The sequence below is a fragment of the Protopterus annectens genome, chromosome 1.part2 (assembly GCF_019279795.1).
Source record: "Protopterus annectens isolate FY-2018-M chromosome 1.part2, PAN1.0, whole genome shotgun sequence".
Classification (NCBI taxonomy): Eukaryota; Metazoa; Chordata; order Ceratodontiformes; family Protopteridae; genus Protopterus; species Protopterus annectens.
Window position 1 is genome coordinate 440,280,073 of NC_056727.1, and position 72,089 is coordinate 440,352,161.

The following is a 72,089-nucleotide window of genomic DNA, read 5'->3' on the forward strand; positions in this document are numbered from 1 at the left end:
GTAAAGATAGAGCCATGAAATATCTAGGCAAAAATGTCTAAACCGCTGCCACCCTGGCTTTTAGGGCTATCAGTCAAAAGGCTCATATGACCAGGTATGTTTTAGTCCTGCCTTTCTCAAATTTCTTAGGCAATTTCTGACCTTTCTGATTCAGAAGGGAAGGTCTCTGCCCTTTATTGGGTTCTACATCTCAAGTGGCTTTTCACACTAAGTGTATCTATGATGCAGCTGATACTGCTGCATTTGGTTCTGTTTTGAGGTGTTACTCTGCTTCCATCTTCAGCCTTTACTTTGTGACATTAAAGCTAAATTGTTGGATGCCCCTTGATATTAAGAATCTTTTTGGCTCTGCTGCTGAGGGAAGTCCCTTCAGGATAAAGGTAAGGCCTTGCAGGAATTGAAACATATTTTTGTTTCTCCTGTCCCTAAATTTCAGAAGAATTATCGCTCCAAATTTGCCTTTGTTTGCAGGCAGTCTCCCTCCACCTAAGGGTAAAAAGGGTTCTAGGCATGTATCCTTAGCTAAGTCTACTCAGACTCCTACTTCTCAGAAGCCTTCTTTTCAGGACAAAACAGGTTCTATCTAACAGTTTGCTTCCCCTTTCCATAGGCAAAATTACCTTATTCCTTCATCTTTCCCTGTTTCTGGTTGGGTAAAGATGTGGAAATCCCTTCCTCCCTTTCTGGGCATCCTGCAACCTCCAAAGGGAAAAGCTCCCTTTATTTCCAAAAGTGCTTCATTCCATTTGTGTCCCCTTCCCAGGAGGGAAAAGGCTTTTATTTCAGGATGTTTATTGTTCCCAGCAAGGAAGGCTTCTGGAGACTCATTGTGAACTTTTTTCAGCTCAACACTTTTCTAAAGGTCCCCTCCTCTTCCCTTGGCTGCCCTGGTGTATCTGGACCTCAAGCATGCCTACCTTCACATCCTCATTCATTCCCTTTTTAGAACGTTTTTACATTTTCTTCCTTGCATTTTCTGTTCTCTGCTTTGCAGTTTGGCCTCTCTACTACACCCAGAGGTATTCACCAAGTGCCCTGCTCTCCTGTCTTTGCCTTCTGCAGGGTTAAAGGGTTTCGGATCTTTCCTTATCTAGATGACCTGTTTATTCAGGTTTCATCCCCTGAGGTTCTGCTTCAGCACCTCCAGTTTATTGTTAGCCTTGAGTTTACCATAAACTTCCAGAAATCAGTGGCAGTTCCTTCTTAGGATTATGATTTTCTTGGTTACAGGATCCAGGCTATTCCCATGCTGGCATCCCTGCCTCCACCCAAGGCACTTTCCCTGATTGCCTTTTTTTCAATCTCTTCTTCCTCTGGCTTCATTTTTTCAGGGTTCTAGGATTCGTGGCTTCCACCATTCCTATGCCACCTGTAGCCAGGCTAAATTACAGTGGTACCTCAAGTCAGTGTGGCTTCAACACTGTCATCCATATGATTACATAGTCCCCTTCCTTCTCTGTCTCAAACTCAAGCTTCACTGGTGGATTCATCTGCTATCTCTCAACCCAGGGCTTCCTTTCCAACCTCCAGTCTCATTTCAGGAGCTCTCTTCAGATGCCTGTGCCAAGGGGTGAGGAGCATCCTTCAGTTCTCTCAAGGTCCAGAGTCTGTAGCTTCCCCATCAGAGGTAAGATCACAATGTTAAGAAAAGGAGAGCTCACCTTTTAGCTCTTCTCATTCCCTTTTTTATTAAAAGGGGCTCCAGTTTTCGCAAACAGTACCACAGTGATGTGGGGGGCACAGTCTTACCGTCTTTATAAGCTCACTCTTCAGGTCTGGGATCTGGCTGTCCAGTATCAACTGACACTGCAGGCTGTTTGCAAAATATAGTGGAAGACTCTGTGCATGTCCAGCACACAGGCTCATGAATGGGTGCCTTACAGTGGTGTTTCTGGACATTGTCCATCGGTGAGGTTTCCTCTGGTAGATCTTTTTGCCTTCCCTCTGAACAGACAACTTCATCTCTTTAGTTCTAGAGTCCCAAGCCCTCTGGCTTGAAAGGTGGATGCTCTGTCTTCCCCTTGGAAGGGAAATGTTTCTTTCTGCCTTCTTCCACCTCCCCCTGATTCTGATGGTCCAGTTCATGTTCAAGCAAGACACCCCCAAAATCCTGCTGATGACTCCCTTTTGACCCAGACAGCATTGGTTTCCCCTTCACTTAACCAGGGGCAATCACAAGTTACCTCACTGGGTGGACCTTCTCACACAAGACAAGATGTTTCTTATCCATCCTCACTTGCCCACTCTTTAACTTGACACAGTAGGTGATAGGGTTTTGATCCTTTTTAGGCACCCCTTTTTTGAGGATATGCTTAGGGTTCTATTGGAGGCCAGAAGACCCACTACCAAGAAGTTATATTTGTCCAAATGGAAAAGATTTTCTGTCTGGTGCCTCTGTTCTAACCAGGATCCATTTCTAGTGGTTGTTCCTCTAGTTCTGTCATTTTTGTGAATTGTTTCATGCTAGGTTGGCATATTCTTCAGTTAAAGCTCACCTCTCAGCTATTTCTGCTGGTCTGCCCTTGACTCTTCCTCTGACCTCAAGGTTTGAGATCAACAGTTTCTTAAAAGCATCCTTCATATCAGGCCTATTCCACCTTCATGTGAACTCGATGATGTCCTTCTGTTCATCTTTTGCAATATTCCTAACATAAGGGGAGTTGCCTGCCAAGGTGACAACCTGACGTCGGCCAGCATATCAAAGTCTTCTACTACCTAGGGTGCACAGTATGTCTGACGGAGGCCATAAAACGATATACACACGCACCACCCTCAGAACTTTTTTACCGCCACTTAGATTGCCAGTCCCGGACATCACTTCGCTGCCGGAATCGCTTGCTTCTTAAAGATAAGTGCCCCGTTAGGGAAGCCTTTTTTTTGTCTTTTCTGCTACTTTGTTTTTATTGAGGTTAATGTCATCCAGGAAAGGGAAGTGTGACTGTGGAAGACAGATTTCACATAAGGATAGTCACTTCCAGTGCCTCTTTTATTTCGTGCCCCAACATGACCACAAAAACAACTCCATTTGTCAGTCTTTTGTACTCAAAAATCATCCAAAGTTGGTTATCATCCCTTACAATCTACTTAGCCAAGAGCGTGATGGAATGCTCCTCGGACCCAACGACTGAGCCTGTTAAAGTGTAAGGCCAAAAAACCTAGGTCTGAAGCCAAAGCTCCCCCTTTCCATATTGACGTCTCTCCCGAAGCACATGAGATCTCAGAGTTACATTCAGTCCCTGATCCGGATCCACAGGCCAAGCTTCCTTTGCACGCCACCTTGATACTGGACATCTGCATGGCCACCTTGATACTGGGCATCTGTACATCCAGTGGAGCAACAGACATCACCTCCCAATGTCCAGGGGGAACCTAGCCTTACTGTCTCAGAAGGCCCTAGCAGAATTGCTCAGATAGTGGTTAAAGAGGACATTGACTTGGACTTGATTGAATGTAGGCCTAGGTCCGGGCCTCCTTCTTTGCATCAGAAGAATACCCCAGCAAAGAAGAAGCAAAAAACTAAACATGTCCCCCCCCCCCGACCCATAGAAGCAATGGCAAACTTTCACACAAGGCCCGTTTAAGGCCTTCATGGTGCTTAGCCCTTCCTCAGGTCTCCCACCTAACCCCTTCTGCATGGCCTACCTCCCCACAGAAAAGACCTACGCCCCAGGCCACTTCGGAGGAAGATTTCTCATCTAAGGAGGACAGTGATTCACTGGACTACTCATCTCAAATCCCCTCACCTTTAGATTATACCTCCCCTGAAGAAGATTCAAATGGGACAGAATCTGCTATGGAGGAAATGTCTTTTGGGGAGACCATCTCTAGGATGTGAGACCATTTTAAATGGGGGCACTACATAGATGTTTCAGGTCCAGAAACGTTATGATCTTCCTCAAGTACAGTCCCTAGCCCTTCAGCCATTCCAGCATTTTTAGATCCCTTTGCATCTACTTCCACCCACCCTGAGACTCAGCCTCCTGCTCCAAAACAGCCAGACAGGTACTACAAAGTACCTAAGGATTGCAATTTTATTTTCAAAGCCCCTGTAGCAGACCCATCTGTGATTTCAGTAGCCACTGATAAGGCCTGTAAGTCATTTCCTTCTACTTACCTCCTACCTTTGGATACAAATAGCAGACAGTTGAAGAGGTTGGGCAAGAAAATGTATACCTCAGCCACCCTAGCCTTCAGAGCTCTGAACTACCAGACCCACATGCCATATTCAGAACACAAGGGCTTGGCATCCTTCCTGATTGCTACCTCCTCTCAAGTAGCCAGACATTCCATTAAATCTAGCTATGATGCTGTGGAGGCCACCCCATGAGCTGCAGCTTCTTCCTCTGCCCTAAGAAGATTTGCTTGGCTAAGACTTCAGCCCCTTCCTTAGGACATTAAGGCAAAACTAATGGATGCCCCCTAGGACAATTCTGCTCTTTTTGGTAAACCCTCTACATAATTATTTAAATCCCTGCAAGAAAAGAACTTAAACACATGTTGGTCTCCCCTGTGCCTAAATTCCACAGGAATTACCCTGCAAAATAAGTCTTTATACACAGGCAATCCTGAATCCCACAAACAAACCCACAAAAAAGACCCAGGAAAACTTGTCAGATGTCCTTCAAGGATGCATCTGCAGTCATCACATATGGGTTGTCCTGCCTCAGGCAGCCCTTCGGTCGGCCGGATTCCAAAGTCTGGGTCCGGCGTCGGCTGATGTCGCCCCTTCCCCGACGTCAGAGTGCCTGGGGTATAAAAGCGTCAGCCGACGCCATCTTCCCCAGTCTTTCTTGCCACGTGGTGCCCGAAGCAGAAGCAGTTCGCAAGTGCCGGTCGGCCAGCTCCTGTAAATTCGCTATCCGAAGACTTCAAAAGCTAAGTACCCCGTTGGGGACTCTTTCTTGCCTCAGCCGATGTCAGAAAAAGTTAATAATTGTTTAACTTGTGGGAAACAAATACCTCATAAGGATTTCCACTCTTACTGTCTTCCCTGCTTAGGCCCAGACCACGACGTCTCGGCCTGTTCAGCCTGCGCTTCCTTCAACCGACGCACTCTTAGACGTCTGTCGGAGTTTGCAGAAGAGTTTTTTGGGGCCAGTTTTTGATACAAAATGCCGTCGGAAACCCCGACATCACATTTAATTAAGAAACGGAAAGACAAGGACCGACACACGCGGGCCGCGGTTTCGGCTGAAACCGCGGCTAGGCCTACCGCAAGTGTCTCGGTCTCGGCTGATACCAAGTCCTTGGAACTTCCGAACCCTGAAACAATACAACTGACAGCCTCGGCCCCGGAGGCTCCTACCGAGTCGGTTACAGAACTGCCTTCAGAAACTGGTGTATTGGAATCTTCCGACACCATACCTTTAGACAAAGCTACACCAGCACGTGGTGCAGCCAGGCCTCCTGCATCCATGTCCATTAAGGCCTTCACCAGGGCTAAAGCTGCAAAACACACTAAAGCCATGCCTCCCAGGGTTTTTCCTCAGGGACCCTCTTCTAGTTCACAGATTCTAACCTTAGCAGAGGATCTCATCTCCTACAGCCGCTGCTTCTTCTCAGTTTGCCAAACAGCCTTTTCTTGATCAGAGTGGCTCCTCCTCATGACTCCTCAAGCAGTCTGGACACCCTTCCCCTCTTCCTGTGCTGTACCCTATCCCTTTCTTCCTGGCATCTCATCACTCAAGATTTTTGGGTGCTAAACATCAAAAGGGGATATTTCATGACCTGGCACACAGTGCCTCTCTTCAGGGGTATACCCCAACCTCCAAAAGAACAGGAACCTTTTTCCCCCCAGTTCTGCAAAATCATGACAGAACAAGGCACCATCAAATCTGTGCTCCCAGGCCAAGAAGGAAGAGACTTCTGTTCATAATTATTCCTAGTTCCCGGAAAGGAAGGTCCTTCGAGGCCCATCCTAAACCTATTGTATCTCAATGATTTTCTCATAGTTCCTGCTTTCAGAATGCTTACTTTACAAATACTATTCCCTCTCCTCTTCCCTCGAGCATTCTTAGCCTCCATATAAACAACAAGGATAATTATCTTCTTATACCCATTCACCCCAGATACAGGAAGTTCCTACGCTTCCCTGTGGGATCCTCACAGTATCATTTCTCGGCTTTGCTTTTTGGACTCTCCACTTCCTCGAGAGTCTTCACAAAATGTCTAGCACCAGTAGTTGCCTTTTGAAGACTCAAAGGTATCTTAATATTCCCCTACCTAATGACATTTTGATTCAAGCCAAATCCCAAGTGGAATTGAACAAAAACCTCCAAACAACAATTGCCATTTTTACAAAGCATGGGATTCACCATAAACTTCAGAAAATCTTTCCTGGTTCCATCCCAAGACCATGTCTTTCTGGGATGCAGATTTCAAACCAAAAGTATGTTGGTGTCTCTTCCACCTACCAAGGCACATGAAATTGCTCTGCTCTTCACAGAGATTCTCTCTGTCAATCTACTGTCTGCAAGACAGTTTCTGAGACTCTTGAGGTTGATGGCATCCACCATCCCTCTGCTTCCTCTAGCAAGGCTACACATGAGGAAATTCCAGTGGTTCCTAAAGTCATTGTGGTCTCAGCATGGCCACCCTCTAGAATTCCAAATCCCTCATCTACCCTGTCTCAAGAGGAATTCCCAGTGGTAGATAACATCTGTCAGTAACCCCAGGCCTCCCCATTCATCCACTGCCTCCAACACAAGTGCCACACACAGATGTCAGATATGGGCTGGGGAGCAGCCCTGGACCACCACACAGTCCAAGGGCTGTGGACATCCTTTCAGAGGAAAGCTCACATAAATGTCAAGGAAATTAAGGCACTAATCCTTGCCCTTCATACCTTCCAGTCCCTCCTCAGACTAGGGAGTTATGTTTCAACTCAGACAATATGACAGTCCTGTGGTATATCAACAAGCAGGGGGGACAAGATCCTACCCCCCTTTGCAGACTAGCCTTACAGGCCTGGGATCTAGCATGCCTACTAGAAATATCCCTTCAGGCTTTCTACATCCCTTCCAGTCAGAATGCTGTGGCAAACATCTGAACAGATCCAGAACACAGGTCCACGAATGGATGCTTCACAGAGATGTGTTCCTGGACATTGTCCACCAGTGGGGTATTCCACAAATAGACTTGTTTGCCCCCCCCCCCCCCGAACAAGCAACTTCCAAAGTTCTGTGCCAGAGAACCTCATCCCTGGGCATGGAATGTGGATGCCCTATCAGTCTCTTGGAAGGGGAAATTTCCCCCCTCCATCATTCTGAAATGAAGATTCAGCAGGTCAAATCACAAATCGTGCGCGTCTCCCTACTAGCCAAGACAGCACTGGTTCCCCCTTCTTCTTCATCTACCCAAGGGCAGTCAGCACAAGTTGCCCCACAGAGTGGACCTAATAACACAGAACAAGGCCTCACTCATCCACCCACACTTTGACTCTCCAACTGAACTTGTGGGTGATAGAGCCCTGATTCCTTTCAGACACCATTATTCTGAGGATGTGCTTCAAGTCCTGCAGGAAGCCAGGAAACCTAATGCCAGAAAATCTTACCTTAGGGTGGACCCCCCACAGATGTTCTTCATGTTTCACTGTTGCAGTCATCACGCTTGAGTTATCTGCCTGCAGGTAGCCCTCAGTTGGCCCAAATACCAGAGTCTTGGGATTTCTGCGTCGGATGCTGTCACCTCTTCCATGACGTCAGGTCTATAAAACATGCAGCCGATGCCATTACATCAGCTTTTCTTAAAGGTGTCCTCCGCAGCAGACCCTACCAGGAGACGTGTAGCTCTACCCTGCGACCTTAAATTTGTGTTAGAGAAACTGACTCAAGCCTCTTTTGAACCAGCTTCTTTTATCTCTCTCAAACACTGTACTTACTGTTCTCCAGGTGGCTATTACCTACACCAGGCAGGTTTCAGAATTACAAGACCTTATTGTGTCTCCTGCTTTCCTGTCCTTCCACAAAGATGGGGTTTACCTTTGAACCAACCCCTCCTCCATGCCAAAGGTAGTCAGTGAATTGTCCTTAAACCAGGCTATTCATCTCCCCACCTTTTTCCACTCTCCCCAAAACACTAGTGAGAGGATCCTACACACTCTCGATGTATACAGACAACTCAGGATTTACTTACACAAGTCTAAACCATTTAGGAAATCAGACCAACTGTTTGTGTCATTCCACCCTGGGGCTCTGGGATTGCTTGCATCCAAATAGACAATCTCCAATTGGATATCCAAATCCATTGCCTTTTGCTACTCCCACCATGGTAAAACTCTTCCAGCCTCAGTCAAAGCTCACTCTACAAGGGCAGCATTTTCTTGGGGGCTTTCCTCAAAGGGTTGGACACCAACTCTATCTTAGAAGTAGCTGCTTGGACTTCTTTCCACACCTTCACTAAACATTATAAGCTGGATTCCATCTCGAGATCCAGGGCAGGGTTTGCTGCAGGGTTATTCTCCATGGCTTCATGGAAAGTTCCTCTGTCACTTCCTCCTCCCTTTCTGCATGAACTTTTGTACTCTTCCCTTATGTTGAGAGTACTGCAACAGATGAATAGAAGGACATAGATTAGTTGTGTAAGAACTTAGCAACCAAAAATGCATATAAGCTCAAAAACATACCGGTTTCGGCCCAAATACAATATGGCCTTCTTCAGTGTTTAAATATAGAGTCAATAATGCAATGCTTTAAATACACATCAAAAAAAGCTGATTGGTTAAGAATACCAAGCTCATTAATATTAATCATTATACAAACATGTGTATCAAAGTTTATACTAAATCAATTACACAAATATTTTATAAGTTTCAATCAAATATTATATATCAAGATATAATGTCAAGATTAAATGTGTGTAATTGAATGTAGTACAATATGTTAAACCAATTATATTTATAAATATTCATTCAAACCTGGACTAAATAATGCACCAAGTTTGGTGATCCATTTCTTTTCTTTTATATCAAGTTTTTTGTGCCAGCCACACTTGTTGGTTCTGTCACCAATAATTTTATCGATAACTGTAAAGTTGAATTTAGCCTTGTTATGTACAAGTGTGTGTTTATATAGTGCGTTAGATGGTTTTTTACATCTGATATCGCTTAAATGTTCAGACACCCTTAGTTTGACTGATCTAGAGGTTTGGCCAACATAAAATGAATGGCAAGTACAGCAGGCCATATAGATGGCCCAATCGGTGTTGCAATTGGCAAAGAATTGAATATCAAAGACTTTGCTGCTATTTCTGCTTGTGAATTCTTTAGTTTTTATCATATGTTTACAATTCACGCAATGGCCACAAGGAAAAGAACCAATAAGTTTGTCCCCCAAAATAGTTGTCTGATAGGCCTGTGTTAGCGAGGAATCCAAATGATGCTTGTAATGATTAAAGTAACCTGCCAAATTCTTTCCTTTCGAAAGGAAAATGAACATTTATTGGGAACAATTGTCTTAATTCTAGCATCTGCTTCTAGTATATTCCAATTATCCCTTATAATTTGCATAAAACTGTTTGTGTTTCTTCCATATGTGGTTGTGAATCGTAATGTATTGGTTTTGACTGGTTTCTGCTTGTATTTCAAAAGATCTGATCTATGTAAACCTAAAGCATGCCTATGTGCCATTGTAACATATCCTGGTTTATAACCCCTGTCCTGGAACCTATTACACAAATCCTGAGCATGATAATCAAAACTAGTTTTGTCAGAACAATTACGTCTGATTCTGATGAATTGAGACTTTGGAATATTTCTGGCGATATGTTTTGGATGAAAGCTGGAGGCATGGAGAATAGTGTTGTATTGGGGAATTTTCTAAATACTTCCGTTTTTAAAGTATTATCCATGTTTCTTGTGATCAAAACATCCAAAATGTTATAGTTTTTTGATCATGTGTAATGGTAAATTGTATTCCCCATTTATTATCATTCAAATATTCCATGAATTCTTGAAGAGATGACTCATCCGATCTCCATACCATCCAGCAATCATCCAAGTATCTCGCCATATATCAATATCAGGTAAGAACCAATTGTGCGTGTCATCATATATCATAATTTCTTCCATATAAGCCATGAATAGATCAGCATAAATGGGGGCAAAGATGCCCCATTGCTGTTCCTCTGATCTGCAAAAGCATTCATCATTGTAGAAAAGACGTTGTAGTCAAAACATGCTCAGTTAAGTTCAATAGTAAAGTGTTGAATCCTGGTTGATACATATTTGATCGATAAAGCCAGAATTCAATAGCATCCAGTCCTGCCCAATGAGGGATATTTGTGTATAAGGAACATACATCTAATGTGCATAGTATCCAATCTGACTCCAACTGCATGTCATTGACAATACCCAAAAATTCTGTCGTATCCTGTATTCTTGACCTCACTAGTTTTAATAATGGTTTTAAATGCATGGTTAGAAAATCAGATAGTGGCTCGGTTAATGAACCCATGCCTGAGACAATGGGCCTCCCCGGTGGATGTAAAAGATCTTTGTGTATTTTTGGCAAAAAGTAGATGTATGGTTTAATGGGGTCAGAAATAATGACCAGATCCTTGTTCGTTACTAATTCTTCCAAACAATTTCTTTCCGTATCAGTTATATTGTTACCCATTGGTAAGCAGTGATTGTACTGGAAATGTAATTCATGAAGTACACTATGTAAAAATAAATTCACAGTTGGATGCATGGGTGGTTTGAACAATGAGGTATGATATTTAAATGACTCTGTCTGTGATTGTTCAACTTCTTTTGTGTCCTGAAAAAATAATTTCAGATTAATTAATCTACAAAATGAAAATAAATCTTGTGTGAAATTGTCCTCAGACACAAAAAAAACGGGGATGAAAGATAAACCTTTATTTAGCAATGAAATTTGGTCATCTGTGAGTACAGTTTTTGAAATATTGTATACATTGTTTATTTGTTGGTCAGTATTTCCATCAAATTCTGTAGACTTGAAATTTTTCTTGTGCTTCCTCCCTCCCCTCCTCCCTCACTGCTTACCAATGGGTAACAATATAACTGATACGGAAAGAAATTGTTTGGAAGAATTAGTAACGAACAAGGATCTGGTCATTATTAATGCAAACAAGGGAGGGGCAGTGGTGGTGCTAGATTGGACTCAATACGACATGGAAGCACATAAACAATTAGATGATGTGCGATATTACACCAAAATGCCACTAGACCCAACTCCTGTATTTAAAAAAGAAATAGATGACTTCCTAAACTTTGCCTATGACAATGATATTATATCAATGAAAATACTTAATCATTTAACAATTTCTGACCCCATTAAACCATACATCTACTTTTTGCCAAAAATACACAAAGATCTTTTACATCCACCGGGGAGGCCCATTGTCTCAGGCATGGGTTCATTAACCGAGCCACTATCTGATTTTCTAACCATGCATTTAAAACCATTATTAAAACTAGTGAGGTCAAGAATACAGGATACGACAGAATTTTTGGGTATTGTCAATGACATGCAGTTGGAGTCAGATTGGATACTATGCACATTAGATGTATGTTCCTTATACACAAATATCCCTCATTGGGCAGGACTGGATGCTATTGAATTCTGGCTTTATCGATCAAATATGTATCAACCAGGATACAACATTTTACTATTGAACTTAACTGAGCATGTTTTGACTAAAACGCCTTTTCTACAATGATGAATGCTTTTTGCAGATCAGAGGAACAGCAATGGGGGCATCTTTTGCCCCCATTTATGCTGATCTATTCATGGCTTATATGGAAGAAATTATGATATATGATGACACGCACAATTGGTTCTTACCTGATATTGATATATGGCGTAGATACTTGGATGATTGCTGGATGGTATGGAGATCGGATGAGTCATCTCTTCAAGAATTCATGGAATATTTGAATGATAATAAATGGGGAATACAATTTACCATTACACATGATCAAAAAACTATAACATTTTTGGATGTTTTGATCACAAGAAACATGGATAATACTTTAAAAACAGAAGTATTTAGAAAGTTCCCCCAATACAACACTATTCTCCATGCCTCCAGCTTTCATCCAAAACATATCGCCAGAAATATTCCAAAGTCTCAATTCATCAGAATCAGACGTAATTGTTCTGACAAAACTAGTTTTGATTATCATGCTCAGGATTTGTGTAATAGGTTCCAGGACAGGGGTTATAAACCAGGATATGTTACAATGGCACATAGGCATGCTTTAGGTTTACATAGATCAGATCTTTTGAAATACAAGCAGAAACCAGTCAAAACCAATACATTACGATTCACAACCACATATGGAAGAAACACAAACAGTTTTATGCAAATTATAAGGGATAATTGGAATATACTAGAAGCAGATGCTAGAATTAAGACAATTGTTCCCAATAAATGTTCATTTTCCTTTCGAAAGGAAAGAATTTGGCAGGTTACTTTAATCATTACAAGCATCATTTGATTCCTCGCTAACACAGGCCTATCAGACAACTATTTTGGGGACAAACTTATTGGTTCTTTTCCTTGTGGCCATTACGTGAATTGTAAACATATGATAAAAACTAAAGAATTCACAAGCAGAAATAGCAGCAAAGTCTTTAATATTCAATTCTTTGCCAATTGCAACACCGATTGGGCCATCTATATGGCCTGCTGTACTTGCCATTCATTTTATGTTGGCCAAACCTCTAGATCAGTCAAACTAAGGGTGTCTGAACATTTAAGCGATATCAGATGTAAAAACCATCTAACGACTATATAAACACACACTTGTACATAACAAGGCTAAATTCAACTTTACAGTTATCGATAAAATTATTGGTGACAGAACCAACAAGTGTGGCTGGCACAAAAAACTTGATATAAAAGAAAAGAAATGGATCACCAAACTTGGTGCATTATTTAGTCCAGGTTTGAATGAATATTTATAAATATAATTGGTTTAACATATTGTACTACATTCAATTACACACATTTAATCTTGACATTATATCTTGATATATAATATTTGATTGAAACTTATAAAATATTTGTGTAATTGATTTAGTATAAACTTTGATACACATGTTTGTATAATGATTAATATTAATGAGCTTGGTATTCTTAACCAATCAGCTTTTTTTGATGTGTATTTAAAGCATTGCATTATTGACTCTATATTTAAACACTGAAGAAGGCCATATTGTATTTGGGCCGAAACCGGTATGTTTTTGAGCTTATATGCATTTTTGGTAGCTTATTATTAAACTACCTCTACGAACCATCCACCAGTTGCTGGCTTATTTTATTTAATTGATCACTCCTTTTGCCGTGCAACTCCTTACGTGCAGGGGATATTTTTGTTGTGTAAGAACTTGCCATAAAGATATATGTCCTTCTCTTCTATGTTGCAGTATTCCATCCCACCCTCCTTTCCCCACTTTCTGGCTTTCTTGGATACATTGAGCCTCATTCCTTTAAACTGTCTCTTCACCTGGGGCTTCAGTTCTGAGGGTGGTGCACAAGTGCACCCCTTTTATAGCCGACATCTGCTCATGGTCTATGTCAGCTGTACCGCACACCCTAGGTAGTAGAAGACTTTGATATACTGGTTGATGTCAGGTCGTCACCTTGGCAGGCAACTCTGATTGTTAGGAATACTGCAACAGAGAAGAGGAGGACATCTGTCATTATGGCAAGTTCTTACACAACTAATTTTTCTTGAAAAACTGACTGAATCTCCTTTAGAGCCTGCAGCTTCAGCTTCCTTGCAACATTGTACTTGGAAGACTGTTGTTCTTTTGACCCTTATTTCAGCCAAAAGAGTATTTGAATTCCAGGCTGTTATGGCTGTTCCTCCTTCCTTAATTTTTCACAGGGTGTCTGTGTTAATCCTTTTATGCTCAAGGTGATCAGTGAGTTGTATCTTAATCAGTGTATTAATTTACCTGCCTTTTTTTCCTTCTCTGCAATCTGCTTGTGAGAAGGTTCTCCACACCTTGTATTTGCATAGACAGCTGAGATGTTTGGATAAGACTAAGGCCATTCACAAATTTGAGCAACTTTTTGTTTCCTTTCATCCTAGGTATTTGGGTTTGACAGTTTCTAAACAAACCACATCTTTATGGATCTCTAAACCCATTTCTTTTTGTTACTGTTTTCATGGTAGATGTCTTTCTGCCTCTGTAAAAGCTCATTCTACCAGAGCTGTTGCTTCATCTGGTGCCTTTTTCAAAGGACTGGACACCAATTCCATCCTTGAGGCTGCTACTTGAACTTTTGTCCATACCTTCACTAAACATTACAAGCTTTGCCAGGGCTATCCTGCATGGGTTTCTGGAGGGCTCTTCAGTGCCTTCCTCCTCCCAGGTTTCTCTTGAGCTTTTGTACTCTCCCTTACATAAGGAATAGTGCAACAATGATATGGAAGGATATAATACAGTTGTGCAAAATCTTACAGTAACAAATGTCCTTCTCTTCACTGTTACAGTATTTGCTCCCTCCCTCCTCCCCCTTCTGCTCTGCCCTATTCCTGCCTTTATGGCCAGGGATTCTTTTCTTTTTCTCTTGGATGCACATGTTCCTATAGTCCATAAGGACATTCTGTTCCTCCTGGGGCTTTTCAGTTCTGAGGCATGTACGTCCATACGTCACCTTTATGTCCTATGCCTTGCATGGGAAGCATAAATGTATGACATACAACATCTATAAATTCTAAAGACTTTGGTATACTGGACAGACGTTGGGCTATCTTGGCAGAAGATCCCTTATGTAAAAGAAATGTAACAGTGAAGCAAAGGACTTCTATTGTTATGGTAACACAGCTATATTTTATTTACTTATTATGCTAGATCCAGATCTGTTGCAATCTGGTTCAACCCCCCCACCCTGCCATATTGTGCTTCAATCCTTGGATGATGGAGTTGTGGAGGTGTCTTCCCCTCTTTTTGTTTGGGGTTCTTGGTGTCATGTCAGAGTAAGCAGTGGAAGCTGTTTGGAAAGGGACAAACTCTTTCAGAGAGTAATTCTGTATAGAGCTCAGTATTACGGCTAGAGAAGATAAAGCTTGGGGGCTCAAGTCTTTTGGAAATGGACAGTATCAGATCCATGTCTGATCTGATAACCAACAGGTTGAACTGGGCAGAAACAGATGACATAGATCTATTATTATGGTAAATACATAACTCATTTTTTTCATTTTCCCAAATGCTGTCTATATTTTGGGATGTATTCAGTTGAGAGCAATTAGCTTCTGCTAAGATGAGCAAAATTTGATTTTTTGGAGGATAAGGCCCTGGACATAGCAACCTTCCCTCAGTTAATCCCAGTGTTGGGGATGTTTTAAGAAAGTTTTCAGTTTTCCTCTGTTGAATGAGCCTTTGCCCAAAATAGTGTTTTAAGTTCAGTGTGTGCTCTGCCATGTTAAGTTCAGTGTGTGCTCTGCCATGCCTGCCCTCCAAGCTTCCTTGTCTGCAGAGACTGCTTTTGTGTCCCCAGTGACATTTACCAGTAAAAGACCGCATCTTCAGATTCTCTCAAGATAAACTATATGCAAGTGGCAAGAATCTCAGGGAAAGAAGCTGGTGCAGTCCAGCACATTAGCTTTTAAGGTATTTAACTACTAGTATTTTATGTGAAGTTTGTTAATGGACGTATAGTTTACAAAAGGTCACTGCATCATTACCTACTGAGCAGAAAGACTATATGAAAGATTGTTTCCAATGTTTCTCAAGTGACTAAACATGCTTTAAAGAATGCCTTGAAAAGGGTCAGTACTGTTTCTAGAAATGTAGCGAGTTGCTGATGGTAATGAGGAATGCTTTGCTGCTCAGCTGAAACTTTTCTGATGAGTTAGAAACAGATTGTGAATGTTTCACTTGATTCTGATTGTCATTTTGATACAACAGCTGATTACATCCTGAAACAGTGAGATGACAGAGATAAACTAATGCAGGGGGGTGTCTAAAATGTTCTTTATCCTCGAGTTTCCTCCCAATAAAACAAAAAAACAAAAAATCTTGTTTTCCCGCCTTACTGAACTAGAATAGTCCAGTCTTCAGAGTTTGCTGATCTCTGGGCTTTGTCTTGGTTCCTGTGCTATTCCATATCCTTATTTGGATAAAAGGAAGCTTCTTTGTTCACCAGTGGGAGTGGGGAGCACTGAGCAGCCTATTTGTACCTAGAGGAGTGGTACCAGCCAGAAACTTGTAGTCTATTGGCCATTTTGGGGCAATTCCTAGCTCTTTTCAACCCCCTGCTATAAAGCCCACTTTAGCGCGCTTTTTCGCTTGTATTCAACTCAGCACAGCTCCTCGTGGTGTCCTGCAGAGTTCTACAAGCAGCAGAGAGCAAAAGAGTGACTTTTTCCTGATTTAAGTATTTTTTTTCTGGCGTTTTGATTATTTACTGCTTAGCGACTGCATTTTCGCCCGTTTATACAGCTCTGCATTTTATTTAAACTGTTTTTGTGTTGATTAACTGTTTTGCATTTTTAAAAAAGTTATTTGTTGCTTAATTTTACCTGTAGGCTAACACTCAAGTGCACTAGCCGTTTAAAAGCATTTATAGCATTTACTATCTGTTTTTCCTCTGTTTTCTGCAAAAAAAAAAAAAAAAAAAAAAAAATCTTGTTTTCCCGCCTTACTGAACTAGAATAGTCCAGTCTTCAGAGTTTTCTGATCTCTTGGCTTTGGCTTGGTTTCTGTGCTATTCCTTATCCTTATTTGGATAAAGGGAAGCTTCTTTGTTCACCAGTGGGAGTGGGGAGCACTGAGCAGCCTATTTGTCCCTAGAGCAGTGGTTCCAGCCAGAAACGTGTAGTCTATTGGCCATTTTGGGTCAATTCCTAGCTCTTTTCAACCCCCTGCTATAAAGCCCGCTTTAGCGCGCTTGTGCGTGATTTAGCATGGAGTTGCCCATAGATCACCATCGGGCAGCGCCGGTTAAACAAGGTTAAACTATTTGTGGCTCCATAAAGTCTGCTCTTCAATTTATCCCTTAGAACTTCTCTACTTGCATTCTAAACAGTCTATTCTCTATCTCAAAAGCTCAGCACTTGCTCCTAAAGCATTTTTATATAGGTAAAGTACTTATATACTAAACAAAGTACTACATTAGCCTAGAATCCCCTTGAGTACCCATTTCCCTATAGGTCCCTTCTGACTCAGTTACACAGCAAAATTTTTCACTTTTTCTAGCATGTCGAAGGGTCAGTTGCTAGCATCCTCTCCTGTTCAGCTGGTGAATCTGGGCATCTTGAGGCAATGTTACAATTGCCTCATATACACAGACAACCCACTCCTTCTCCCACAAAACACAAATACATGTGAGAGATGCAACTATATAGCCAAACTGGAGGCTGAGCTCTCTCAACTCAGGACTGGCAAGACCAGACAGGAGGAGAAGGAAACCACGCACACCACAAACCCAGTTTCACATAGAACTATCACAACTGCAAAACAAACACATAAACACACAAAGACATACTGGAGGCACTGATCAAAAATCTACCAAAACTACAGAGGCCTCCAAAGCAGACACCCAAGCAACTGCCACCTCAAGACATAAGACATGCAACACATAGTTCTCAAAGTCAGTGTGCTAAACAGTCACAGCCCTTAAGGCCAAACACAATGCCAGACACACTTGTTATAGGTGACTCCATAGTCAGACACACTGACGTCCCACTCACCAGACTGAACAAGGAAAAGATCACAGTAAGCTGCCTGTCGGGCGCTAGAATCCACCACATAACACAAGCACTCAGGTCACTCCACAGCAAGTACAAGTATGACTCATTCATTGTCCATGCCGGTGTGAACAACCTGAGACGTACCTCCCTGGACTACATGAAAAGAGACATAGAGGAGCTCTCAGATTATGTAGCCCAGGCCGGTATGACCCTGACCCTGAGCAGTATCCTACCCTCACCAAGAATGATGCCACAATACAGAGACAAAATGATCAGCTTTAATAATTGGCTTAATTACTGGTGTCATTCTAAGGGGATCCAATGTCAGTCTGCCTGGGATGACATGGATGGCAAGCCACACTGCTTCGCAAGGGACGGCTTGCACCTGTCAACCCTGGGCTTCCGGATATTGGCAAAGGCTCTTGCCACCCCCATAGTGCCTTTTTTAGGCAAGGCTCAAATGATAAACCTACCGCCCTAGAAAACAAAAATGGAAAAAAACTAAGGGTAATACTGCTCAATGCCAGAAGTCTAAACCTCAAGATGCACACCCTCGAAGCCCTCCTCAGTATGGAGAACATCGATGTCTGTGCTGTGACTGAAACCTGTTTCAAGGCTCCTGAGAGCACCCCAGCACTATCAGGTTATACCTCATATCATGCGTTCCGGCCCCAAAATCTGGACCGAACCACAAAAGGAGGGGGAGTATCCATATTCATAAAGGATACCCACACCTCCAGGTTAGTGGCAATGCACGAAGCATCGGAGACCATCCAGGTGCAATTAGCCATAGGTAAAACTGCCCTACAGTTTGTAACATGCTACAGACCACCCTCTCAAACTCAGGAAACCCACACAGCCTTCCTGAAGACACTGGAGAGTATGAATGTCTCTCCAAACACCATCATATTGGGTGACTTCAACTACCCAAACATAGACTGGGAACATTACTCAAGCCCCAACACCCTAGCCCAAAGGTTCCTGGAGTTCATAAACTCAAATGCTATGGAACAACTAGTGACCATTCCCACAAGAGGAGAAAATATACTAGACCTGATCATCACAAACATGGGGACAAAATGCTCCACACCGGAAGTATATCCCTCATTGGTGATATCAGACCATAAATTAATCTCACTGGAGATCCACATCCCGCCCCCAACCCCAGCAAAAAAGACCACAGTGAAGAACTTCTCAAAAGCAAACTTCACACTTCTTAAGACTGGAGTGGTATCCTTCAAGGCCCCCGAGCCAGTGGAAACCACAACCCACGCTTCTGAAACCCTTACAAATGCCTTCTACGAGCACCTCCAGGAATGTATGGATCAAGAAATCCCTAATAAAATCAAGACCCTTTCCACCAAAGGCAGGCGCCCGGTCTGGTGGACCCCAGCCATAAACAAACTCTACAACAAGAGGAGAAAGCTACTACATGACAGAGCAAAATCTCTAAAAGGGAAGGCATCTCTGATCAATACTAGCAAAAAACTACGATCACTCATAAAATCATCCAAGGCCAACTTTGAGAGAAAAATCACTAAAGACACAAAAGACAATCATAAGGCCTTCTTTAGCTATGTTAGAAACCTGGGTGGAAACTCCCAGATATGCTCAGAATTAGTCCAAAATTATACAAAAACCACTGAACCCACAGACATTGCCAACATACTGGCAGACAGGTTCAGTGCAAATTTCTCCCCTCCCTCCCCCCCAAAAGGAGAAATATCTATCCCACCAGAGTCTAGTCTCCCAAACATCTCAGATGCCCAGGTGAGAGCTGCTCTCTTTAAAGCAAAAAACACAGCATCAATGGGACCGGACGGTGTCCCCGGCTGTGTGCTACACGAACTCAATGAGGAACTAAACCCACACATAAGGCTGCTGTTTAATCTTAGCCTTACTACAGGATACGTACCCAAAGAATGGCGTACAGCAACTGTGGTCCCACTCCACAAAGGCGGTGCTTCTACGGTCCCTGGAAATTACCGCCCCATAAGCTTGACGAGTCTTGTCTGCAAAGCTATGGAGAGGATCATAATGGAACTCATAAATAAAGACATTGGGGACCTACAGACACTGGATCCTACCCAATTTGGCTTTGTCAAGGGCAGATCCTGCCTCTTGAACTTGGTCAACGTTTTCGAAACAGTCACTAAGGCCATTGATGAGGGTAAGACAGTTCACACAGCCTACCTTGACCTAGCAAAAGCGTTCGACACAATACCCCACTCGGGCCTCATAGAAAAGCTCACCAACTTAGATGTAAACCCATATGTCACAAGATGGGTTGCAAACTGGCTCAAGGACAGAACCCACAGGGTTAGAGTTGCTGGTGCCATGTCAGACTCTAAGACGGTCACAAGCGGTGTCCCACAGGGCTCAGTCCTGGGTCCCCTCTTGTTTGGCATTTATTTTTCTGAAGTGCAGGCAAACATAGGGGGATTGTGGCTGACAAAATTTGCAGATGACTGCAAACTGGGCACCATAATTGACACTCCATCAGACACAGACATCCTCCAGAGAGGTCTCATAGAAATGGATAACTGGTGCCAGAGCCATGGCCTTAAGCTAAATGCCAAAAAATGTATAGTCATACCCTTTGGGAAAAACAAGGTAACCCTTAATTACCACATAGGTGGTAATCCATTAAACATGGAAGAAGTTATCAGGGACCTGGGGACCCAAGTTGACAGTAACCTCTCTTTTGACACTCACATTGCCAAAGTGGTTAGGAAGACCTTCTACATTGCCCACCTGATCATGAAGGGATTCACATCCAGATCAGGAGAGGTCATTGTACCCCTGTACTCTTCATTTATCAGACCAATGATTGAGTACAACGCCCCATTCGGAATGTACCTTACCCGACACCTGCAGCAGTTGGAAAGACCCCAAAAGTTCCTCACCAAAAGGATAAAGGGGCTCAAACATATGTCATACGCTGCCCGACTGAAGAAACTCCATCTCTATTCAGTCGCATACCGTCTGCTCAGAGGTGATCTGTGCCTGACATACAAGGCCATGTCCAACCCGGAATTAATGGACATGCTCCACCTCAAAAATCCAAATCCACCAGAGCCACGAGAGCAAGAGACTTAAACCTCAACACGGATATAAATAGGACGTGCTGGAGGGACAGATTCATCACCCAGAGACTCCCTACACTATGGAACAGAATCCCAGTCCATGTGAGGCAGATCCCCTCACTGACTCTGTTCAAGAGAAATCTTGACGAGTGGATGGGAGATCGTAGGTTTACCCCGGGAATCATCTCTGTGTCACTGCTGGACAGAGGCACAGCAAACTAATGGGTATAGTATTCTCATCCTAAGGGGTGGTGAAAGCCACACACACTCTGGCTAGGCTTATAAATGCCCTAGGGCAGATAGCCTAGTATGAACCTATGAACCTATGAACCTAATAACTAGGATAATTGTCAGTGACCCAGCAGAACAAAAACCAAAACACCAAAAGGAAGTGGTAGGACAGAACTCTAACACATCTAACTAAAGGAGTTTTTTCCAAAAAAGGATACCCTTCCCTCTTCCAAGCTCTGACAGTGATGAGCTTCAGCACCAGTCATTCCCAAGTTAGCTCTCCACAAAGTGACCTGGGCTGTCAGTGGTTCATGACATGGGTGCTGTACATTGTAAGTAATGGAAGGAACACGTGCCTTTGTCCAGAGAAGAGGTTCCCCCTCACCCGCTGGATCAGATTTCTCTATTCCTTCCTATTCAGTGGCACATGCTGAACTCTGGTCAGAGTCAATCCCTCCTTTGGAGAGAATGATAGGTTTCTACTTCAGAATTTTCTTGGTCCCCAAAAATGAAGGTGTCATGAAGACTGGTGTTAGACCTATCCTTTCTGAATACTTCAGTCAAGGTCCCCAAGTTCAGGATGCTGAGCCTGCAGTCAGTACTTTCTCTTCTGCTGGACCATGGTCTTATTCTCTTTTTCTGTTGACTTTAATTTTCATGTTTTTACTACCTTCTTTTTAAACATTTCTTTTGCATATTGTACTGCTGTTCATAATATTTTCATGAGTTCTTTCCATATTCCCCTTTACATTTCTGTCATTGCACTACCATCTTCCTTTACTAATCTGTTTAAGTAACTCATTACTTATCTTTTCCCTTGTAAAAATATCTTTGTTTCAATAACAATTATTGTATTCTTTCTTGAGCGTTCATAAAAGTCTTTCCCCCGGATTCACGAAACCTCCGTGTAAGACTTAATATGTCTTACTCGGAGGCTGCAGTTGAACGGTATGACGTCAGCATGCCAGGATTATTCATGAGGGCACGCTGACTCATCCATAACTCTTACACGGACTGAGTAGGAAAGCAGGGGGCATGTCCGACTGCCGAGCAGTCTAAAAGTCCACGCCCCTGCAAGGTTTTAAAAAGCATAATGTCAACAGACAAGAGCGAGTTCGCTCAAATGTACTTGCACCCAACACCACATTCCCTGACACTGTAAACCCCCGTCACAGTTATAAAACGTAAAATATTAATTTTATTTTTTTTTAAATCCACGATATAGCTGCCCGTATTTGCGCTTGTTTGCGCGGGTGTGCCCACTGCTTAACCACAGTTAGCAATTGTGACATTGAAGAGCATATAAGAACTACTTATGCAAATTAAGCCAAATGGCAATAGCTTAATGGCAAAGCGTATGCACAAAGGGAAGACATTCACGGTTCGAGTCCCACCACTCCCCTTCTTATTTATGTTTTAAATCAGTATTTGAAATAATACCAGACATATATGATTAAAATTTTATTAAAAGCAGTGACATGGCCAATGTATCAGTGAACAAAATATATACTTTTAAAGGACCCAGATAGCCTGGTGTTAAGCAACATTTTACACAGCTAACCAGAGGAGCCCATAGTTTAATAGTGCTTTACCCAGCTAAACAGAGGTGCCCATAGTTTAATAGTGCTTTACCCAGCTAAACAGAGGTGCCCATAGTTTAATAGTGCTTTACCCAGCTAAACAGAGGTGCCCATAGTTTAATAGCGCTTTACTCAGCTAAATAGAGTTGCCCAAAGTTTAAAAGCGCTTTATCCAGCACAATGTGTTTACGCAGATGTGCGCACCTCGCCAACCAGGGCAGCGGGGAGCAACGTAGAGCTAAGTTGCTTAAACGCGGCCACACCCCCTAGCCTGTCTAGACAGTAATAAATAAAAGAATGACAAGGTTCGAACCCAGGACTCTGCATCATAATCAAAGTACAGAACCACTAAGCCATGACAACATAGGGGAAGCAGCCATTGTTAACATTTATAAACTTACGAATGGTAGTTTAACCATTACTAAGCAGGTCTGCAGTCAGCCGAGAATTTTACAAAACGGCCAATCACAAAAAAGTGCAGGAAATGCGGCATATTTAAGCCCCATAGGCAGGAATACTCGCCATAACTGATTGTAGCTCACATTTGCAGTCAGAATGGCAGGTGCAGGAGAGGGTTCACACTTCCAAGCGCAACGTTGGGGCATCGAGGAGTCCAAATACATGGTTTGGCTCCTTGTCCACTGTCACGAGACAAGACTCCTGCAGGGCCATTTCCAAGGGACATAATACAAGACAGAGGCTTGGAACTGGTTGGCTCGTGACCTCACCAGTGCCATAGGCATTCCCCAGACTGGTGAGCAGGTCCGTCACCACCATGCAGACCTGAAGAGATGAAAGCAGGACCACCTGAACCAGTGGATACAGGAGGCCCGTGGGATGCAGAATGCCCCACAACTGAGTATGTAGCCATGGAATGCAGTATGTAAGAATTGATAATGGAGCATGTATAACGGATAGGTATGTCTCAATATCCCTTCATTTACTTTACAGCTGCAGGTGACCATGCTGTGAATCAGCAAGCCTATGCTGATAGGCTGCTAAGGCTGCGCCACCAGGCAGGTTAGTGATTATTCTGCATGTATTGTTATATAAAATATGGGAGAGAGCATGAAAGAAAGTGTTGTAGTCCAATAAAACAGCCATAGAATTGCCTGAATACGTCCTCTGTATGTATTGTCAGATAAAAACATCAGAGAGGCAGAAAAAGAGTGTAGTAACCCATTAAGAAAGGTAACATATGTCTGGAATAATATCCCTTCAGGCACTGTCATATAACATAAGTGAGTGAGCCTGAAAAACGATTGTTCTAACCTATTAATAAAGGTATAATATGTCTTGAACATGTCTGCCATAAACACTGTTAAAACAAATAAAGGAGTGAGCCTGTGGAAAAGTGTGCAATGTCATTAATAAAGGTCTAAAACCCAGAGTGTGTCTGTGTCACGGAGTCTGAAATGTTGTTGTACCCTTGCATTATACAAACAGTACTGTTTGAAAATGTGCTGGCAACCCAGAGTTATGCAGTCCCATATAAAGTGGGTGATGGAAGTGCTAGTAGCTGTGAAACATATATACAGTCCACAATAGTCAGTTACTGGCTGGCATGAATAAGTAAACCTGGCACACATGTAGCATGTAATTATTCACCAGAAATGTGAGTGTGCGTTAAGAAATGCAGGGTTCTGTACAAATCGAAGTGAAAATGTCATGTGAAAACATCCCAGATATGTAGATAAAGAAATATAAATGCAAACAAGAAATATGTAGCAGTAACACCTGCATCCTGGACAGTTAGTATGTCAGATACAGGTCAGGCATATATTGAACTAGCCAAACCCATGACACAACCTAATGTATGGTGGCAAGTGTAATAATACAAACTGGTGAAAAAAACACCCTTGCAGGTCCAGCGCCTTTAAACTCCTGGATTCAGATAGATGTGTACAAAGTTCTTTATAATCCACAGGTTATGTTGTAAACAAGAACGCCAATAAACGAAAAAAACAAAATTGAAACTTTATTAAGCTTAAAAACAAGCTTTTCGTTGGCGCTCTGCACCAACTTCCTCAGAAAACAAACTGCACCACACATTTGTCTCACTATAAATACATCACTACTCAACTCAGATGTGCCCCCTAGTGGCTCCCCTTAAAAAAAGCACATAATTGCACTTTGAAATTTTTGACTAAGGAGCGGTCAAAATATTCAACAATTTGGTATCTACTACTCATACCTGCCATCAACGCTGGTAACATTATAATGCTCCAAATATTGAATTTTAAAGCCACCATAATTATATATAAATACAAATGATCAATCACTGTAAACGAATGTGCAGGTACTGCAGATACATAAAAGCAAGTTCAGCTTTTTCCATCAGGGACAAGAAGTATCTCATACATCGAAGATGCAATTGTGCCAGCAATCGGGTGGTATATTTAGCCCAGTGTTTGGTCTGTCCAGGTTTCTACATCGGCAAGACTGATAGGAAACTACAGGAACGGGTATACGAGCACTTATATGCTATCAGGAAGGGGAAGGTCGACAACGCTCTGGCCAAACATATATTAGATAACCCAGGCCACGAATTTTCGTTTACAGTGATTGATCAGCTAAACCAAGAGTTTATGGGAGGACACGATTTTTTAAGACTAGAATGTAAGAAGTTGATGTGGCAACTTAAATTGGAAGCTTACCATTTACCTGAACTTAACAGTATGCTTTCCATCAGTTGCTTTCTCAAATTGAGAAGCCTAGTGAGGTGAAGCCCCCTGGAGTGACTTAATGTCACCTGGGAACATATTTTTGGGCCTCACCATTTTTCATTATATTTGTGTTCACCATTTATTGTTTATATCAATGTTTATATTAACACTTGTGGGAATTTTTTTCCACTTTTATACTTATTTTTAACATATATTATAATTTTTCTTGTGGTTATTGACATTTGATCATTTGTATTTATATATAACTATGGTGGCTTTAAAATTCAATATTTGGAGCATTATAGGTTTACCAGCGTTGATGGCAGGTATGAGTAGTAGATACCAAATTGTTGAATATTTTGGCCGCTTCTTAGTCAAAAATTTCAAAGTGTAATTATCTGCTTTTTAAAGGGGAGCCGCTAGGGGGCACATCTGAGTTGAGTAGTGATGTATTTATAGTGAGACAAATGTGTGGTGCAGTTTGTTTTCTGAGGAAGTTGGTGCAGAGCGCCGATGAAAAGCTTGTTTTTAAGCTTAATAAAATTTCAGTTTGGGTTTTTTCGTTTATTGGCGTTCTTGTTTACAACATAACCTGTGGATTATAAAGAACTTTGTACACCTCTATCTGAATCCAGGAGTTTAAAGGCGCTGGACCTGCAAGGGTGTTTTTTTCACCAGTTTGTTTTTTGTTTTTTGAATTTTTAGAAGGTTTATGTCTTCCACCATGCAGGAAGCCAGTGGCACTTCAGACTCAGGCGACTTAACTATACTTATTAACCTCCTAACTGAGAAAGTGGATCATCTTTCACAGCGAATTGATGGGCTTTCACAAAGCGGTTCTTTGAGTCCAACGGTGTGCCCCTCCAGTGGATTATCGACGGAATCTCCAGCCTTGTTATCGGCTAGTGGAACCGGAACTGACTCGAGAGTTGTTACCATCGACAACAAGGCTTCACATAATACCGATAGCAGCCGTAAGCCTAAGGGCATTTTGGAAGGACATACAAGTTCAGGTGAGAAAATTGGGGCCTCTCCAGCTATTCTCTGTGAAATGGAGGCACCGAGGAGGGGCTATGTTGAATTAAACTTGAACAATTGGCTGAATCGCCCCTTCATTTTTCCTACTGGGGAAGACATCGGTAATATTGATATTCAAACCGAAGGATTGTCCGATTTACCTACTAAGCTCAACAATTTCGATCAAAAATTACTGAGGTTAAGGAAGTTACAACTTGAGGTATCCTACTTTGGGGAATGCCGACGTGCGAAGATTGTTCCGAAGGGGCTTCGCTCGTGGCAATACCCTACAGGTTTGGAAGATGGGTCGAAATTCCACCTTGATCTCTTGGCACTTTTTGATAGACATGGGAATGAATTGATCAACTTAATCTGCACCCACTATCAGGAAGTTATTAATCAACTAACCATGGAACTTTCCAACTTAGATGAGGAAATTAAATTAGATACTCATTTTTTCAGATATCGTTATGAATACGAAAGAGTCTTCACCAGTATCGACCAACACATTTCTAAGACCACTATAACTAAAGTAAAGAAACTCCAGAGGGTCATAAAAGCCTATAAAGAGGGGGTAGCCTATCCCAAACCCCCTAAATCTCAAGGGAATTTTCTAGGGAATAGCAGAACCACCATGGGGTTGCTATCTGGCCCTGAGACTAATGGCCAACCGATGCAGCACCGTGAACCAGAGAATGGATCCCTATTGAGGCGAACAAACCAGAGAATTTCAATGGAATGTGTTATGAGTATCGGGCCGGGCGTGGGCCAGGGAGAGCCGACTCTCGACAACTATGACGAAAATTTTCAAGTCTGAGCCTCATCCCCCCAGCCACAGTCGGGTCAGATGATGAGGACCAAATACAAAACCAGGAGGAACTGAGAGACCATGGACTAGTTATTCCTTCAGTACCCCCAAAGCAACCTTTGAAAATACTTTACAACACGGGTAAAGACTTCAAGATTTACAATTTTTCATGGTTTGGTTTTCCCAACCTTTGGTGGATGTTTTGGCTAAAGGATTAACTTTTGTACCCTCCTGTAGAGCTGGTGTTGGGAGGACTATATTGGACCTGAAACTTTTTGTGAGAATGTTGAACCTGTCACTGTTGTTGGGTGATTCCCAAAAATGCAAGAACCCTTACCACATACCAAGTACTTATAATCCGCCATTACTCCCAGTTGTCGGAATTTTCAAACAATTGTGTGATCTTGACATCTGCCACCTCCTCAATTCAAGGTGCCAGGCTCATTTTAATATCACTAAGGAGGAGAGGGCCTTGTTAGAGGCACTCAGGTTTGCACCAGTTAGACTTATGCAACCCGATAAGGGAGGGGGATTGGTGGCTATGGATATGAATGACTACAATGACAGGATGTTGGCTATTTTATCTTCTGATACTTACCAGGAGGTTTCCAAGAATGAATTGAATCTTAGCTTGTGCCACATCCGGTCATATTTTGAGGAGATGTTCATCAATGGCATTATGGATGTGGATGTATACAATTTCATTTCTGTGGTATCACCTAAAATTCCAGTCTTGTTTGGGAACCCCAAGATACACAAGAACATCTATGATCCACCTATGCGGCAACTGGTCAGTGCCAGAGGAAGCATCACGTATGCAGTGGCCAAGGTGGTGGATGAGATTTTCAAGAAGTATGTGGACAGAGTCCAATACATTTCACGAGATTCTTGGGCATTTTTGGAAAAAGTGGGTTCTGTTCCATTTAAAGCTGATTGTATTCTCTTGACCATTGACGTTGTTGACCTGTATTCATCTATCCCCCATTTGGAGGCGGTTGAGTGGATCCAATTGGAAATGGTTTTTCACCATGCTCCTGCAGAAGAAGTTACGATGGTCAGCGAACTATTGGAGGTTATTCTTACCAGCAACATTTTTACATTTAATCACCGGTGGTTCCACCAACTGAATGGGGTTCCTATGGGATCGCCCTGTGGAGCCAGTGTGGCCAATTTAGTCATGGCCCACTGGGAGAAGGTGTTTGTTTTGTCTAATTCTTTGGTCCAAGAGAAAGTAGCGTTATACACTAGATTCTTGGATGACATTTTTGTCATCTTCAATGGTACTCTAAATGATGTTAATAACTTGGTGTCGTTTTTTAATGGCTCCACAGAATTTTTGAAATTCACATCTGAGTTTGCCATTGACAAGATTACCTACTTGGACGTGGAACTAGAGAAAGATAGGAGCCTTAATCGCTTTGTGGCCAGCATACATCGGAAGCCGACCTTCTCGAATTCTTATTTACATTGTGACAGCAAACACCCATTACACCAAAAGAGGGCTATTGTGAAAGGCCAATTTGTTTGAGCAGTCTGCATGACATCAGAAGATAAGAAATTTCACAAGGAGTGCAAGTTCATCTTTGGCATGTTCGTCAGCAGAGGGTACCCCGCCAACTTTGTTGCAGAATTGAGTTTGGAAGTGCAGGGGAAGAGGGTCAATGGCCACTTCCGCCCCATTTTGGGGAATATGGAGGATGGGTCTTTAGGTTTACCTCTCCTCGCCAGTGAGTCTGATACTTTCAATTGTACTTTTGTAATTTCATTCAACTTGGATGCAATGGACATTGTGTCCATTATAAAGAAAAATTGGCGCTTATTAACCACCGAGTCAGTAGGAGCATTTGGACTACTATCGCCCCCTAAGGTTACTTTCAGGAGGGGCCTTAACATCAAAAACATCCTGGAGTCCAAAGTTGCTGGTGCCTCCCCCAGATCTGGGATGTTCAATTGTAATATGTGCAGGTACTGCAGATACATAAAAGCAAGTTCAGCTTTTCCCATCAGGGAAAAGAAGCATCTCATACAAGGAAGATTCAATTGTGCCAGCAATCGGGTGGTATATTTAGTCCAGTGTTCGGTCTGTCCAGGTTTCTATATCGGCAAGACTGATAGGAAACTACAGGAACGGGTATATGAGCACTTATATGCCATCAGGAAGGGGAAGGTCGACAATACTCTGGCCAAACATATATTAGATAACCCAGGCCACGAATTTTCATTTACAGTGATTGATCAGCTAAACCAAGAGTTTATTGGGAGGACCCGATTCTTTAAGACTATAATGCAAGGAGTTGATGTGGCAACTTAAATTGGAAGCTTACCATTTACCTGGACTTAACAGTATGCTTTCCATCAGTTGCTTCCTCAAATTGAGAAGCCTAGTGAGGTGAAGCTCCTTGGAGTTACTTAATGCCACCTGGGAACATATTTTTGGGTCTCACCATTTTTCATTATATTTGTGTTCACCATTTATTGTTTATATCAATGTTTGTATTAACACTTGGAATTTTTTTCCACTTTTGTACTTATTTTTAACATATATTATAATTTTTCTTGTGGTTATTGACATATTTTATCATTTGTATTTATATATAATTATGGTGGCTTTAAAATTCAATATTTGGAGCATTATAGGTTTACCAGCGTTGATGGCAGGTATGAGTAGTAGATACCAAATTGTTGAATATTTTGGCTGCTTCTTAGTCAAAAATTTCAAAGTGTAATTATGTGCTTTTTAAAGGGGAGCTGCTAGGGGGTGCATCTGAGTTGAGTAGTGATGTATTTATAGTGAGACAAATGTGTGGTGCAGTTTGTTTTCTGAGGAAGTTGGTGCAGAGCGCAGACGAAAAGCTTGTTTTTAAGCTTAATAAAATTTCAGTTTGAGTTTTTTCGTTTATTGGCATTCTTGTTTACAACATAACCTGTGGATTATAAAGAACTTTGTACACATCTATCTGAATCCAGGAGTTTAAAGGCGGTGGACCTGCAAGGGTGGTTTTTTCACCAGTTTGTTTTTTGTTTTTTGAATTTTTAGAAGTGTAATAATACAGGTAGGGGATATACAACTGCAGTCACTGGGAATGTAGTGTAGACTAAAAGGTCATTATAAGATGTTAACCGAGGTTTTTTTCTACACCCTACCGTATGTACATAAACCATGCAATTCCACACCTCAATGGGTATGTGTAACCTTAAATATTTGTTGGGACATATGTCCTATTGTTTTATAAATATTTACATTGATGTTGATGCATGTGCCCTGTTCAAACACCACTTTCATGGTGGCCTGTTGCTACCAAACATCCCTGCATGCTATTGGAATATCCACTGTCGTTCAATATATGCATGTGTTATGCTTGCTGTTTAACTGTTGGAACCTTGGTGTGTTGGGTTAATGGGAATATTACTGCATGCTGTTACAACTAATCTGGAATGCTGTTGTTTATGTTGTAATTAAACACACCTAGTCACAGAGCGTATGGGAAGGCCGGTCCCAGTGGACCAACCTGTCCCTCCTCAGTTGGCGAGTGACCTGGCACTAGCAGCTCCAGTGCCCAGCCCGGGCTCCCCTCCTCCATTCATCCTGTGCCACCTTCAGGTAGAAGCACTGCAGGGGATGGGGCTCATCCCCCCCATGCAAGCTTGGGTGGAGAAGGGCCACCCGTCACCCTTCGAAGGGTCCGGGCTGTGGTGCGTAGGGAGATCCAGCATTCAGTCGCTAATCCCCTACACCAGCTTGAGGCGAGAGTGGCACGTTTCTCGGGTGAGTCTGCCCCTCCTACTCAGCCCCCAGCACAGCCACCCTTGGGGCTGTGAAGGTGCAGTGGCGACTGCCCATGGGTGGGGATCTCAGTTCCACTGTTACCATCTGTGGGCTCGTGGGCTTGCGATTTCCAAACATCCTTCCCCATCAATTGTGTTCACCCACCCCATGTGTCAAACTCCGCTGCTGTATGCGTCTTGTTTGTCTTGTCTGTGTACCTCCCCAATCTACCTCCCCAAATTTACCTACTTCCTCTACCTCACATTCCACTCTCACCTGAAAAAAAAAGAAAAAAAGGGCAATCTGTTCCCACAAAAAAATTACGCCCCATACATAGCTGCCCAGTTTGCACACATGTCCGCTGGACATGTAAACTGATAATTCTAATTGGCAGTACAACATATTTTGTTGTCCTCACCCCTCTGTCAAGGGTGAAAGGTTTCAAATTTCACACCAAATTTCATACATATGCACAGCTGTTGCTGATAAAGAAATGGGCAGCTATGGACCTTCCCTACACCCATCCTGCACATCCCAAGCTGGTTTCCCTACTGTCTTTCCCTCTTTGTGCCCCCTTTTTCACCACTTTCCTATCTCCCCATTTTCTTTTCTTTAAAAGAGATTAGCGCGGGGGTTAGCGGGAGTAAGCACTTTTAAGCAGTAGCTGGTGGGGGTGCGCGAGTGTGAGCTTGCGTGCACTTAGCTAAGCATCGCTAAGCGTCACCCAAACCCGCGCAAACCTGCTTACAACTGCTTAAAAGTGCCTTAGTCACTCTGTATGACAGGACCCTTCTATTGCTCAGCAGCAAAATAAAATACACCTGTCGGTCTCGAACCCCAGACCTTGTGCTCACCAGTCTGCATAAAGTACCACTACACCACAGCAGATATACAATAACTTAGTGCTGAAAGCAATATATCATGCATTACCATGACTGAATGTAAAGGGAAAATAGGAATGGCATAACACAAATCTTGTTCTGTGGGCCTTAACCAGCAGGTGTTGTGGAATTGCATGACATGACTGTGAAAAGAGAATCAGCCATGCTAGTAGGGAATAAGATTACAGTAGCAGCTTACAAACCCCACACAGTATCAGAGCGGGATAAACACTGGCATATTTGCATAGGTCACAGGCCAGACCTCCCAACAATGACTGCTCTACAGTGATGACCCTGATTTGTAAACAAATGTTAGCTGTGCCCCTCTGACTCCCTGTGAAATGTACTAACAGTATGCAGAAAGGTGTTGAATCTCACTTAATAACAAATGTCAATAAGTGAGAGTAGACACCGCTTGCACATCAGAAAAGGTGTAGTAATAGATATGCTCTGAATCCCCCAAAGTCTGAACTGCAAAATGTCTGAACTATATGGCAGTTGTATCCCAGTTATATGTACCTTTCCCTGAGGCTGTTCAAATATATACATGAGAGTATCTGATGCCTGGAAGAGTCAGAAACACACAGGCATATCAGCTTGTCTGCTGTTACACACTCTGCAAATAGCTGTAGAATGAATCCCACAAGCATGACAACACAGAAATATCAAAGGATGTAGCCATGTACTGCTAGCAACCACCTGTGACAATGCCATTGTTCAGGTGCTGAATAGACTGCTGTGGTGCACAGTCAAAGAATACTAGGTTGACCTCTGTCTACCATCTGGATATGTCCACAGGTGGGAGCTACTCAGACAGACTACAAGCCTTCATAGACTTACAGGTACACAGCAACTCTGCATGTTCAGTAAGATAAACATCACACGATAATAAATAATGCGCTCTGCAGTTCTGCACCCCTACCCAAAGGTACTATATACCCGTGTGGTCAGGCACAACCAAGGGTGTAGGTAGGCATACACAGTACAGAAATATGTCCAGTTGTCCTGAGCAGACTGTGCTAATGTCAACACAAACCACAAACTGTTCAGAAGTGAGTAACGTACTAATGACAGTATAGCAGTTCACAAACAGTGCATGTGCCTGGTATTCATAATTGGTAGTACAACATACTTAGTTGTCCTCACCCCTCTCTCAGGGGTGGAAGGTTTCAAATATCCCACCTAATGTATTGCATATGTACAGCTGTTGCTGGTAAAGAAATGGGCAGTTATGGACCTTCTCCACACCCATCATGTACATCCCAAGCTGGTTTTTCTACTGTCTTCCCCTCTTTGTGCACCCTTTATCACCACATTCCTATCTCCACATTTACTTTTCTGTCAAAGACATGAGCGCAGGGGTTAGCGGGAATGAGCACTTGTAAACAGTAGTAAGTGGGTTTGCACCAGTGTGCCCATGTGTGCGCTTAGCTTAGCATTGCTAAGATATGATAAGCTACGCCAAGCTTAACTTAGTATTGCTAACATAAAATGAGCTAAGCTAACCTTAGCTTAGTATTGCTAAAATACAATAAGCTAAGCTAAGCATAGCTTAGCATCGTGCAAACCTGCACAAACCCGCTTACAACTGCTTAAAAGTGCCTTAGTCACTCTGTATGACAAGGCCCTTGTATTGCTCAGCAGCAAAATAAAATACCCTTGTTAGTCTCAAACCCCACACCTTGGACTCACCAGTCTGCATGATGTACCACTAACCACAGCAGATATACAATAACTTGGTGCTGAAAGAAATATAACGTGCATTACAAGGAATGAATGTAAAGGGAATATAGGAAAGCCATAGGAATACATTTCAATAAAGAAATATAACATGCATTACAAGGAGTGAATGTAAAGGGAAAATAGGAAAGGCATAGGAATACATTGCAATAACTACTGTTGTATGCCAGTTAATTCCCTAATTCCAAAAGAAAGTACATACTCCCATGTATCCAGTGTTAGCATTAGTAGGTGTGAGTAAACTTACACACTGAGAAGAGTGTACCGGAAGAAGCAACAGTCAGGTTTCAGTACAACATGCATTTCACTGGCTACAACCCAGCTTCAGATATGAGACATATACCAACCTTCTGACTGACACAACAGTGTCCACAGCAAACAAGCATGGTCCCCCACCTTGCAAAACTGAAAGGCCTTCCCCTACCTAACCTATCATTTTATAGCAGTGTCACGAAATCACAGTGAGAACTGCAATTACCACACAGCAGGCTGCATGCAGTTACTAAATGGTTGGCACTAATTGGTGCAGAGGCCATCACATGCACATGTGCAGATACCTACAAAAGCAGCCTGTACTTGCTGTCCACACATGCAATAATATCATTGCAGCAACTGGAGAGAGAGAGAGAGAGAGACCGAGAGAGACAGACAGACAAACAAACAGAGGCAGTTGGAGACACCAACCAAAATAAAAAAAAAAAAACAGAGGCAGTTGGTGACACCAACCAAAATAAAAAAAAAAAAACAGAGGCAGTTGGCGACACCAACCAAAAAAAAAAAAAAGTCAACAGGTACAACAGACAGAGGTGAGAAATACAAAGGTAAGGTATGTAACAGAGATGTATTTGCTGGCATCTGAATGATGTGTCTGAAGGGTACTCTTCATACTGTGAACCCTCCATATGTGGTAGCAGTCCGTATCTATATGTATATGCAGATGTGCATAGGGCAAGGGACATACTGCAAATGTTAGTGAAGGCTGGCCATATATGTGGATTTGAAGGTTGCTATGTGCACATATCTATGTAGGTTGTAGTGTGTGGCATTGAAAACAGCAAGCAGTGCAGGTATATTTCATGTGTTGGTTAAATGATGTGGGAATGAGTTACAGCCAGTGAGGTCTGCTACAGCTATACGGCCTGAGGACAGTGAAATGCATTCTGCACAACACTGTGCAATATTATTACATAATTGTATGTCTCACAACTGTTTCATAATTGATATTCCCACCATGAAAGGTGGGCAGTATATGTGCCTATATGTGCATGTATATGTACAGCAATGGATGTTTACAAGTATGTGTGTGTATATATATATATATATATATATATATATATATATGTGTGTGTATATATATATATATATATATATATATATATATATATATACATATATATATATATCTATATATATATATATATATATAGATATATACACACACATATATATATATATATATATATATATATATATATATATACACACACACACATATATATATATATATACATATATATATATATATATATAGATATGTAGATATATAGATATATACATATATATATATATATATATATATATATATATATATATATATATATATATAGAGAGAGAGAGAGAGAGAGATATGGATATATAGATTTATACAGATATGTATGGATATATAGATTATATATATAGATATGTATATACATATATATATATATATATATATATATATATGTTTATATATATTCATATATATGTTTATATATATTCATATATATATCTATAGTGAGAGAGGGAGACACGGGGTCAGACGTATTGCAACAGGTGCCTGGTGACCAAGGCATGGACTGAACACCAGTGTTGATACTGCAGTGCCATACCCCATACCAAAACACTTTACCCACTAACTACCAGATAGGTGGTTGCCTGCCTAACACTGAAGGTGTCAGAAGGGAACATGGGACACAGGTGGACAGTAGCCTCCCCTTTGATATTCACAGTGCCACACTAGTCTTGTAATCTGTCTATGTGGTACGTGTCATCACAACCTATGTGTCATGTACAGAAATATTGGTCAGTGTTCTCCTGTACTCATCACAATGCCCCATGTGGTATGTACCTCACATGACAACTACAGCAAGTGGAAAGGCCACAGACTTACCTCACAAAGAGTAATACTGCCCTCAAACACATACCCTTTGCAGACTGACTCACATAACCACAGCTACAGTGTGTTGCATACTGGACACCCAGAGGTTACCTCTGCCGAACATACAGAGGTATGTCACATCCATAGCAGTCAGGCAATCACCCTGTCGATACCTAACAATCCCACTGGGCTACACGGCCTAGGTCCCTAATCCCCACCACCTCACTAAACAGCACATGCTGAAGGGATAGGCTCCTACTGGCAAATATGCCATACTCTGGAGTAAACCACCCAGCATTAACAAACAAGTCTCCTCAGTAGCGGATGTCATACATACCCCTGATGATTGTCTGTGGGATAGGTAACACATCCTGGAATCACCTCTGTGTATCCAGTTGACAGGAGCAAGTGAAATCAAATTATATAGGTTCATAGGTTCATACTAGGCTATCTGTCCTAGGGCATTTATAAGCCTAGTCAGAGTGCGTTTGGCTTTCGCCACCCATTTTAAATTAATTTTGCTATGCCCTTTTTCGAGGTTATAGGTTCATACTAGGCTATCTGCCCTAGGGCATGTGTGTCAAAGGCCAGGGTAGCATATGGCTAGGCTGCTGTAGGCCCTAGGGCCAATAGTTTATTACCTACCTATGACACAATGCACACACACATGTACTCAGTGCAATACCTGCTATGTGAGGTGGAATGAGTGTGACAGTGAATGTGTGCAAGGTCTGTAACGGTGTGATAGCTTAGTGTGAGGTTGTTTCTGTCATGGTCGTTTGTGTCCTAGGTGTGAGGCCAGAGAAAGATGTTTCAGTTATTGGGATGCAGACATAGTAGGATGGCATATGTTGTGACGTAGTTCCTTGTGTACGACTGTGGTGTCCCATCGTAGGCTGAAGCAATACATGTATGCTCAGTAAGTGGTCCTGCTGGTGAATCCAGCTGACATTTGCACTGTTGTACTACCTGAAGCTGTAGGCCTAAACAGCACAGTATGGTGTATGTTCACATTCCCAGGTAACACTGTCTTGTGTGTTTCTTGTAGTCTGCACAGATTACATACCTCAGGTATAGGTATCTGTAAGTAGGGGCACACAGTACTGTAAGGTACACAGGAAATGCTCATCTGTGTCAACATACATGTGTGTTGTATGAATGTCTGATGTGTGTGTAATGATGCCTGTACCATGTCCGCAACCATGTGTGTTGCAGGGTTTACATGTGTACCTAGCAACATGTATACTCTGTTACAGCAGTATGCCAGCTATATTAACAACTGTGCACATATGTTAGGTAGGGGTATGACATCAATGACTAGGGTGGGTTACTGGTTATACTGTAACTGTACTTCACATTCATTGCAATGGATGACATATTTCTTCATGCATTAGCTTGATATGTACCCCCGTGGCAAGGCTGTGCATTGGATCCCAAACAGTGTGCCGAGTACTGGTGTATACTGGTTTGTTATATGGAGTGTGGCAGGCACTGCCAGCCAGTTGTGGGCTGAGCACTGATATGTGGTATTGAATGTGTGCATCCTCTGACAGACGAACAGATGCTATATATGGCAGTTAACTGATATCTGTACTGCATAATGTTAAGTGTGCCACATGACTTGCTCACACATATCATTTACTTGTCTTCCAGGATTATGGCTCATCAAAGGAATACCTCCTACACAGTCGCAGAGGAACATGAAATCCACCACAGCCTGGTTCAGCACTATACCCTGCTGTTTTCCAGGGCCAGCCAGCACTATCAGGAGCGTACTGCACTGTGGCAAGATCTTGTTCATCGGGTAAATGACATAGGCATGCATAACCGGACATATGAGCAGGTACGCCATCACTGCAGTGATTTAATTAGACATGTCTGGCGACGTGCATCTGATATCCTTAGACAACAGCTTGCCACAGGTGGTGGGGTGGCCATACATCCCACCCTCACCAGAATGGAGAAACTGCTCCTAAGGGTGGTGGCTCCAGGCCTACAGCAGCAACAACATCACACATGTGTCATCATGGAGGCCGGAGCCACCCAGCATGGTGACATGGAGCGTGCAGGTAACATACCCTAGCTGTAGACTACTGTTACCTGTATTGTTAGATTATGCATATGTGAGATGTGTACTGTGTTTAGCAGTTGTGCTGCCTATTGTGTGCAATACTGATATTGTGAATAGTATCTGTACACCTATGCCTGTTGTTCTACTGTAATGTAGAACACTCACAGTAGCAATACCTCAGTTGTGGCCACTGACAAACTGTGTCATATTCTTGTAGGTCCCTCTGGTGTGACAGCAGGGCAGACGACACATACTGGTGAGTGTGTTAACACTTTAAAGTTGGTATTGAAATGTGCATGCCATAGGTGAGGTGTAGGCCATGTACACATAACACACCTACGCATAATGCATGCTGTGCATGTTTGCTGTGAGATGTTAAACATCTCAGTAAAGTCAGTAGCTGCCTCAATCACATGCGATGCACATTGGATAGGCATAGTTGACACACATGTACACAACATAACACATTTGTCATACGCAGTACACCTCAACATGCTACACATGTAACCGGACACCCACTGCCAGGTCACACTTCAGTATCCCACATGTCATCCACACACCACACATAATATACCTGAGGGGTAGGGGCCTAGCATGGGGCTGTGCAAAACTCTTCAACACATAACACAGTCATGGTAGGCAATGCACCCTATTGGGCACCTCACACACCCTTGTGCAACATGGCTGTGTAATTGTGAACGTAGCCACGGCACTGCGGTTCAGGTACAGCATGCTAGGCAGTGGTATAGCACACTTTAGTGGCCTTGAGTGACCACATGATGCATGATGATGATGACTAATGATACTACACCCCATACAGTTACAATGGCCATGTCCAGGAGTGGTATTCCATCATGTATACATGCACCACTCATTCTGTGTGTGTACATAGCATGCATGTGCTACACCTGTGTCCACAATTATCTGCTACAGACACAGACACTACAATCAGACATGGAAATCCATGTGACACACAGATAACACATGCAGCCATGCTATGTATACAGAAATGTCGTGTCCTTGTACACATTGTGTTCCAGGGTGCAGGCAATCACTGAACATGGACACACATGCACCACAGCCATGTACACTGTCATTAACTATGGCTGTCTGCACTCACACTGCATGGACTTGATCAACACTTATTCTGCATGCTGACACGTGTGACGTGACTGTTTGCCTTGTGATACTGTCACCCACCTTCAACCACTATTGAGTATATTTTGGATTGCTGTTGTGTGTGTGTATCTGCTGTAGTGAGGAGTGTGCATGTGTTCCTGTGTGCATGTGTTCATGTGTGCATGTGCAGACCGTAAAGTGTGTTTCCTGTCTTCCTCTCACAGGTGCTGAGTTAGGGGTTGGCGAAAGCAGCAGGTGACCTAAAGCCACTGCCACGGATAGTGGTGGTGATGACACATGTATTTTGGCACAGGAAGATTTGACAGGGTCTGTCGTTGGCCCGCCAATTGACAGTACACAACATTCAACCCCATCTATGCGCACACTCATACTGCCATTACATCCCTCACCACCAATGGCCATAGGCGAGGGACAGCATACAGTTGGCATTGACCAGGAGAGTGTGGTACCCATGGCACTTGCATCCCCTCACAGCAGCCATAGCCATAGACCCGGAACGGTACCACATAGGTGGAGGTCCAGGGATTCTCAGGGGAGCACCACTGGTCATATTGCCCCTGACAGGCGTGCCCTCACAGGTCTTATGACAACCAGTATGTTCTGGGCTGTAATGCAGGCTCAGTCATGTATGGAATGGTACACCAGGCAGGGACTTAGGGTGCAGAGGGCACATTGCACCGCTGTCAATGACAGCATCCGTGACCTTGCCGGTGCCATCCGGACTTACACCGAGGTCATTGATAGACGTTGGGGGGAGACAATAGATGCCCTCCACAACATGTCTTCCTTGAGCCAGGACCGTGCGGGATGGTTGTGACATTGATGTGGGCGCATGCCAGCAACAGCAACAGCTGATAGTGGTCGCAGACGGCCCACAGTTCACAGCCGCTCCTGTAGTGGCAGTACCAGCCCCAGCAATGCTGGGGCTAGCCTGTCCATTGACCATCTCAGTAGACCACGTGCACGTGGCTCTGGCCAGTCCCAGCAGGGACATGGGTCCAGTCATCATACCTCTGCCTCTGATGACAGTACCCAGTCAGGGTTGGTACCCGATACTGGAACAACAAGAACCAAACAGGAAAAAACAACAAAAGCAAATTCCACCAAAGGATTTATTGCACACTGGAAATAATCTCTCTCTGACGTCTCGGTCAAAGCCTTCAAGGAGAATAAAATGCTTACATAGCATAGCACTATATATACACCAACTATAAAATGATTAAACAATTAATCAATTTAAACAGCATCTTAACAAGATAATACTTTCCAATTGAGCTCTTCATTTAGCCCAAAAGGAACCATAGTTTTGAATTTTAAAATATACACAGTTTCTTTCTGCACTAAAACAGTTTTGATACTTATATTATTAAACATAGACATACAGATTTGTTCCAATACTGTCCCTTTCAAACCATCACTACAATTATTATGAACTTCAGAAAAATGTACTGCCACAGGGCTATCCTTCTTACAATTTCTAATATCTCTAACATGTTCTAAGAATCTAGTTTTGAATGCCCTCTTTGTTCCCCCAATATAAAATTTATTACAAGGACATTGTAAAGCATAAATAACACCCACAGAATTACAATTAAAAAAACCATGGCTATCAAATCTAACATTATTAATTTAATATTTTTGGTTGATAGTAATAGGGACGAAATTATTGAATTTTTCAATGAGATTAATGTTAACAAATATCTTATTAAATTTGATGGATTGAATATTGGACATATTATTCCATTTTTGGATGTAGTGTTAGATATTTCTGATGGTAAAAATATTGTGACTTCACCTAATAAGAAATTCGAAGGGATATGCCAGTATCTACATGGTACTAGTGGGCACCCTTCTCATTTAATTGAGGCTTTACCTTATGGTGAGATGTTACGCATCTATAGACTTTGTAATAGACCTGACATTTTCCACAAAGAAATGGGTTTTTTGGTTAAATCTTTCTTAACCCGAGGTTACAGTAAGGACATCTTGGAGAAAAGTTTTACAAGGTTATTGACAGGAGTTAAATCCAGAGTTGAAAAATCCATTTATTATAGGAATAGTAGTATTAGGGGGGGCAATATGATACAACAGAATAATGCAAGCATAAATAAGGATAACATTTATTTTGTAACTACATTTGGTTGCTTTACTAAACATTTTCTTGATATTGTTAGCCGGTTTTGGCTTTATTTATGCTCTCTCAGGAATGTACAACAATGGTTGAATGTGAATATTAAGTTTTCCTATCGTAAAGGCAAAAATATAAAAAAATTTTTGGTGAAAGCCAAGTTTGTCATGCCTTCTTCAAAAATGTATATTGAACCTGTTTGAGTTGGAACTTTCCCTTGTGGCAAGTGTAAAGCTTGTAAACATATTGTAACTAATTTTGAATTTATTAATAATGTTAGATTTGATAGCCATGGTTTTTTTAATTGTAATTCTGTGGGTGTTATTTATGCTTTACAATGTCCTTGTAATAAATTTTATATTGGGGGAACAAAGAGGGCATTCAAAACTAGATTCTTAGAACATGTTAGAGATATTAGAAATTGTAAGAAGGATAGCCCTGTGGCAGTACATTTTTCTGAAGTTCATAATAATTGTAGTGATGGTTTGAAAGGGACAGTATTGGAACAAATCTGTATGTCTATGTTTAATAATATAAGTATCAAAACTGTTTTAGTGCAGAAAGAAACTGTGTATATTTTAAAATTCAAAACTATGGTTCCTTTTGGGCTAAATGAAGAGCTCAATTGGAAAGTATTATCTTGTTAAGATGCTGTTTAAATTGATTAATTGTTTAATCATTTTATAGTTGGTGTATATATAGTGCTATGCTATGTAAGCATTTTATTCTCCTTGAAGGCTTTGGCCGAGACGTCAGAGAGAGATTATTTCCAGTGTGCAATAAATCCTTTGGTGGAATTTGCTTTCGTTGTTGGTACCCGATACTGTCCATAGCACCCCCGCCAGGTACAGGTACTGTGTCCATGGCCGGAGACAGTGATCTGTACAGGCTAGCAGGTACAGTCTGTGGCTGTCCCACAAACCACCGTATATGGCAGACACATGGTGGAGCTGTGTGCATGCAGACACACACACATTAAGCAAACAACTAGGGCTCACGCATACACACACACATTACATCAACATTGGCCCATGCTGTACTGTTGTCCCTCACACACACACACACACACACACACACACACACACACACACAGACATGTTGATTGGATGGGTCAATGTCAGGCTCTGGCAAACAACAAAATGCCCTGTGCATATGATGATACCTGTGCCGCCTCCTGTCATCTGCATTATTGATGGAGGGACAGGCTAACATGGAGCTGATGCACAGGGTGACACTATAACAGTGTAGCAATAATAGCAAGTTGTCAACAAGGAAGTGTAACTACATCCTTGTAGATATATCTGAGCAGACATTATGCATCAAAGCTCTGATTGTCAATGTATCATTGTTTACACCACTGTTAGGTCTGAGTATGTATTATCCACCCATGTGCCACTTGGCTGATGTGTAATGTGTGGCCAGCATGTGTTAGTGAGTGGACAGTATGTGTGTGATGTGTGCAGTACAGATTAGCAAGTGTACATCTGTGAACATGGTGGGTGCACACTGTCTGGATGTACATGCATAGTGGACACATGGGACGTGTGGCATACCCTGTCGTACACATTGTTAACATCTCATAGCATCTTTCAATGGCCAGTATGCATTCTACTACAGTTATGTACTTACATGGGTAGACGTGTGTATGACATGGGTTGACACTATGCTGTGGGTGATGCCGTTAATATCTTTCAATGATTTGCGGTCTGGTAGTATACACAACCTCAAAAGCATGACTATAAGCAATCATTGGATGATGTCCTGACAAATGACACACAGTAGTAGGGAACCCAGTATCAATTGGATCCTTCCGGTGCTACACTATAACACTAACCAGTGGTAATGACTGCCACCCATTACTCTGACCACACCTGTTTGTCATATAGCCCCCTTAGGTACATGCAGACACACTAGGGATGTGTCCATCCAAATCTGGAAATGCATGGATTGGCCTACAATGCATTCCCTGGATGGGACGCATATCCTATACAAGGGTATCATGCAGACAGTTACCTGCTGTCTGATACATGCTGTATAGCAGTAAGCCGACTATGGCATAGTCATCCTCATGTACTATACATACTATCCCGTCAGTACCACACAGGTGATAGCCCTCAACATGTATATTGGGTACCATTGTGTACATACAGACCCATGTTATGTCAAGTGTCCCTTGGTATCCACATATCCATAGGTACTGTGGAGTCCCAGGGTGTATCACATAAGAGGCCTGAATGTATATCCACAAGGCAGTCGTACACCTATAAAGACTGTCCATTCTTGGCAGACTTTATTGTGTATGACCATGTCTGACATATACCCCAGGCATACCCTCACTCACACTACTCTTAAGTAACTGTCATGGGTGTGTGTGCCACAGATGACCTTGGCCACAGAACATGACAGTGGATGGCTGTGTCACATGCATACATATGTGACCTACGATCTGAGAAGCAGCGGCACAACCTGTCAATGGAAACAAATGTATTCATGTAGTATGAAGGCTTCACACCTATGTACTGATTGAGGGGACATGTACACATATATATTTGCCATGCAGATACCTAATGTATGCAATGCACTTACTGTTGTCATCATACTATGTCATACCATAGTAAAAGCAAAACCCACACCGCATTGACTAACACACAGCATTTGCAGGATTCAAACCCCTACCTAATTATGTTATGATACTAGAGAGAGACGCATTAACACGGTACGTTATTTGCTTTACTGGCTGGTTTCCCTTCTCCTACTGTATTTGTAGGATGGTAACATCATCAGACTTTCCAAAGAGGAATGTACCTCTGTTAGTGTGTTTTCCCAGTCTCCAAAATGTACACTTCTCTCAAATAAAACCACACACGCACACACACACACACATACACACACACACACACACACACACACACACACACACACACACACACACACACACACACACACACACACACACACAGTTTGCAGGATTCAAACCCCTATCTAACTATGTTATGATACTAGAGAGAGACACATTAACATGGCACGCTATTTGCTTTACTGGCTGGTTTCCCTTCTCCTGTTGTATTTGTAGGATGGTGACATCATCAGACTTTCCAAAGAGGAATGTACCTCTTTTAGTGTGTTTTCACAGTCTCCAAATAGGGCACTCCTTTCAAAGACAATTGCACACATACACACACACACTCACTGTTTGCAGTTTTTAAACCCCTACCTAACTATGTTATGATACTTGAGAGTGATGCATTTAACACGGTGCGCTATTTGCTTTACTGGCTGGTTTCCCTTCTCCTGCTGTATTTGTAGGATGGTGACATCATCAGACTTTCCAAAGAGGAATGTACCTCTTTTAGTGTGTTTTCCCAGTCTCCAAAATGTGCACTCCTCTCAAATAAAACCACACACACACACACACACACACACACACACACACACACACACACACACACACACACACAGTTTGCAGGATTCAACCCCCTAACTAACTATGTTATGATACTAGAGAGAGACACATTAACATGGCGCGCTATTTGCTTTACTGGCTAGTTTCCCTTCTCCTGCTGTATTTGTAGGATGGTGACATCATCAGACTTTCCAAAGAGGAATGTACCTCTTTTAGTGTGTTTTCCCAGTCTCCAAAAAGGGCACTCCTTTCAAAGACAATTGCACACATACACCCCCCCCCCACACTCACTGTTTGCAGGATTCAAACCCCTACCTAACTACGTTATGATACTTGAGAGTGATGCATTAACACGGCTCACTCGTTGCTTTACTGGCTGGTTTCTCTTCTCCTGCTGTATGTGTAGGATGGTGACATCATCAGACTTTCCAAAGAGGAATGTACCTCTTTTAGTGAGTTTTCCCAGTCTCCAAAAAGGGAACACCTCTCAAAGGAAACTGCACACATACACACACCCCCCCCACACACACACATTTTGCAGGATTCAACCCCCTACCTAACTATGTTATGATACTGGAGAGAGACGCATTAACACGGCACACTATTTGCTTTACTGGCTGGTTTCCCTTCTCCTGCTGTATTTATAGGATGGTGACATCATCAGACTGGACATGGTGATGTGTGTACACTTTGTTTTATGCCATTTCAGGAATGGTCCATGTGGGGTCAGCAGGTGTCAACAGCTTGAACAAGACCTCAGAATCCTTACCTTGTGTGATCTATCTGTGGACACATTGACATTCCGTCATATGTCAACACATACTTATGCACAGCTTGTTGGTTATGTGGATACTACATGTGTCAGGGATGTTGATAAGGGGCTATTCAAAGTCTATGTGACACGTGTAGATGTGTTCATTGATGTATGTCCTGGGTGGCTGCCTTGCAAACAGTCTAGCATGTTTGGGAACCATGATCCGCACATGAACATACCACAGTTGGTAGGGTTGTGTGTATGTCAGCTTCCAATAGCTCTGTTTATGACGGCAACCATGATGGATTCCATGACCTTGCAGATCAGACCTCATAGGCTACTGGACTTGACTTCCCATGGTGTGCTGTGCACCAACACTTGTGGGGAGTGCCATATGTAGCTGTGACACATTCAGCGGTTCCACATCCTGTATAGGGGGTGAGGCGCAGCTGACTGTTCAGGTGCATGATCTGTTTGTTCTGTAGTTTGTGCATGACACATATTGGGAATCAATGTATTCCACCTGCTGCCATGCTTTTGGCAGTGGGGGTAGCTGCTCATCCATTCTACATGTGATATCTCCTGGTATGATGATGTGGACTATTGTCAGTGGGGGATGGGTATGTACATATGGGCCTGTCTGTAATGATGTCGGCATTGTCACTCAGATACAGTTGGCCCTGACTCAGGACATATATGGGTGTACATTGATATTTATGACATAGCTGAAGGAGAAGTCATGATTCAGTCTGGACTCCTTCTCAGCTCCTCTTTACAAAACACCAATGAACATGAGCACTAATCCCTGTTATAGTCTTTTACACGCTTAACACCCTACTGATCCTTTGTGATCAGGCTACAGAGTATGTCATGATAATATCCTGGCATGTCCAGGGGTCAGTTTCATGTGTACTCTCCAGTCCAGCTGGTGGATATTGTGATATTGACACAATGTCACATCTGCCTCATGTACACCGACAACCCTCTCCTCCTCCCGACAAACTCAGATATATGTGTGAGATGCACCTATATAGACATACAGGGAGCTGAACTCTCTCGACCCATGACTGACACAGTCTATCAGGTGGTGAAGGTAACCACACACACCACATATCAGTCTCACATATCCTCTAGCAACAGCACTCAAACAACATTATCACACATAGACATACTTGGATGCTGTAAATGTACTCTACCTAAGCAGCAGAGACCTCCAAAGCAGACACACACACACCTGCTACCCCACTACAATACCCACATATCAAAAAGTTCACAATGTCAGTGTGCCACACAGTCACTGCCCTTCGGGATAAACAACACACCTAATACACTTGTAATAGGTGACACTTATTGTCAGACACACTGACGTAACACTCACCAGCCCTAACAAGGGAATAGTCACTTTGGGTTGTCTGTTGGCTGCCAGGATCTGCCGCATAACACAGGCAGTCAGGTCACTCCAAAGCAAGTACAGGACTCGCACCATCATTGTCCATGCTGGTGTGTATAACCTCAGACGTTACTCCCTGGACCACATGACATGATACATGGAGGAACACTCTGATCATGTAGCCCAGGCCAGTATGACCCTGACCTTGTCTAGCATCTTACACCCACCAATTATGATGTCACAGTATACGGACACACATATCACATTTAACAGTTGCCTACCAAATTTGTTTCATTCATAGGGGATACAATGTCTGTCAGCGTATGGTGACATGCTCAACATGCCACGTAGCTTCACTATGGACAGCTTGCACCTGTCACCCTTGGACTTTGGAATGCTGGCTAAGGCTCTTGCTACCACCATAGTGCCTTTTTTAAGCAGGGCTCAGAAGACAAACCCACCTCCATAGACATTACAGGTTAAATGAAACTAAGGGTAATGCTGCTCAGCAACAGTTGTGTTAACCTCATATTGTGGCCACTCAGAACTCTCCTCAGTATGGAGGATACCAATATCTGTGCACTGACAGACACCTGGTTCAGGCTCGCTTATGCACACCAGCACTACCAGGTTATGTTTCATACCATGCTGTCTGACAACAAGACCTGGAACAGACAACACAACTAGGGGGAGTATCCATATACATCACAGATACACCAACCTCCAGGTTAGCAGCACTGCACAAAGCATCACAGACCATACATATATAACTACCATTGTGCAATACTGCTTTTCAGTTTGTTGCCTTGCTACAGAACACACTCCCAAACTCAGGAACCACACTCGGCTTTCATGGGAACTATGGAGAATATGAAGGTCTCCACAAACACCATGATATTGTGTGACTTCATATACACAAATATTGACTGGGGATACTACTCAAGCCGCGACACCCACACCCAACAGTCGCTACAATTTGTGGACTCATATGCTATGGCACAACCAGTCAGCACAGCCACAAGGGGGAATACATATTGGACCTGATCATCACCAACATGGGGACTCTATGTTCCACACCAGCGATATACCTCTCATTGGTAAGGTCAGAACATACATGTATCTCACAGGACAGACATATACCCTCCACATACCCATCCTGGATAATCTTGGTGAACTTCTCATGAGCCAACATCTCACTTCACCGAAGCAAGGTGGTATCCTTCAGAGATCCTGAGATGGTGGCATATATGGCTCACACTGCCGCATCCTTTACATACACATTCTATGGACACCTAGTGGACTGCACGGATTGTGCTATCCCAAATAACAACATGACCCACTACTACAATGGCAGGGGACCTGTCTGGTAGACCCCAGCCATTAATAAGCTGTACAACGTCAGGAGGAAGCTACTACATGATAGAGCACAATCCCAGACTGGGAAGGCATCTGTGATCTGTACTAGCAGACAGCTACAATCACTCATAGACTTTTCTAAAGGCCGCTTCTACCAGACAATTGCAACAGACATGTAGGACTATCACACGACCTTCTTCAGTTATATCAGGAACCTGGGTTGACACTCACTGATATGCTGTGAGTTACTGCATACTGACTAAACCTACCCTGAATCCACTGGCATTGCCAACATCCTGCCAAACAGGTTCAGTGCAGATGCCTCCCACCCATCCCCCCTAAGGAGCAACTATCCATCCCAAAACAGAGTATAACCTCCCTGACATCAGTAACAGGTAAGTGCTGCCCTCCCCAAAGTGTACATCACAGTATCAATGTGACCAGATGGTGTCCCAGCCTGCATCATACACGAGCATCATGACAGACGCAACCCTCACATTACATCACTGTTCAATATCAGAGTTACCACAGGATATGTACCCAAGGAATGACATACAGCGACAGTGGTCCCGCTCCACAGAGTTGGTGCCACAACGGACCACAGACAATATTGCCCTATAAGCCTATGTAGCCTGTTCTGCAAAGCTATGGAGCGTATTGTCATGGGACTCATACACATAGACATCGAGCACCTGCAGACACTGTGTCCTGCACATTTCAGCATTGTTGTGGGCAGATCTTGCCTCTTGAACCTGTTTGTATTCTTTAAATGGTAACAGGTCCATCAACATAGGGACAGCTGTCCACACAGCCTACCTGAACCTTGCAAAACCCTTCAACACAATAACCCACTGGGCCATTATGCATAGGCTCACCAGCGTCAATATGGACACATATCTCACACAATGGATTGATACCTAGATCAGGGATAGCACCCACATGGTCAGAATTGCAGGTGCCATGTATGGCTATACACCAGTTACACATGACATCCCACACGGCTCGGTCCTGGGATCTCTCTTGTTCAGTATATATTTGTCTTACATACAGGCTACCACAGGGGGAATATGGCTGAATATGTTTGCACTTGACTGCAAACTGGGTGCCATGATCAACTCTCCAGCTGCCACATGCATACTCAATCAGGGTCTCACAGAGATGGATGACTGGTGCCTGAGCCATGGCCTACAGCTAAATGCCATTAGTTGCATAGTCATCCCCTTTGGGAATAACAACATGCCCACACATTACCACATAGGTAGTACTCCATTGCATATGGTAGGAGTTGTTAGGGGTTTGGGGACATGACTTGTTCGTACTGTCGCCTTTGATATTCACATTGCCAAAGTGGTTGGACACACCTTCTATGTGGGCCACCTTATCCCATATGGTTTCACATCTAGATCGAGTGAGGTCATTGTGTCCCTATACTCATCACATCCATGCTTGGTTACAATGCCACATTTGGGGTGTACCTTACCTGACACCTGCAGCAACTGTACTGGCCACGGAAGTTCCTCACCAAGCAGATTTAGGGACTCACACAGATTCCCTGCATAGTCCAGATGCAGTAACTCCAGCTCTACTCAGCCGCTTACCATCTACTCAGATATGATGTGTGCCTGTTGTTTACAGATATACCCAACCCAGAATTACTGGACATGCTCCACCTCAGGATATCCAACTCCCTTGGAGCTACAAACTCCAGGGACGTATACCTCAGCACAGATGTTAATATGAAATTGTGGAGGGACAGATTCTTATCCCAGAGGCTCCACTCACTCCAGAATGTAATCTCAGTTTCACATAGGCAGAGCCACCCACTGACCACCTACTGGAGACATTCTGACGACTGTATGGGTGATCGTATATTTACCCCTGGGATATCTTCTGTGTCCCTGCTAGACAGAGGCACACTAGCCTAAATGTACATGGGCTATCTTGTGTGACCTACTATTCACACACATGGTGTAGTAATCTGACAGGGTTGCGAATGCCAAACACACTCTGGCTAGGCTTGTACATGCCCTAGGGCAGATAGCCTAGTATCGACCTCTGAACCTATGCTAATGCTCAAGATGCACAATGTTTATTGCTGATACTGTTTGCACGTCTTTATCATCTTTGTTTTACCAGTTTCCATGAACAACTTCAGTATCTGCAGAACATATTTGATTATGACAGGGTTCCACTATATTATAGATGTGTCTGTTGTCATATAACTGTGTGCACAGGGCAGATTGCTGTATAGTGACAGGTTCCTGGGTTAACACATGCAACTGCCAGATATGCAACATGGCCTAAGTGTGTGAGCATGCCCAGTTCTGCCATTCCGTGTTTTGTTACCTGGCATTTGTCTCATTTATTCAAGTGTGTGAGCATGCCCAGTTTGACCCTTCAGTATGTTGCTATCTGAGGTCCACTACATTTGCTGATGTGTGCGAACATGACCAATATTAACATTTATACTGTGTGTGTTGGAAGTCAGGTTCTGTTCTCACTGCAGGACTCACCTTTGTGTCATAACTCAACAAGGATTATGCCTGCAGGGTTTCCATGGAATACTTTGCATAGACTTATCAACATTCCGTCATACAGGTGGACCACCGCAATACTGTCATGGTTTAGTGGCTCAGTACTTTGGCTATAATGAACAGTATCCTGGGTTCGAGGCCCATCAGTGCTTTATATTTTCATACTGAGCAGACCAGACTGCTTAAGGGCCTGTTAAGCAAATATGAACATGTTGGCTTTTGTTCAGCTATGCCCTGCTTAGACCAGGCTTGTCCAACATTGCTCAATATTCACCAACATTGCTGGACGTTGCCCAATATTACTGAACATTGACCACAGTTGTGCTAGTTGGTGTGTGCGATTTTATTTGCATATACTACATGGTGGTAATTGCTGTTTAGCACTGCTTTATATCACTTAACACATGGCATTCATGCCTTAGGTGGTGCTGCAGGGCTGCCGATGTCAGATGTACATACTACACTTCCTGCACAAGTTTGAAAGCAGGTAGTGTCAACTTAGGCATCCCTTTTATTTTATGTGTGAGTCGAAGAGAGGTATAATTTCCAGAGTTCCTACTGAGCCAGTGTATGTGCTATGCGTTGCCTCTTTGCCAAGGTCAATGCATACTGGGCATGCCTCCTTCTGCCTACCGGGGCAGGCTCAGGTTGTTCCTCCTCCGAGTCACGCTCTGCCTGTGATGGCTTTGGCAATGGTGGGGGGCTGTTTGGCCCAGGCCTATGCTGGTCCTGCTGCAGCTGTTTTTGCAGGATCATATTATGTAGGATAGCACATACCATGGCAGTTTGGGTACATGTAGTTGGTGAGTACTGCAAGGCTCCACCAGATGTGTCCAGGCACCGGAACCATGACTTGAGCAGCCCAAACACATGCTCTATTACATTACGTGTTTGTGCATGTGCCTCATTATGGAGTTCCTGTTCAGGTGTGTGTACATTTCTGATGGGTGTCATCAGCCACGGCTCCAGTGCATAGCCAGCATCCCCCACTAGGTGACCATGTGGGATGTCCCCATTGGCAAATGTCTGGTACAGTTGTGTCAGATGCCAGATATGGGAATCATGGTAGCTTCCTGGGCAGCCTGCACACACATTCAGTATTATGCCCTGGGCATCACACACGACCTGGCAGTTGATGGAGGGGAAGCCCTTGCGGTTGAAGTAGACCCTACCCCACTCGCCGGCTGGTGCTTTGATGTGTATGTGCGTGCAGTCTATTGCACCCACTACCTCAGGGTATTCCTCTGTTTGCTGGAAGAGATGCATATTGCTGGCCAATACCTCATGGGAATTGGGGAAATATACATGATCACCGATGTGCTGACATGGCATCCAAAAACTGGTGTACTACCCTGGATGCTGATGCCTGTGATATCCCCATCATATCACCAGTTGGTCTCTGGAAGGTACCTGTTGCTAGTATTCTTAGGCCAACACATACCTTGGTTTCCACTGGGATGGGTTCCCCTCTGTTGGTTTTGTGTGTGAGGCGTGGCCTGCACAGCTCAACAATTTGCTGTAGGAGGTTTCTGTCCACTCTATAGCGCTCCACTATCTCCAGCTCATGTAGCCCCTGGTAGGTTACCCTGGGACTGTACACTCTTCTCCGTCTAATCACTGTGGGTTGTCCTGCAGCATTTCCATTGTTACCACCCTCAGCATGTTGCATATGTCGCCTTATAACAGCAATGGCAGCCGCTAACATTTCTTTGTCTCAGTAAAGTTTTTTTCAGTTTTCACTTCTATTAGCTTACTGCAGTGTCTGTTGTGAGAAACATAATGGACTGTTGTTTGCAGAGTTTTAAGTGCTAGGCTGGGCTGGGCTAGTGTACTGCCTGTGTAATTGCCTGATTCTGATTGTTTTCACCTGCAAGCTCTCTGCTAGTACTCCCTGGTAGCTTCCTACTATTTTTTGTGCTTCCTTTTTCTTTTCTGTTTCCTCAGGGGGGGAGCGCTGCGCAAACACGCGCACAGCTGCTAACATGCGTGCACACATGCTTACACGGACTAAAACTTGCTTATTCGGGTTAAAACATGCGCACACTGGTGCAAACACGCTTACAACTCCTTAAACAGCCTTATACATGCTTACTCCGGCTTAAACACGCGCATTCACGCTTACATGCACGCGCACTGTCTTACTTGGGTTTACAGGCACTCACATGCACGCATACCCGCTCAGCAAGAAACTTTGGTGTTATCCACAGCATACACCTTCCATTTCTTGCCTTTTCCTAGCCTACCTGTTGACACACCTCTTTCCATGATGTATAAATGACAGCTGACACATGCCACTCCGCTCCAATGAGCTTCACTTCTTTCATACATACCCCCCTCGTGATGTCATCTATCTTCTACTCTGTTACACCCCAAATCCTACTCCTACACTCCACTGACTGTGCTCATTTGCTATGTAAACTTGCGATTCACTATCCTAACACTCATTTACATAGGATTGCCTACTAATGCTTGGTTACATGTCTTAGACTGAGCTTTCCCCCTTAGCAACCGCTACTCGGTGGCCATGTTGTCTTCAGCCTGCCATTCCCTTGCATTGTACATTAAAAATTTCAATAAAATCCACATTTGTGTTTTTTAATTTTTAGTATTCTGGGTTTTAGAGCGCAGCCCATTTGCGCAGCGCTGCGCTACACTTAAATGTCGAAAATCGGCGAAAAAAATATTTTTATTTTTATATTGCATCAGGAAACATTTCCAATGGCTGTATATTAGGCCATTGGCATGCTTCCTGCACTAGATGCAAGCATTATTTGGAGCTGTCACGGCTCCGTTTTGCTATTTGCACAACGGTACTCAGTTGTCAACTGAGTACATTTCTGCAAATAACACTGCTCTTACTCGGACAGGTACGGGTTTCCTGAATCGCAAATCTAACTCATTTGCATGCCTTTTGCCTGCAGTTGAGGTAATTTGCATATCCCAACCCTGTCCGTGTAAGAGCCGTTTTAGGAGCTCTCTTTGACGCCCCTACATAGGTTCATAGGTTGGTACTAGGCTATCAGCCCTAGGGCCTATACAAGCCTAGCCATAACAATTCCCTGGCTATTTCTTCCCACATTATTTACTTTCCTGGACCCCTGTCTAGCAGGGCGACTGACGTGATCCCTGGGGTGAATTTCCTTTCTCCCATCCAATCGTCAAGGTTCCTGTTGAAGAGGTCCAAAGAGGCACTCTGCTTGACATGTATGGGCAATCTATTCCAGAGTCTGGGGAGTCTCTGGGTCAGCAACCTATCCCTCCAGCATGTTTTGTTTATTGTGATGACAAGGTTTAGATCCCTGGAGCGTGTAGCTCTGAGGGATTGGGATTTCTTTAATTGTAGCATGTCCAACAGCTCTGGGTTTGACATGGCCTTATATGTTAAGCAGAGATCACCTCTGAGTAGCCGATATGCGACAGAGTATAGCTGGAGTTTTTTAAGGCGGTCAGCGTAGGGCATCTGCTTTAGGCCTGTGATTCTTTTAGTGAGGTATTTCTGAGGCCTTTCCAGTTGTTGCAGATGTCTTGAGAGGTACATACCAAATGGGGCGTTGTATTCTATAATGGGTCTAATGAGGGATGAGTACAGTGGGACAATGACCTCCTTTTTCTGGATGAAAAGCCCTTCGTGATGAGGTGTGCCACACAGAAGGATTTCCTGACTGTTGTGGCGATGTGGTTATCGAAGGTGAGACCACTGTCCACCTGTGTCCCTAAGTCTCTTATCACACTTTCTGTGTTTAGTGTACTGCCACCTATATGGTAATTCATGGATACATGTTTTTTCCCAAAGGGGATAACAATACATTTCTTGGCATTGAGCTTGAGTCCATGGCTCTGGCACCAAGCATCTGTTTCTGTAAGGCCCTTTTGTAGAGTATCCACATCATTTGAGGATTCAATAATGGCTCCCAGTTTGCAGTCATCTGCAAAGTTTGTTAGCCAGAATCCCTTAGTGTTGACCTGTACTTCAGAGAAGTAGATGCCAAACAAGAGCGGCCCCAGGACTGAACCCTGAGGTACTCCACTTGTCACTTGTCTGGAGCTGGATTTGGAGTTGGCTACTTTTACAGTGTGGGTTCTATCAGTAAGCCATTTAGCAACCCATTGGGTGATATAGGGATTAATGCCCAACTTAGTAAGTTTATCTGTGATTCCAGAGTGGGGGATGGTGTCAAAGGCCTTGGCAAGGTCTAGATAGGCTGTGTGGACCACCTTACCCTTGTCCATGGCTCTGGAGACTGATTCAAAGAAGTCAATCAGGTTCAGGAGACAAGATCGGCCCTTCACAAACCCAAACTAGGTGGGGTCCAGTGTTTGAAGGTTGCCAATGTCTTTGTTTATAAGTTCCATGATAATACACTCCATGGCCTTGCAGATAAGGCTTGTCAGACTAATGGGACGGTAGTTTCTGGGATCCAAGGTGGCTCCCCTCTTGTGGATTGGGATAACTGTAGCTCTGCGCCACTCAGTGGGCACGAAACCTGAGGTGAGGCTATGATTAAACATGACACTTAGGTGAGGTGCCAGTTCATATTGTAGTTCTTGTAGTACACAGCCCAGGATGTCATCTGGTCCCATGGATGCTGTATTCTTGGCTTTAGAGAGTGCATTTTGTACCTGTGTGGCCGTTATTACTGGAATTTGTCAATCTTCCGGTATTGAGATGGGCCATTTAGGGGGTGAGAGGGGGGTGAAGTTGGCACTGAATCGATCTGCCAGGATATTGGCAATATCCTTCGGATCAGTATATTTAATGCCATTCTGTTTTAGCTCAGAGCAGATCTGAGCATTGCCATTTAGATTCTTGACATAGTTATAGAATGCTTTGTGGTTGTCTTTGGAATCTTTGGCAATTTTATTTTCGTAACTAACTTTGGAGGATTTTATGAGGCATCTCAGTTTCTTACTGAGGCTAGTAAGGCAGTTTTTGGCATCCTGGGATTTTCCTCTTTTCTGCAAAAGTTTCTTCCTTTTGTTGTAAAGTTTGTTTATGGCAGAGGACCACCAGATTGGCTTCCTTTTTTTGGATGAGAGCATTTTGGTTTTATTTGGGATGTCACGATTCATGTATGAGTGGATGTGCTCGTACAGTGCCTTAGTGTAGGATTCAGCAGTTGAACTTTCAGTTCCCGTCTGTATGGGTGTCATGAAGTTTGTCACTTCTAACTTGAGTAGCATGAAGTTGGCTTTGGAGAAGTTTTTTATGGTGGTTTCTTTAGTGGGGGGGTGGGGGTGGGATGTGGATGTTAAGGGTGATTAGCTTATGGTCAGACCTGACTAACGAGGGGATGACCATAGGTATGGAGCATTGATTTCCCATGTTGGTAATGACCAGGTCTAGGATATTGGAGCCCCTGGTGGGACTATGGATTAGTTGATCTAGGGCGTTGGAATTTATGAATTCCAAGAACCGTTGCGCAAAGGTGTTGGGACATGAGTAGTTTTCCCAGTTAATGGCAGGGTAGTTAAAATCACCCAGTATTAGGGTGTTTGGTTCTATCTTAATATTTTCCAGTATGTTTAGAAAGGTGTAGTGAGCATCTTGGGGTATGGTGGGGGATCTGTAGCAAGCTACAATTTGGATTGCAGTCTTACCTAGTGTTAGTTGCACTTGGAGAATTTCAGACACATTGTGTTGGCCAACTAGCCTGGTGATGTGAATATCCTTGGTGAATATTGACACTCCTCCACCTTTAGTGTTTCGGTCCTGGTTTGGTGGCCGAAAAGTGTGGTAAGAGTTGTAGCCTGGTATTGCAGGGTTGCTCTCTGGAGCCTTGAACCAGGTCTCAGTTACTGCACAGATATCGATGTTCTCCATTTTAGGAGTGCCTCGAGAGAGTGCATTTTGAGGTTTAGACTTCTAGCATTGAGTAGCATTACCTTCAGATTTTGCATGCTTGTACCTGTTACGGTAGTGGTTTTGTCCTTTGAAGTTTGCCTAAAAAGGCACTATAGGGGTGGCAAGAGCCTTAGCCAGTAACCTGAATCCCAGGGGCGACAGGTGCAGACCATCTCTGGCAAAGCATCGTGGTCTGTCAGTCATGTCATCCCAGGCAGACAGATACTGGATCCCCTTTGAATGACACCATAAGCTTAGCCAATTGTTGAAGTCAATCATTTTATCCTTATATTGTGGTATCATTCTGGGCGAAGCCAGGATGCTACTCAGGGCTAGGGTCATACCTGCCTGGGCCACATGATCCAAGAGCTCTTCCATGTCTCTTTTCATGTAGTCCAGGGAGGTATGTCTCAAGTCATTCACTCCAACATGGACAATGATAGAGTCATATTTGTACTTGTTGTGGAGTGACTTGAGTGCATGCATTATGTGGCGGATCCTGGCACCCGACAGGCAGCTGACTGTAATTTTATCCTTATTCAACCTGGTGATTGGGACATCAGTGTGCCGGACTATAGAGTCACCTATGACTAAAGTGTTAGGTACATTGTCTTGCCTTAGGGGCTGTTGCTGGGTGGCACACTGGTGTTGTGAACTATGTGACACATTGGTTGTGATTGGTGTTTGTTTGCATTTCAGCTTCAGAGGTCTTTGTTGCTTGGGCAGGTTACAGTTAAGGGCCTCTGCATATGTGGATTTAGTGTTGCTATATGTGGGTGTTGGTGGTGCGGGTTTAGAAGGGCTATGTGTTGCTTGAAGTGTAGTGTAGGTGTTAACCTTCTCCTCTTGACTGTTTAGCACAATCTTGGGTGGAGAGAGCTTTGCTTCCATTTTGGCTATGTAAGTGCATCTCTCACAGGTTGTAGTGTTGGGTGGTAGGAGGAGAGGGTTGTCTGTGTACATGATGCAATTGCTGCATTGCCCCAGTATGCCCAGATTCACCAGGTGGACAGGAGAAATCACCGGAAGCTGACCCTTGGACATGCCTGGTTTGGGGCTTTTTTTTCTTTGTAAAGTATAGGAGCTGTTTCCTTAGCAAGGTACTTTGCAATTATAGGCTGTTTAGTGCCTACTATTAATTTCTCCTTGTTAACAAGGAGAGTTCAGTGTTTGTATGAGTTTAAGGCTTCCTAGTGCTTTCCAGCAGGTATTAGAGAAAGTGTTAGTCACAGGGATGCTTAAAGGTAAGATTGAAAAGAATGCACTCTGCAGTGTGCACTACAGAAGTTAGATGTGAAAGTAGGTAACTTGAGTTTTACCTGTTTAAAAGTTAAGGTTTAGTGGAGAGTTACTATTTTTAAAACAGCAAGATGGATTGAAAGGGGTGGTCACTTTTGTATTTTGGTACTATGAAATACTGTAGGATGGCCAATAAATTTAAATAATTGAAGGGGTGGGATTTCAAAAATGATGATTTTGTGATTACTCACATAAGCCAGTGAAAGTAGAGAGAAATGAGATATATGGTCAGATTAACATAAGAGGCGGGCAACTAGAAAGACAGTGGTATTTAACAAGACAACTTAAATGGGTGGGAGGGCGGCAAAAAATTCTGCCTGACTCAGAACAGAGAGAGCTGTGGTCTCTTTTGAAGTTTTAATATGCTGTTAAAACAGAATGCAAGCAAAACACAAAGTAAAGAAAACATGGAGTCTTACTCTACTCTTAGACTCCGTGCAAGCCATCGTGAATCCGGCCCTTTGTCAAAGTACTTTCTATCATTATGTTATAAATCTTCCAGTACTTCCTTATCATGTTTATATTTTATTTTTTTTTTTATATTTTTCTTTACTTTTCTCACATCATATTTTCCTTAAATATCCACCATTCCGACCAGTTTTTATAAAATGTTCTCATAGTAATTTGGTCTTCCATAACTGTAGTACTAGTCTATTCCCTTCTTCATTCCAAGCTTTCTCACTTATCCTTTTTATCCATTTGCCTACTTTTATATATTCACTGTTTTCCTTTTATCTCTAGCCATATTGAAAGATGATCAGAAAATTGTGTTTTTACAACCTCCCCCTTTCCTATAACTAAACATAGTAAAACTATAAAATAATCTGTTTCAGTTCTATACATACCCCTTTTGTAAGTCCATGAATTTTTGTCCCAAACGTTTTAGCTTTCTACATCTTATAACTTCTAAAATTTTTCTTATATAATTTCCTTTCTCTTAAATCACAGTCTCCCATTATAATATTCGTATTTATCACTACATAGTCTAACATCTGATTAAATAAGCTTTCTCTTTCCTTTGAAATAGTATAAGCATACAGTGTTATAATTCAATCTACTTGTCTTTCAATTTTAAATATACAATAGTTAATCTTCCCATTTTTGCTAAAGTTATATCTAATATCGTTACTGTATTTCTACACCACCTCAGACTTCTGCATGCATTTTCCGGCCTTGATTTTGGCTTTCTCCTCCATTTCTCGCACATCTTCATTATTTCCTCCTCTCTCCATCTGTCTCCCTGTTTCTCTGGGCTGTCGTTGCAACTGGAATGGAAGCAGGAAGTCTTTGTGCAAAATGAGTGCCACTCGCAACAGCGATGAGTAGGGGAAGTTCCCCAATGCCTTGGCCACATTTCTCCAAGTAGTATAATTAACACCTTGGTTCTCCCCTGAAATGAGGCTACTAGCCTAGTAGGACTAACCTAAACAACATAGGATAAACAAATAAATCCTCCTTCCAGAGAGAGAGAGTGCGAGTGAAGCAAAGCCAGTGAGGCTCATGTTTTCTACATAACTTCAGAAAGCTGATATAGCGCATGTGTTGGAAAGGTTAAAATTGACATTTTGACATCATTTTAAAGGCACAAATCAGGAATGTACATTCCCACATTTTATAGCTGTTGATTCTTGCAGTTTTAGTGGTACTTAAACAAGTTTTGCTTATTTTGTTTTCATTTCCCTAGATTTTTGTGCAGTCATTTAACTGACTTCATTAATTACTCTTCCCTTGTGCTAAATTTACTGTTTTTCCTCCATTTTATTATTTATAACTTGGTTACTTTTACGTTTTAGCAAAGCATGTGAGCAGTCTGAGAGGTAGCAGTGATTATTCTGTGAGAGAGGATAAATTGCTGCTAATTCTAGGAAGCTAACATTATTGGCTGGAGCCAAAAGCTGTTTTTTTTATTGGTTTGTTTAAAGTCCTAGCTCAGCTGTATTGCACCGAGCTGTGTTTCATGCAGCACTGTGCAAGCCTGCACTCTAGCTGCAGGCACATTGATTTGAGTTTCCTATAGCAAGCTTATCAGAACTATACCTATTAGGAAGCTGTGCTGAATAAGAGCTCTCTTATTTAGGTAATATACAACCTCAAAGCTACAGTCTGTTTATTTAGGACAGAGTTACTGTGAGCTGTCTCTATCTTGATAGAGAATATCCAGTAGTTAACCACTGTACTGCAGACACATTTGGCACGTGGTCTTTACTGATAAGAATTAGGGAACAGAAATTTGAATTGTTTGTACTCATAAGGATTTGTTAATGTCCAGTAAACCAAATGTGACACAAATTGTCTTGTATCTCTACTTTTCTACACTCTTGACTAAATGGAAGGTCAGACAACATGTCATTTGCTATCCTGCTAGCATTTGCTACACTGCCTGATTCTAAAGGACAATGAACTACTAACACATCACAAACTACCTGTGAAAGATGTAAATGTCTAAGATGGAGGCACTACACTCAAGTCTGAACACCAGACACCACCCAGATGAGTGGGAAAATGTGATCCTTGTCTTGGCCTTCAGTGTCTAACAAGACTTGGGTCTCTGCAGAAAAAAAAAACACAGCACATATTGCCACATCCTAAACAGTCACACACACATTCAAAAAAAAAAATCCCTGAACCAAATATGGTTAAATGCCTTTCATAAAAATGTAGTTGTAAGTGCTGACTCCATAACAAAACAGACTCTACTTACAAGACTGGATAAAAATAGGGTAGTGGGTTGCCTTTCAGTTATTAAGACCTCAGATGTGTCTAGGGCCCTCAAGATAAGTGACCTGCTGATGGTCCATGTTGGTGTGAATGACCTTGCAAGCAAAACCCTAAGGGATATGCAGAGACATTTCTGAGTTCTGCGCATATGTCACAAATGCAGGAAAGACTCGTATTGAGTAGAATCATTGCCAAGAATGATGCAGAGGGTCAAGGTAAAGATGGTTTTCATCAATTTTGTTGTCAGTGGGGGGGGGGGGTGCAGTATGTGTGTGCAGCATGGAATGAACTGCTCCACAGCCCTATTTACTTTGCCAAGAACATCATGTGCCTCTCATTCTAGGGCTTCTACATACTGGCTAAAACCTTTGCTGTACCATAGTGCCTTTTGGGGCGGAGTACACTTAATAGATCATCCGACCTAAAAAGCAGAACAAAGCACCCAACAATATCACTGTGGAGCTACTCAATGCTATCAGTCTTAAGTAACAGATTTTCTGACCTTGAAGCTTTCTATCATTTGGAGCACATTCATGTGGGTATTACTGAAGTCTGGTTTAAAAGTATAGTAAGAACCATCTCTGTAGCAGGGTTTTGTGTCTACCATGCCTTTAGATCTAATGGGACTGTGGAATATCCATATTTAAGATTATATTACCCCAAGGCAGATTCTTATTGAGATTCAGCTTGCTCATGATAAAACCAAAATCTCAGATCATAGCATGCCACAAGACCCCTTCCCCAAAAAAGATTTCTGAAAACCATGCCCTTTTTTCAATCAGTAAACATCCAATACACATTGCTACCATCTTTGTAGGCTATGCCTAAAAATTCCTTGATTTCATAAACGAAAATTTCTTGGATCAAGTAGGGCCTGCTAGAGGACAAAATGGTGATATTCATAGTTGCAATATTAATCCTTGGGACTTCATGCTGTGCAGAAGTCTGTGACTGGGCCAGTTGTCAAAGTATTTGCACCATCCCAAGCTGACTGATGCTCAATGGTCAGCATCTGGATGTCAGGCTATGAGAAGGATGTCTGTCGGCACCATCTTCAGTTCTTTCTAGCCATGCAGTCAGATGCAGATCCCATGTGTTTTATACACTTGTAGTACATTGGTTGCCTCATGTTTTCAGTTCCTGTTTTTCCAGACAGATAAATATCCCAATGGGGAAATTTCTTCTCTAATGTTCAAAAAAAGTTAATAAATGTTTGATGCCCTTCTATTCACTTGCTGCAGTGTTCTTAACCTGAGGGATCCTCCACCACAAAGCGACCCATTGTCAGCTAGTATGCAGAAGTCTTATATTACTCAATGGTATATGATATGTTGCATGTAGGCTATAAAAGTGATGTACGCATGTACTGTCCTCAGAACGTTTCTTCCACCAGTCAGAACACCATTCTGACCATCGGTCTGATCGTTTCAGTGATTGCGACTTCAGCCTTTTTCAGATAAGTGCCCCTTTGGAAAAAGTTTTTCCTCTTGCTACTGTTTTGGTTATGTCACCCAAGAAGGGTAAGTGCCAGTGTGGAAGACAAATTCCACATAAGGACAGTCACCTACAGTGCCTCTTTTGTCTAGACCCTAAGCAGGACCATAAATCTTGTAGTATTTGCCAGTCCTTCCTTAGAAGATCTTTAGAAGCAGACTCTGTTCTCTTGATATCTGTTTAGAGACCCAACGGCTTAAATTACTAGCTAAGCATATGGAAGGTACCTTGGGGTCTGACACTGAGCCGGTGAAGCACAAGGCCAAGAAACATCAGCCTGCTGCTTCAGCTGCACCTCCACCATCAGACATCCCAAGGTATTATTCATACTGGAGGTACATCTGACTTCAGCCATAGATTCACAGGCCGAGCCCAGTTCTGAGACCACCTTGACTTCAGCCACCAGCATGACTTTAGAGGTAGAACAGTCATCCAATCAGGATATCATGGGGGAACCTGGGCTCGAATTTACTGAGGGCCCTAGGGGGTTACCACAAACTCTAGTTACAGAAGAAATTGAGTCAGACACCTTTGAACGTAGGCCTTCGTCTGGTCCTCCAGTATTGCATAAAATTGTTTCCCCTGCCAAGAAAAAACAAAAAAAAGAAGCATGTATCCCCTGCCAAAGAGGCCCATGTAGATTGGCAGGCCTTTTCCTAGAGTTTGTTTCAGGCCTTCATGGCACTCGAGCCACCTTCCACTCAGCCTGCTCCTACTCCTACTCCCCTTACTTCTCAGAAAAGGATTAGGAAGAATGACTTCACATATGAATTTTCCTCTGATGAAGAAGAATCCTTGGATTATTTTACACAAATTCCCTCACCTCAGGAATATGTTTCCCCTGAAAAGGAGGCAGTCGGTGCTGATTCCCTTATGGAAGAGATTTCATTTGGTGAAACTCTCCTGAAAATGGGAGAACACTTTGTGTGACACCTCCCAAATTTCTGATGTTCAAAAAAGATGTATTAACTTCTACAAGTTGATTTCCTTAGCCTCTCTGCAGTTCCACCAGTGCATCCTGCATTTGTTAATGCCTTTCATAATACTTCCTAAATCTCAGCCTCCCAGTCTCCAGCTCCCAAGAAGGCAGACTGCTTCTACAAGGTTCCTGAAGATCATAAATTATTCTTTAAGTATCCTGCTGCAGTCCCAGCAGTCATTTCTGTAGCTACAGATAAACATAGAATTCTTCCTTCTACCTCAGTTCTCCCATCAGATAAAGAAAGTAGGACCCTTGAAAGACTTGGGGGGGGGGGGGGGCATACACTTCAGCCTCTTTGGCTTTCAGGGCCATCAACTATCAGACTCATATGACCAAGTACTCCTTAAAGCTTTTGTCTTAGTCATCAAGTGCCATTTCAGATCTAAATTCTGAAGGAAAAACCTTGACTGTCTCTATCTTGGGAGCTTTCTCCCAAGTGGCAAGACACTCCATCAAATGCAGTTGTGATGGTGCAGAGGCTTGTGCCAGGGCAGCTGCTACTAGTTCAGTCGTTATAAGATTTTCCTGGCTTTGGTCACAGCACCTCCAGAATGAGTTCATATCTAAATTAATGGATGCACCATTAGACAATTCAGCCTTATTTGGTCTGGCAGCAGCTTCTCTCTTGAAGTCCCTACAGGAAAAAAACTAAGAAACACAAGGAGTTGAAACACAAATTTGGTTCTCCTGTACTCAGGTTTCATAGGAATTTCCCGTCTAAACCTGATTTCTTCCACAGCCATACTTAGCACTCATCCAGTAAGACCTCCAGAGGAGGCAAGAGACAACAGAGGACTGGGGGTTCACAGGCACCTTCACAACAAAAGCAGTCCTTTCCTGACAGAGCAGGGAGTCTATGACTACCCAGCAGATGTCTCCCTTTCCCCTTTTTCTCTTCACCTTTCAGACGATCACAGGGTCTGGGAAAGCATTACCCAAGACTCCTGGGTTCTTTTCATAATCAAAAAAGGATATTTCATGGTTTGGCATGCCACTCTCACCTTCAGGGCATCCCCCCCCCCGCCCCCCGAGACCAGCTGCTCCTCTTCCTTTGGGAGCTTTGGCAACAGGGCTCCATTTAAAGGAATGTTCTTCGTGTTTCACTGTTGCAGTCATTACATTTGGGTAATCTGCTGGCAGGTTGCCCTCAGTCGGCCTGATTAACAAAGTCTTGGGTCCTGCATTGGTTGCTGTCCCTTTTTTCATGACGTCAGGTCACCAGGGGTATAAAACATGCAGCCGATGCCATTACATGAGTCTTTCTTGCTGTGCAGTGCCCGAAGCAGAAGCAGTTCGCAAGTGTCGGTCAGCCGACTCCTGAAATTTTTATTTTCAAGTTTCAGAACCGAAGTCTTCAACTTAAAGCTAAGTACCCCATTGGGGAAACTTTTTCTTGCTCCTTACCAATGTCAGTAAAAGTTAATAATTACATTACTCGTGGAAAGCAAATACCTCATAAAGATTTTCATTCGTACTATATTCCTTGCCTAGGCACTGACCACGATGTACCTTGCTGTCAGTTTTGTGCTTTATTTAATCAGCGCACTATCCGTCGTCCATGCTGTTTTGCCTCTAAATATTTTGGTTCTTGGTTTAATTATCCAGAAATGTCATCAGTTAGCCATCAGACTACTGGAATTCTGAAAAAACGCAAAGATAAAGACAGAGACAGGCCGGCGAAGTCCAAAACTGCCGACGATGCTTCTCCTAAGCCAGTCGCCAGTTCGCCAGTACTCAGTGAGGCACTTTCACAGCCCCTGATACCCGCTACTTCTGATTCACAGGCTTCTACTGAGACGCATTCGGAGTCCGGTATGCCGTGAGATGCTTCACCTATGTAACCCACGGATGTCTCTACCTTGGATGGGTCCGGAGCCGCTGTGCAGGCACCGGCTTCTAAGGGTGTATTCAGGCCTGCATACTTGCATATTAAATCAACACCGCCTTCATTACTAAGGCCTAAATCTCGATCCATGTCTAAAAAACCGACGCCCAGGCCACATGTTCAGGCCCCTATGCCTAAAAAACAAATGATAAAAATGGCTGAGGATCTAATTACTCTAATCAGGGTTAGTCAACCCCCCCCCCCCCCCAGAGGCCTAGGCCTGAGCTTGATTATGAATCTTCTGATCAGGATTCTGTTTCTTCTGTCTCTTCTAATGACCTGGATTTGTCCATATCTACTTATGAGGATTCTGATGCAGATGATTCAATTCCCTCTGCTTCCCCTCCTGAGGATTTTTCTTTTGGGGAAACTTTACATACTTTAAGGGAGCATTTCCACTGGGAAAGCCAGGAATTTTCTGATTCAAAAAAGAGGCTTAGGGATTTCCTTCTTCTACCTCAGCATAGGCCTTTGGCTATACCTCCTGTTCTAGACATTGTTGATGATGTGTTCTCGGAATCCAGTTTGGCCCCAGATTCCCTGCCTCCGGCTCCTAGTAAACCTGATAGATACTACAGGGTTCCTGAGTCCCACAAGTTCCTTTTCAAAAATCCTGTTGCAGATCCAGAAACCATTTCTCAGGGACCCAAGGGCATTAAGGCTTCAACTGCTAAAAATCCTACCCCTTCTGATAGAGACTCCAGGGTGCTGGATAGATGGGGTAAAAAGGTTTATACTTCTGCAACCTTGGCAATCAGAGCGTTAAACTGTCAATTTCATATGTTAACATATCAACAGCATATTATTGGACTGCATAAACAGAAATGATCTTGATTCCTGACTGTGTGGAAAATAAAGAGTTATAGGATTTGCTGCATTCTGCTGAACAAGTTGGAAAACATACTTTGCAGTGTGGTTTTGATTCTATAGAGGCCTCCTGCAGGGCTGCTGTTACTGGGTCTGTTCTTAGAAGGCATGCTTGGCTTAAGGAGCAATCTTTGCCTGATCATGTTAAAGCTAAATTGTTGGATGCTCCTTTAAATCAGGACCACCTGTTTGGCAATAAGGCTGAAGAAGTTCTAAAAAAGATGAAAGATAAAGCTAAATCTATGCAAACTGTTAAAGATTTCTTCCAAGTGCAACCTCCAAGATTTAGTAGGCTCTGGCCTACTAAGAACTGGTCCTTTCCAGCCCCTTCCAGATCCTCTCAAGCCAAACCCAGACACAGCAAAAACCCCAGGTTTCAGTCCCAGGGGACTTTCAGAACTAAGCAGTGGGGGGCCTCCACTTCCAAATCTGGAAATAACAAGACACCCCCTTATAGTAAACAATCTCAATGACTTCCTTTTATAATTACCAAGCACTTATCTTTTATCCGCCCCTTTGGGGGGAAAGATTGCTCTTCATGCAAAGAACTGGGAGCTCATAACCCAGGACAAATGGGTTTTAAATATAGTGTCCCAGGGATCCAGATTTCATTTCCACACATTGCCAACTCCAAACGGGTGGCCAGACCTGCCCCCAAATCAGTGATCAGAGGCTCAATAACAAGTACTTTCCCTCTTAAGCATGGAGGCTATTCAACTGGTATGAGAAGAGGAAAAGGGACAAGGTTTCTATTCCAGGCTTTTTTTGGTACCCAGAAAAGACAAAGCATGGCGTCCAATCCAGGCCCTGTCTACTTTAAACACCTTTCTGAAGATTCCAAAATTCAAGATGCTGACTCTTCACCAGTTACTTCCTATGCTAGGCAAAGATGCCTGGTTGGCAACTCTAGATTTAAAAGAAGCATACCTGCACATCCCAATCAGGGAATCTTGCAGAAGATGCCTACGCCTCAAAGCAGGCTACTACTACTAAGCAGTTCTGTGCACTGCCCTTTGGCTTGTTTACTGCACCCAGAGTATTCACAAAGTGCCTGGCTCCAGTTATTGCATTTTGCAGGCAAAGAAATATGCAAATATATCCATACCTGGACGATTGTCTAATTCAGGCAGAAAACCAGGGCATACTTCTAAATCATCTGGCGTTTGTAAAAAGGGTTCTAACTTGTCTGGGGTACACCATAAATGAAAGAAATCAAAACTGTTACCCTGTCAACAGATTACATTCCTGGGTGCAAGCTTGAATACAACTGCCCAGATGGCTTTCCTCATGCCAGAGAAGCAAATTCATGCAAGACAAATACTGCAAGCCTTGGGGTTCATGGCCTCCTGCATTCTTCTAATTCCATATGCAAGACTGCATATGAGGAAACTACAGTGGTATCTAAAAAGTTTATGGAGTCAACATTGTCACAGCCTGGAAACAATGATTCCTATCATACCTTGCCTACGCCTGGAATTCTTATGGTGGGCAGAGGCCTGCCACCAAAACAAGGGACTGCCATTCACGCTACCCCCTGCCTCCCAAACCCTAACTACAGACGCATCAGACTATGCATGGGGAGCTCACCTGGCAGGGAGATGCATTCAGGGCAAATGGAACCCAAATCAAATGCACCTGTATATCAGTCAAAAAGAAATGTTAGCTATACAGAATGCTCTGATAGCCTTCAAGGGCTACATTCTTCCAGGGCAACTACTGGTAAAGATGGACAACACCACTGTTATGTGGTACATAAACAAGCAGGGGGGTACACATTCCTTCCCCGACTGCAGACTAGCCATGGCATTGTGGAACACAGCCTTGAGCTACCAAGTGCATCTACAAGCTCAATTCTTGCTAGGAAAATTGAATACACTAGCAGACGGACTAAGCAGAAACCTCATGCACCCACACGAGTGGAAAATGGAACCTGGATTTTCAACATGTTGACAAGCGAATGGGGGAGCCCAGACTTAGATCTATTTGCCACCCCTCAGAACAAAGTGGATGATCTGTCCTTCAGCTGGAAAAACCTATCAGTCTACGCCTTTCCCCCTCTGCCTCTGCTCTCCAAAGTTCTACTAAAAATCAAACAGGACAAACCAAGGATGATTTTGATTGCTCCAGACTGGCCACGCCAACACTGGTACCCTCTCCTGTGCAGTGTGTCGCAAATATCTCCATGGCACCTGCCTCAGACCCCATCCCTGCTGTCTCAGCAGGAGAACCAAATTCTCCACCCTCATCTTCCAACATTGAACCTTGCAGCCTGGCTAATCACTTAAATTCACTCATATCATCCCTCAGCAAGCCTGTGATGGATGTCATCTTGGAAAAAAGGAGACCTAGTACTAGGCAATCTTATGCTGACAAGTGGAAGAGATTCTGTGCCTGGAACCAATCTTTAGGGATGAGCACAGCAGCGCCCAATTTACCTCAGATTTTGCAATACTTAACTGAGATGCTTCAAAAGGGCCTGTCTTTTTCCTCCATTAAAATCCACTCCTCAGCTATTTCAGCTTATTATAACACAGAAAGTACAGTTGTGTACACTTACCATAAATGTAAATGTTCGAGTGTATTCACTGTTGCAGTCATTACATTTGGGTAATCTGCTGGCAAGTTGCCCTCAGTCGGCCTGAATAACAAAGTCTTGGGTCCATGCGTCGGTTGCTGTCTCCTCTTCCATGACGTCAAGTCATCAGGGGTATAAAACATGCAACCGACGCCATTTTATTCAGTTTTTCTTGCCCCAGATGTCAGGTGCCCCCCAAATGGGGAGCAAATATATATATATATATATATATATATATATATATATATATATATATATATAAATAAACAGTAAATATATATAAATGCACTTCCAGAAACATAAACTTTACCTTCATCTAAAAGCAAATACACAACAAAGGCTTTTGAGTATAGTGAAGGAAAGAAAAGGTATGGAAAGGGGGATAGTGGGTGGGTAACCCGGACTGCAACAGTGAATATACTCGAACATCTACATTTATGGTAAGTGTACACAACTGTACTATGTTCTTTGTGTTTCACTGTTGCAGTCATTACATTTGGGTAGACAATGGATGGGAGGATGGAACTAAACAGCATTAGGAGCGGCTATAAGGCCCTGCAGAACTGCAGTGGCAAAGCCTGCCCTGGATTTGGAGAAGAGAAGCAAATGATAATGCTTTGTGAAGGTATGAACAGAGCTCCAAGTAGCAGCTTCTAGAATGTCTTTGGTTGGAACCCCTCTGAGAAAAGCTGCTGAAGTAGAGGCAGCCCTGGTGGAATGTGATTTGATCCCCTTGGGCACAGGTTTACCATGGTGCAAGTAGCAGAACCGAATGCAGTGGCTTATCCACTTAGAAATAGTCTGCTTTGATATAGCCTTCCCCTCTGACCCTGCAGCAAATGCTACCAGTAATTGCTCAGACTTTTAGAGATTTGGTCCTGTTTAAGTAGAATCTTAGTTGTCTGTGTACATCCAATGAATGTAGAATCCGCTCACCCTTGTTCTGCGGAGTTGGGTAGAATGTTGGCAGGTAAATGGTCTGGTTAAGAGCCACACTGCATACCACCTTAGGCATAAAAGAAGGATTGGTCCTGAGGGACACCCTGTCCGGGTAAAATGTAATAAAAGGCTCCACTGCCATGAGAGCCTGTAGTTCTGAAACCCTTCTTGCTGAAGTGACTGCAAAGAGAAAAGCTGTTTTCCAAGATAGAAATTTTATATCCGCAGTAGCTGCTGGTTCAAAAGGAGGCAGGATGAGTTTTTCCAGCACAAAATTGAGGTCCCATGCAGGAGTTGGTTATCTTCTGGGAGGCTTTACATTTTTGGCCCCTCTAAGATACTGTTTAAGCAGAGGATTAGAAAAGAGGGGAGGCTCTGTGTTGTAATGAGCTGAGATGGCAGAGGCATGGATTTTTATTGAAGGAAAAAGATAGGCCCTTGTCAAGCATCTCAGTCAAATATTGTAAAATCTGAGGAATATTGGGCTTTGCTGTGTCTGTTCCTTGTGCTTGGTTCCAAGCACAGAATCTCTTCCATTTATCAGCATAAGATTTTCTAGTACTAGGCCTTCTGGCTTCCAAAATGACATCCATCACCGGTTTACTGAGAGGTGTGGTTTGAATAATTAATTGATTAGCCATGCTGCAAGATTCAGACTTTGGAGCCGAGTGTGCAGAAATTGATTGTTCTGCTGAGACAGTAGATGAGGTATTTGAGGCAAGTACCATGGAGGAAGCTGAGACATATTCCTTAGAAGTGGGTACCAGTGCTGGTGAGTCCAGTCTGGAGCAACTAGGATAATTTTTGGTTTTTCCTGTCTGACTTTTAGTAAGACCTTGGAGAGTAGAGGCAGAGGGGGAAAGGCATAGACTGATAGGTTTTCCAGCTGAAGGATAGGGCATCCACTTTCCATGCTTTTTTGTGATGAGTTCTTGTGCAGAATTTGTCCAACTGATAATTTTGGGGAGAGGCAAATAGATCTATGTCTGGGCTCCCCCATTTCTGTGCTAATATGCTGAAGATTTGTGGATCCAGTTTCCATTCGTGCGGGTCCATAGGATTTCTGCTTAGGTCGTCTGCCAGAGTATTTTGCTTTCCTGGCAGGAATTGAGCTTGAAGATGTATTTGATAAGTCAAGGATGTGTTCCACAAGGCCATGGCTAGTCTGCAAAGGGGGTAGGAATGTGTACCCCCCTGCTTGTTCATGTACCACATAACTGTGGTGTTGTCCATCTTTATCAGTAGTTGTCCTGGATGAAGGAAGTCCTTGAAGGCTGTCAGAGCATTCTGAACAGCTAGCATCTCTTTCTGGTTGATATGCATATGCATTTGGTTTGGGCTGCATTTGCCCTGAATGCATCTCCCTGCCAGGTGTGCCCCCCAAGCATAGTCTGATGCGTCTGTAGTTAGGGTTTGGATGGCAGGGGGTAGAGTGAATGACATTCCCTAGTTTTGGTGACATGTCTCTGTCCACCAAAGAAACTCCTGTTGTAGGCAGGGAATGAAAGGAATCATTGTTTCCAGACTGACAATGTTAACTCCATAAACATTTTAGGTACCATTGAAGTTTCCTCATATGCAGTCTCGCATATGGAATTAGTAGAATGCAGGATGCCATAAACCCCAAAGCCTGCAGAATTTGTCTTGTAGATAACTGGCTTTTTGTTGCCATTTGTTTGAAGTATGTTGTCAGTTGCCTTTGTTTGTCTGGCATGAGGTAAGCCATGTGGGCCGTTGTATTCAAGCTTGCACCCAGGAATGTAATTATTTGAGAGGGTACCAGTTGTGATTTCTTTTCATTTATGGTATACCCTAGGCATGCTAGAAGCCTTTTTACAAATGCCAGATGTTGAAGAAGAGTGTCCTTGTCCTCTGTTTGAATGAGACAGTCGTCCAGATAAGGATAAATTTGAATATTTTATTTGTCTGCAGAATGCAATTACTGGTGCCAGGCACTTTGTAAAGACCCTGGGCACAGTAGATAAGCCAAAGGGCAGTGCAGAGAATTGGTAATGCAAAAAACCTGCTTTGAAGCAGAGGTATCTTCTGCATGATTCCCTTATTGGGATATGCAGGTATGCCTCTTTTAAGTCTAGAGTTACTAACCAAGCATTCCTGCCTAGCATAGGCAGTAGCTGTTGTAAAGTCAGCATTTTGAATTTTGGAATGTCCATGAACGTGTTCAAAATCGATAAGTCCAGTATTGGACACCAAGAATTGTCTTTTCTGGGTACCAGGAAAAGTCTTGAATAAAAACCTTGTCCTTTTTCTTTTCTGGTACCAGTTGAATAGCCCCCATATCCATGAGGGACACGACTTGTTTCTGGGCTTCTGCCCACTGGTTTTGTGGCAGATCCGACCATCCGTTTGGAATTGGCAAAGTATGGAAATGAAATCTGTACCCCTGGGATACTATGTTTAATACCCACTTGTCCTGGGTAATTAACTTCCAATTTAGAGCATGAAGTGCTAGTTTTCCCTCCAAGGGGGCTGCCAAAAGATAAGTGCTTGCTGATGATAGAGGAAAGTCATTGAGACTGCTTACTGTAGGGTTGTGCTTTGTTTCCTCCAGATTTGAAGGTGGAGGCACCCCATTGCTTTGACCTGTAAGAATCCTGTGACTGGTATCTGGAGCCTTTTGAGCACCTGGATTTGCCTTGAGTGGCTCTGTTGGACACAGGAAAGGACCAATTTTTAGTAGGACATTGTCTACTGAACCTGGGTGGCTGCACTTGCAAGAAATCTTTTACAGTTTGCATATATTTAGCTTTGTCTTCGATTTTCTTTAAAACCTCTTCTGCCTTATTACCAGAGTATCATGCTGCAAAGGGGCATCCAACAATTTAACTTTAACATGATCAGGCAGATTTTGCTCCTTGAGCCAGGAATGCCTTTTAATCACAGATCCAGTAATGGTGGCCCTACAAGAGGCCTCCAAGGAATCAAAACCACATTGCAAAGTATGCTTTCCAACCTGTTCTGCTGAATGCAATAATTCCTGCAACTCTTTATTTTCCACACAATCAGAAATCAACATCATTTTCTGTTTCAGTAAGCCCATAAAATGCTGTTGATATTTAAGCATATGAAACTGGCAGTTTAAGGCCCTGATTGCCAAGGTTGCAGATG